Source organism: Catharus ustulatus, chromosome 4 (genome assembly GCF_009819885.2).
Source record: "Catharus ustulatus isolate bCatUst1 chromosome 4, bCatUst1.pri.v2, whole genome shotgun sequence".
NCBI classification, from domain to species: domain Eukaryota; kingdom Metazoa; phylum Chordata; class Aves; order Passeriformes; family Turdidae; genus Catharus; species Catharus ustulatus.
Genome location: NC_046224.1, coordinates 42741242 through 42812969, shown reverse-complemented (window position 1 = coordinate 42812969; position 71728 = coordinate 42741242). Strand labels below are relative to the sequence as shown.

General features: G+C 43.0%; 2 protein-coding genes and 1 long non-coding RNA gene across 8 annotated transcripts; 1 reads left to right on the top strand and 2 right to left on the bottom strand.

Moving 5' to 3' along the window:
• Positions 1–27278: 27278 nt before the first annotated feature.
• Positions 27279–42521, bottom strand: C4H12orf50 (chromosome 4 C12orf50 homolog). Of its 5 annotated transcripts, none has more exons than XR_004417856.2 (13): positions 42442–42521; positions 40965–41088; positions 38820–38996; positions 37531–37608; positions 37317–37430; positions 35878–35997; positions 35164–35316; positions 33785–33892; positions 33361–33558; positions 32556–32668; positions 31846–31935; positions 31206–31297; positions 27279–30610 (listed from the first exon to the last, which is right to left on the bottom strand). XR_004417856.2 is itself a non-coding variant. In XM_033059190.1 (10 exons), exons 1-10 carry the CDS (start codon positions 42448–42450, stop codon positions 32661–32663), a joined length of 1089 nt encoding a protein of 362 aa, XP_032915081.1. In that variant the 5' UTR covers positions 42451–42521; the 3' UTR covers positions 32464–32660. The 5 variants fall into 5 exon arrangements, 1 of the variants encoding a protein (XP_032915081.1); XR_006162981.1 differs by having other exon boundaries at positions 27279–30607; XR_004417857.2 differs by having other exon boundaries at positions 31846–31932.
• A 782-nt stretch (positions 42522–43303) lies between these two features.
• On the top strand, positions 43304–49908 carry C4H12orf29 (chromosome 4 C12orf29 homolog). Of its 2 annotated transcripts, none has more exons than XM_033057668.1 (7): positions 43304–43429; positions 45252–45369; positions 45981–46076; positions 46459–46575; positions 46941–47135; positions 48250–48419; positions 48960–49908. In XM_033057668.1, exons 1-7 carry the CDS (start codon positions 43340–43342, stop codon positions 49146–49148), a joined length of 975 nt encoding a protein of 324 aa, XP_032913559.1. In that variant the 5' UTR covers positions 43304–43339; the 3' UTR covers positions 49149–49908. The 2 variants fall into 2 exon arrangements, with proteins under 2 accessions (XP_032913559.1, XP_032913560.1); XM_033057669.2 differs by having other exon boundaries at positions 43309–43393.
• Positions 49767–56405, bottom strand: LOC116995216. The gene is made up of 2 exons (XR_004417685.1): positions 56033–56405; positions 49767–51064 (listed from the first exon to the last, which is right to left on the bottom strand). It is a non-coding gene; the product is annotated as an uncharacterized LOC116995216 (long non-coding RNA).
• Between the last annotated feature and the right edge of the window lie 15323 nt (positions 56406–71728).

Genomic DNA, 71728 nt, shown 5'->3' with positions numbered 1-71728 from the left:
CATTGCAACTCCACAGTAACCATAGCTGTTGGTTTATCTTCACTTAATGCATGATCCATAAAATAGCCTGCACATGCAATTCAAATCAAGCTGGCAGGAACACCGAGAAATCAGACAAAGGTAGAAAAAGACACTAACAGAGCAAACTCAAAATTGAAATACGAATGTAAATAATAAAAAACTTAAATAAAAATAATTATTTCCTCTCTCCCCCTCACAGGGCAAAAAAACAGGGAAGTAAATGCTTATTTCACCACTGATTTGGCACTGCTTATGACTTTGTTCTGCAGTTTTCCATGTTGGATGAATAGTCTCAGGGCAGCCACTCAGGTCTGCAGGTGCTCTTTTTAAGGAGGACTATGAGTCAGCCAGCTACAAGGCAGAGCCAGGAGACGTGTTAGTTTGTAAAATCCTGGAAGGGCTGGCACTGCTCCTCTGGGCTCCTCTTGGTTACAGGTTCTGAGTCAGCTGAAAGAACGACAAAAATGTCACCTGCTTCTCTACCCCTCCTTTTCTAATCTCAAACATGCAAGATCCTGCAGTACCACAGTCTAATGAGCGCAGAGAAAATTCACTTCATACTGATGTTGTTGTTTCGTGCAATCAGCAGACCTTCTACAAGCAAAATTGGTTTAGCTCCTCAGGTCTAAATTACAGGACGTTGGGCAAAGAGGAACAGCTCACAGGAGACTGCAGCCAGGCTCCCAAAATATATTCCTTCTAGTGATATTTAGTACAACACAATCTGATGGACTCTGACTCCATTTTAGTCCATTTATTTTCTCTGCTGGTTAAGGGTATTGGTCAGACCCATTACAAAAGAAATTGTATTCGTGACTTTTCCGTGATGTTTCAAGGAAATCAAAATGAGAAATACTTAGTAAAAGGTAATTTATTTCACTGTAGCATTAGATGGAAAATTTAACTCACTTGTGTTCCCAAGGTAAGATGCAGCTTTCTTCAGAAGTCCTAACATGCAAGTCAGCAGTGACTCAAAGAACAAAGCCTAAAAAACTGAAGTGAAGAAAGCAAAGGGAATAAGGAAAAGGCTTTCAGTGCTAAAATATTCAGCATTTTAGTTGCATTCAGGGAGATGAGGAATTGAACTAAGGACTGAAATACAATAGAAACTCTTCAGGGACAGACAATTTTGTCCAGAAAGCTCTTGAAGGAGGAGGACTTGAAATTTTTCTCTTTTGCCGTTATGTAAATAATTTAGGGAAATTAAATGAATTTTACATAAATAAATATTGTTACAACTAATAAAACAATGATTTTATTCTGGTTAATATATACTGACTTTTCCACAGTGCAAAACATCACAACATATCATATCCACTTATACTGATATTGTTAGATGGCAGGTCCATACACATCGAGACATTCTTGTTTAATTCTACTACCAGGGAAAGCGGCCAATAAACCTTTTAGGGAAAATACAGAATGCTTTACTAGAAAAGCAACATTAAGTTACAGAGCAGATCACCTGTTCTTCATTTTTGGGTTTATCCCATGTTTATTTCCCATTCTACTGGGCACAGACATATCCTATTTATCTGAAATCTGAAAATTATCATTGCAATACAGCCTTCAAGATAAGATTCCTCTATTAAATTTCCAGTGAAAACATTTTAAAAACTATGTTTCATGCTTTTAGTGCTTCCCAATGCAAACAATTCACTGTAGGAATGAGTGACAAATACAGACGCAGGATCACTGCTTTTCTTCATACTGGGCTCGATGTGGGAGATGTGAGAAATAAGAAACAAGGAATAGCTGCATTTTCAAAGAGGTTAGGAATTCTTGCCCTACAACGCCTTTCACTCATCAGTCTAAAGGGGGCAACTTCAGACATTGCATCAAATGAGCAAGCCATCTCCAGCCTTGAGGCATAAACAGATTTCTTTATGTTTGACTATAGCTGGATGAAATATTTCAAGCCATTTCTGAATACACTCAGTCCGTTTCTAAGCAGCATGATAAATTGAACTGGTAACACTTAGTTCATTAATTCTTTATAAATACATAACAGATGTAATTTTAGGATATGAATGAAAAATTTCATAGAGGCATCCCATCCTTTCAATCTTCTCATCACAGAAGCTTCCATAACCCTCACAGCAAGAAAATAAGTCACAAAAGAAAACCACAACTAGAGTTGCATTAGAAGAAATATTCCACATAAAATTCAAACTGTAACGATGATCTGTCTCAATCAGCTATCCAACTGTTGCTTTTTGCTCTCTGATCTGCTAATATCAGTTAATTTACATACATTTTTGAAACATAGATAATTATTTGTGGTGCTCATGTTGTGAACTAACTACCCAGATGTTAAAAATTTCACTTGTGGAATTTCCATGTCATTAGAATGGAAATACAAAGGCAACAGTACCTACCTTCTACCTTTTTACACCACTAATATGAAGGTTAAATATAGACAGGACAAGGCATTCTTTGCCTTTTCCCTGGTATTTTCATTTCTTTTTTTCATTACAACTTAAAAGACAGGATTAATGAAATATATGCAATGAAATAATCTGTATTGCTGAAACACATGGAAGAGGAAGAACTTTTTGTATGGTAATCTCTAATTTTACTGACTGCCACAATACTAACACAAAAGAAGTTGCTTTCCACACCCCACCCATGAAATGAATATAACATCTCTAAAGAGTGCACAAACAGATTTGGGAAAATTATTAGTTTTAACATTTATGAACTTTAAATTCATATTCTGGACAATGAATTTTCAATCAAATAACTATTATTTCAAATCTTATTTTTCAAAAGTTCCTTCCAATTTTCCAGAGCTTACAAAAGGAGAAGCAATATTGGACAGTCAGGAGAAAATCTACAGAAATGTTTCTTGAAGGAGGAAAAGAGCACCCAATATCACAGAATTACAGACTGGACTGAGCTGGAAGAAACCTAAAAGATCATCTAGTTCCAAACCCCCTGCCATGAGCAGAGACACTTTCATTAGACCTTGCTGTTTGTAGCTCCATCTACCCAGTCTTAAACACTTCCAGTGGTAGGGCATTCACAATTTCTGTCCTTGGAACTAGGTTAATAATTTTAACTTTCTACTTAAAAAAAAAAGAAAAATAATTCAAAGCAGAAGTAATAAATGAGTTGAATAGCAAACTGAACTGAGAGGTTTCAACACAATTGTATTGCCTGATACAAGTGCCCCACCTCAGAGGGGCCAAACAGACATGGCTACAGTGGGATCCCAAGACGATGGAAGGAGGGAGCTGCTCAGTGGGATTGCAGACAAGGAGAATGAAAGATCAAAGTACAATTTTGAGAGTGTCAAGAACCATGTCATTCTGGAAAGAAATGAGCTAGTATCACAAGAAAGTATTACAGATGTATTATTCCAGGTGTCCTGTTGCCAAATTAACTCCCTAGCTGACATACAATGCTTGTATAGAGCACCAAGTGGGAGCCCTTTTTTTTTTAATTACTATGAAGTGAAAATCTAAGGTATACAAGCGCAGTAACTATCTTAACCATTCACATTTTCAAAAAAAAAGAATAGTTAAGTAGTTGGTTTTTTAAGCAGTTCTCTTGATTGATGGGTTACATGGAATAACAGTCTCTTTTCTGTCTCTGGAAATAGAAATGTTTATTTTGCAGTTACTATGATTTCTAGCCTTCACAGCTGAACTCTACAAGTGATGCTTGCCCAAAATCAAATGTTTCTATCCTTTTCCTGAAACCTCTCATCTCATGGCCTTGTGAAATTACATTATTCCCTTCTGTATTAAGAAAATACAATGGCAAAATATTGATTTTTATGTATGTGTATATATATACATCCAGCTAATAAGAGGCATGACAAAGTGTAAACACAGAGACAAATCCAAATTATTTTTCCTCATCTAAATCCCTTTTCTGCTACACTATAACATAGTCCACCACTCAGCAAAATATAAAATGCAGTGAGCATTTCTACTGAGTCAACATGACATTTTATTTAGAGATCTAAACACCCAGTCAGCAGTGACTTGAACCCTTCTAAGCTGACACAAATACAGCTGGCTGCTTAGAAGCCAAAACTTTTATAGTCCTGGTCTTCAGCTATCCTGTCCCAGCCAAAAAATTACACATATGACCTTGAATGAATATTCAGATAGAAATTCCCATTTTAGAAGAATTTTTGGTAATTGATCCCATGCAGATCTATGGCTAACGTACAAAATTAATTGCAAACAATTTATACACACTACTCCATTTTCATTTGGGGAAAAAAAAATAGAAATATGGTGATAATGGACTATTTCAACATGCAGAATAGGGGGTAGGGAAGGAACACTTAGATTAACTGCATTTAAAAGCACTCTATAAAACTATATGACATGTAAAACCCAACACTTTTATAATATTATTGGATCTTTGATATAGGGCATAGCATAAATAATACTTGTCAGAGACTTCTAACTGCCTGCGCTTTCTTCAAAACATTTCATTGAATCAGTTTTTTACAATTAACATTCCTATGGTTGTGGGGGCACCTAGTGGCAAACTAAACATATTTTTATATAAGTAGCTGATTGTCAATTACCAGAAACTTGTTTTATTTTCAGGGAACTATTCTCTTGATTAAATAAATTACACTTTTTGTGTAAGGTTAACTTCAACACAAAGTAACATTAAGAAATAACAGCTGGACTTAACACGATTTCACTGACTCCTCCTCCCTTCCCTCCTCCAGTCTGATGTGTGTCTATAGGAGCTGAAAAATAGACTGAAAATAAAATCCCTTTTTATCCTCTATGCCTTGTCAGAATTAATTACTCTCTGAGCAGCTTCTCTTAGACATTTCACATGAGAAGGGTTTAAATTTTAATGCTAAACTTACTTATTTGAAGATATTTCATGCTACACTGGATTTGATTTAGCAGAGGGCCATGACAGAGCAGTGAAATCACAATACAAGCAGAATACAGTGATTCAACATACAGTAGGATCACAGTACAGTATGATTTCTATTACTGGTCCTTGTATGCTTGTTATGATGGCACTGGGTATCCTCAGTCACCAGGAGGGAATATTGACATTGAATCCAGCTGTTTCTATCTAAGTTCGCTTTGTTGCCTGTCTGTTCCTATACTCTGTTGAGCAACTTACACCCTTCTTCCATGCTAATCAAGCTAGCTTGGGAAAAAACTCACATTCTTCATTAACTTATGAAGTAAATAAAATAAAATAATCAGTTACACAACCAGTTGATCCTCTTAACAGATACAGCCCGTTGGTCTAAATGAAAGCCTAGCTTCATGCTGAGGGTCTTCCTCATGCTGAGCCTCATGCTTCCTCAAAGTCCTCCTCATGTTGACCTAAAATCAGCTTTCTTTGAAATAGCTGTTGTCAGTCCCTGCTTTCTTCCCTGAGCTACATGAGCCAATTGCCTGCACCCACCTCGTCTGAGCAGTCTTCCACAGCAGCATGATTGTTGTTCAGTCACAACCACCACTTCTTTTTCCTTGCCTCCATCAGGAGGGGACCATGCAGAGGTAGATTTCCAATTCTGTCAAAGATGTGCTCAGATGCCATGAGGAGATCAGATCACCTGAAAAAACAGTTTTCTCTCATCCTAAGATATGCAACATAACATATGCAATAAACAAAAAAAATATTTAAAAATATTTCCTCATTTCAAAAATCAAAATTTTTATACGAACAGTTAATGCCTCTCTGCAGGTTTTATGGTTTGTTTCATCTATTCAAACTCCCCATGCAGCTTTCCAATAAGCTTCCTCAGTAGTCTTCCTTAAGGCTTTCTCCCTGACCAGTTGAGCAGAATAATATGTCTTATTAATTTTCTTTTCCTCGTTTCTGTCCAAGTCCTATATGAAGATAAACAGGCAAGCAGTCTGGCTAAGCCTTCATTCTACAGAGCAAAGTCCCAGTGTTCCCAGAGATGCACCACACAAGGATGTTTTACTTGCTCCTCACAGAATTCTTGGCATTTGTCCTACACTTTATTTGATGGCACATTCTGTATGCCAAAGATGCTGACATTCTGATTATTAATATTTTACTACTCAGAAGCCTCATGCTCTATCCTTGTAATTACAGCACTAATTCACAAATGCCAGCTTTAATTTGGGTTTTGGGGTTGGGTTGGGCTTTTTTTGCGTGTATGTTTGTTGCTTTTTTGTTCGTTTGTTTTTACCTAGATATATCCAGCAGCAAGCAATATCTCCGCACCATCTCCACTGGGCTGTGCAGATCCTGAGCAGAGTCCTCAAGACTGGTAGTAGGCAGTGCACCTCCTCTCTAGAGAATTGGAGAAACAAACAAAGCAAGCAGGTTTTTCCATGGGACTACAACACAGTCTTATCACTCTTAGGAACAGAAAAGACAAGGTAAATTTACAGCCGAAATCCAAATACATATCTATCTTTTGATCCTGTACTGCTGCCTCATAGGGTCCACCTCCAGAAGTCAGATCCTTCCCCAGGACTCAGTAACCACCTCCCAGCAGCCATGGAATTCTGACTGTTCCACCTGCTCCTCGAAAGAAAGAAAGAAACAAAGAAAGAGCACTGATCCTACTATCCTCAATGACCTCACGTTGCTCAGTCACCAACATCATTTTGACTAACAGCTCCTACCATCTGGATCTCATAATCAGCTACAGAGAAAAGTTCACTGAACTCACTACAGATAGCAGATAGAAATCACTTGTTCATCTTTTTGTCAGGATACAGAAATGCTGTGCAACTCTATTGCTGTATTCTGTTTCTCTCGCCATAAAACTGCACCCTTTGACATGTCTCGCTTAAACTAGCAAATTTTTTTTATGTACAAAAATGGATTATTTTGTTCAAATTATTCCATCAAAAATATCTCTTACTGTTACACTGAAGTATTATAAAGTAGGAATAAAATAGCACAGAGTGAAATACGCTCTGAATCTCTGGCACATGGTCTTGCAACTTTATGTAGGACTAGAAAAACTAACTGCATTAAGACTGTTTAAAATCACAAAATCAGTCTTTTCCAGCCCACATTACTTGAGTTAATGTGAGCAAACATAAGTTAACATAAACAAACACAGGAAGAGGTTAGTCAATTAGTCAACCTGATTTTCAGTGTTTATACATCTGTAAGACAGTAATTTCTGTGTATGGATGAAATAACTAAGATATGCCCAGCCAGAGAGGGATGACCATAAATGGACAAAAATACAAATATTTGTGTGAAGATTTTGCTATAATTTATATACGTAAAGGCGCTGTGTTGCCTCATCTGTGACAATCAAACTGTTTTTATTTTATCACTATTATAGTGCTGAAAAGGTAGCACTGCTCTCAAAGTGACCTGAAAAATACTTGTTGTACAGTTAAAGTATTAGAATTAACTCTTTCCCAGATTATTTGAATCAGTATTATTTTTACCTTTTATGATGCACAAGTGTGAAAAATCACAGGAAATGAAAACTATAAAACAGATGAACAAATTTAGAAACATACCTGACATATCTGACAAACCACAGAAATTTCAAATGTAGCTACAGGCTCTCCATCCAGTAAAAAATGTTTTGTCATTGTCATCTTTTTGTATTTATTTGTTCATATCTAGACATATTTTCTCTGTTTAAGTGATGTATCTCCTATATATCCTCTGTATTGTCCTCATGCTACAGTCTTATCATTTCAATAGAGAAAGTATACAAAATAAAGTTGACTTTCACCACCAAAATCTAGGATATCATGATTTTTGAAGACCACAGATAAAGAAGGCATTCTGGTAAGACTTATTTTCAGCACTGAGGAGTTATTCTGGAGCATTCGTTGACACATGGACCAGGTCATGTCCTAAAATGCCTTCAAACAGGTAATAGAGCTTCACTTTTCTCTCATGAATAGTCATCTGTATTTAATGTTATTCCAAAAAGTCCAGCTAATCAGAACTTAACAAGCACTACCCAGGTTAAGGAACTGGTCCACCTAGCCCAGTATTCTAGCTCACACAATGCAAACAGGTTTCAGGGAAGGAGACAAGCCTGGAAACTCTTTTATGTCTGCTTCCCCTCTACTTTCCCAGAACCTGTAGCTTCTGTATTTATGATACTAGAGGGTGCACCCTTACCTAATCTCTGATTTTTCCATTAGAATAACTCCTTTCTATAAATCTGCTTCTTTTGGTTTTGTTTTTTTTAACTGATGATACCATCTGCTTCTACAGCCTTCTGTAGTAGTAACATTCAGAAGATCACTGCCTCATGTATAAAGAATTGCTTTCTTCTACCTATTGAAATTAATCTCTTCTATTTTAAACGTTCTCTAATTCTTTTATTGTGAGTCTTAGAAAATAACATCTCCAAATTCAACTTTTTTCTCAGCCTTCTCTGAACTTTTTCTCTAAAGTGAGGTCCCTGTCTTTCCTCATTGTCTTTTTCTAACTGTTTTTGTCCCCTTATAGAACTTCAATTTTGTCTTGGTCTTCATGTATTCCTTGATGATACTTGCTTATATAAATTGCTGACCATTTTGATTGCTGCTGCATTTTAAGGCAATGATTTCAGATAACTGTCCAAAATGACCCTAAGATATTTTTCCTTAATTGTAATCAATTCAAAATTTGATACTGTATCAGCCTGGATATGTCCTTATATTACTTTCCTTAAAACAGTTCCAAGTGGACCTCACTTGCCACATTTTGTCACATCTTACTTGAAGCCCTTGCCAGTGACATGGCATTTGGCTGTCCAGCAAAGTATCTACTGCACTCTGTACAATAAATCTAGCAGCCTTCATTCTGCTGGGGTGACTTATGAGCTAAAAATGTATTAGGTTTTGAAATTTCGTAATAATTTAATTTCTCTTTTGAAGTTATGCTTAGGATTACTCTGCTCTTACCCAGCTCTACTCTGATTAGGTTAGCTACTAATACATGGGACATACATGATCACATCAAGACAACAGGAATAGGCTAATCTGAGTCATTCTGGACTGTCACCAATATATGTTTGCAGTGCAAACTGCCCATTTTGTGGATCTTGGTTCTCACCTGGGCATAGGAAGGCTTTATCCCTTTACAAAGGTCTTTCTAAACTTGTTCACACGTTTTTTGCTTAACCTTGAGAGGCAGGCACACAGCAAGCCCTCAGATATTTGCCTATAGCAAATTTGCCAACTGCTTTTCCAAAGTGTAGGACTGCTACCAAAGAATCATCCTGTGTTCCTAGGAGGTATATACTCCCTGAGTTTTCCTGTATTTCATGGAGTTCTTCCTTCTGTCCCTGCTGAGCAAAGCTGCTGTGCAGACTGCCTGGCTAGCTATGGTTTCATCATCACTCAGCTACTGCTTTTTATCATTGTCTGAACAACCTTAATATTTCCCCTTAGAGGGTTCATTAATTCAGAGACAGGGGAGCCTAGCTCCAGCTATCACTCCCTACCTAAACATCTAACAAAAATTGATCACAGCTTTGCCATTTAAACTAATTACCTTAAACAGTTAACATAATTAACAGAGATATAAGCAATCCACAGCCTGAAGATGAGGTGACATTTCAGTTTCTATATCTTCCTTTCTGGGCTGAGTTAAGCAGTACCCGCAATCAGCCTGTCTCCCTTTGAAATGTCTTTCAGACTAACATGATCCTCTCAGCAAGGTTGTCTGTGATCTTGAAATAAGTGTTGAAAGTTTCCTCAGGATTTATGTCAACCAGGAGCCAGCCATCAGTTTCTGCCTTCCCTTCTCCCACCAACACAGACCTTTTTTTCATCAGTAAATACCTGAAATCCATCAGCCTACAAGTCAGTATGCATGTCTTACACATTGTCTTCTTACAGCACCTTTTCCTTCTGGCACTGCATGTATGGAACTGGCCAGGGCTTAAGATGCAGAAAGTGAATTTGAAAAGACAAAGGAGTGTTATTTCAGGGAAGAAGTAGTGAATGTGCACTAAGATTCCTTTGATTTAAGCACGTTGAGGGAGAATAGTTAGGGTCACAGAAAACTGCTCTCAACAGTGCAGCCTGGGAACAGAAAATGAAAACTCCTAACAAAAGATGCTATCTCAAAGAAAGTTTTGTATGTGCAGACCAACAGAAGATTACAAAACTGACACAGACATGTTTTACTAGAAGAGGATTAGAAATATCAGGTTGGCCAATGCACATGTTCACACCCAGAGAAATTCTGCAGTCAGCCATTAAACAGGTATGCATGTGTTATACAGAGGAAGAAAATGCTTCCTATTTCTTGCTTACAATCTGTTTTTGTCAAAAACTTAAGCACTCAGAGGGATAGTTACTGGGTTGCAAATGAAGACAAAGGGACAATAGTTGCTATATTTGAAATCACCTGACATGTTCCCAGGTCACATTTTATAAAATTATAGTGACTTTTTCTGTTGACTAAATCCTCCATTGAATTTTCTTGTTGGACTGAAAGGAAATCTGCTACAAGAAGGTAAAGGCAAAATACTAATCCCTAGGTTCTTAATCTGCTGACATTTAACTCCATCTCTACATGCTTTCCTAACTGTAGTACTGAGAACCGTACTGATGCAGTCAAACTTGCATATGTGCATGTAGTATTAGATTTATGCCATTGTTTGAAACATTTAAAGTGTAATTGAAATTATATTATTCATCAATGTTAAATGAGAAACACATAACCTTAATTTAAAAGTGCTTTAGGGAAAAAACCCCTGCCATCTTCAGAATATATTTTTCACTAATTTAGGTAAAGAGAGAAGCAGGAAGTGAGAAAAAAGAAGTGCTTATTTTTTCCAGTAAACATTACATTTTTGAGGAGAAGTAAACCAACCAGATTTAAGTTGGGTTTTTAAAAGAAAAAAGTAAAGAAGATGACTTCATTTTTTTTAAACTGATTTTTAAATTGATTGATTATCAAAGTCTTATGCTTTATCTTGTTCATACATATAATTTCATCATGAAACAAAACTTATTAACAAAGCCCTGGATCCTGCAAAGATTTATGTACATGCTTACAGTTACAATATTTGGGTATTCTCATTGACTTTGAAAAACCTTTTCAATATCCAGGATTTTCTGTGTCTACACACAATTTATATTTTGGTGTGTGAATGTAAACTTCCTCTTCCTACATTTTTAAACTTTCTGCCTGTCTCCAATGTTAATCTTTCCAATTCTGAAGCTGGGTAAGTCTGTGCATCACTTTTTTTCCTGTCCCCTAAAACACCTCCACAAGAACTAATGTAAATCAGACAAGTAGCAGACAAACAAAAGATAATTTCTCTAACACTGACAATGATCCAAGAATACTGCTAGCAATACCTGTAGGATTAAACAATGCCTTTGTGAGTAAATTCAGCAGCATAATCATTCTGTCTCAGACCTAAAGCTGCAACCTCCTAAGTTATTTATAAGACAACTACAAAACTAAACACAAAGATTTTTGTCCTGACTTTTGCAATAAGATATGTATCTATGGAAATTAAATATATCTATTATATACAGCTTATAAAATCAGTATATTTTAGTTCAATTTGAATCAAATAAATTAAGACTGCATTACAACAAGACTGGATTTCAAGAAGTGTTTGAACAATGCTTTCAGGCACACAGTGTGATTCTTGGGGTGTCCTGTGAAGGACCAGGAGTTGGACTCAATGATCCTGGTGGATCCCTTCCAACTTAGTGCATTCTTTGGCTCTACATTTCGATCTAATTCTTCATCTGACATGCAAATTCCGTAATTTTCATGCACAGTACACAGACTTCTTCATACAGAATAGATAAGACGAAGAAAAGATTTTCTCTTTAAATGTACAAGACCAAAATTATAAAGGTTTAACAGCAAGAACATGAATTATTTTCAAAGTTTTCCTTAATGAAGTTCCATTTAAAGAATTTGTATCATTTCTGTGTTGAGAAGCCTGTTTTTGTCTAGTTTTTAAATGGTCAAAAATACAAGCAGTTGAAAATAAACCCAGATTTTATATTACAATACCTCTTTTATTCTTTGCTATTCAGGGTATTATTCTGTATCTTACCTTTTCATCATTCAAACATCTTCTACATAACAACAATAACACCACCCCAAAGATGCACACAAAGACTTGGATTTATCTTCTACTTAGATAAAGGAATTTTCCTCTTTTTTTTCACTTTCATACTGTGTTTTATTTCATTCACAATGAGCCATTTCTGGCGCACATTATCTTCTCCGAGGAAGAAGGGAGGCTATAACTGAGTCATTTCTGCCAGTGAAAACTTTCTAAGAGACGGTCTGTTCACAAGTCATTCGTCTTATTAACATTCTTTGTGGGTTACTTATAGAAGAGAGAAGTCAGGCAGCACCATGGATGTTACTGTAACTACCCCCAGCCACTGCAATGGATCTCATGACAGTATCAGTTGAATTAATTTTTAAGAATTTTCACAGTTGCAGTGAGTTTTTGTTGAGTTCAGGCTACAATATAATGATAACTAGATGTTTATTTCATCACTAACCCCATATACACACTGTGGGATCTGAGCATAAACTACAGCTGAGTAATAACAGGTAAAATTCACTCCAACAAGATGAGAAGAGTCAGGGCAGCAGTATTCACAGTCCTATCAGTAGTTGTCCAGAGCATTGATTTATATATGTCTACAGTAATTTCACGATTATAAGCCGCACTGAGTATAAGCCGCATTTCCAGGTGCCAGCAACTTTTCCTTCTTTGTCCATACATAAGCCACACCTGATTATAAGCCGCACGTTACAATACAGAGTGTGATAAAAGGTATCTCTTCTATCACCATCTGTTGAGGGTGGGGGCAGTGATCCTTATCTCCATGGGAGATGTTTTGCTAATGGGCCATCCATTGAAACCAGGCGGGGCATTGTTCTTTATCTTTTCACAACCCATCCTTCCTCCAACAAGTCATTTTCTGCTAATGGCCCATTGAGTCCCACTGTGGGACTGATAAAATTACTTCATCCCACTGGAAGTTGCTCCAGCCAGGGGGAAGAGCCCAACATTTCTTACCAAGACAAAAACAGAGGTTTTGGGATACTAAGGGAGCCCCTTTCTCCACTGGACTCCAGAGGAAAACCGGATTTCTCCACATCACCGCTAGACCACCGGAAGGAAACTGCACCTTGTACAGGAGCACTGCTCCAACTGAATCACATCTGTCACTGCAGGAGGACTGCAACCATCATTTAATGGGACTGCTGCCAACACCCTGCCTGACAGGGTGTCAGGTTGTACTCTGACTTTGTCAGGGTTTGGAGTTTGTTTCTTTGTAGTACTGTATTTCTATTTAATTTCCCTAGAAAAGAACTGTCATTCCTAATTCCCATATCTTTGCCTGAGAGCCCCTTGATTTCAAAATTATAACAATTTGGAGGGAGGGGGTTTACATTCTCCATTTCAAAGAGAAGCTCCTGCCTTTCTCAGCAGACACCTGTCCTCCAAACTAAAACAGCAGCTTTTTGTTCTTTGTCCATATATAAGCCACACCTGATTATAAGCCGCACTTTGGGTTCGAACCAAAATTTTAGTAAAAAAAAATTCTGGTGTGGTTTATAATCGTGAAATTACTGTAATTATTTTCAGTATATATTCAGGCTGAAATATAGCAAATTGAAATGAACTAATAGTTGTCTTGTTCTGTAAGTTATCCTTTTTATGCTTTGAACATTGTGTCTGATGCCAGTTAGAAAGCACTACTAATGCCTAAACAGGAAGACATCCAAAACAGTCAGTGTTTTTTTCTCAGCTTCATAGTTTGGGCACCTTGGACATAATGAAGAGACTTACTGTCTAAGAAGTTATGTTTATTACTAGAATCTGCAAGGAAGAGACAGGAGTCATAGTTCTTCATTTGTGTATGAAAGTTGAAATGGTGTAAACACTTCTAAAATAGTAAATTATTACTTCTCTTTATTTTTATTTTTTTTTTCCCCCCAGAATGTATTGTAGTGAATTAGTGGTATAAGAAGTTATTCTGATAGTTATTCTGCTTCAATCCAGCGTGCTGGTTTATAACTGTCTATTTTGTCTGGAGTACTGTATCTGTGAAGTAATTGCAAGAGAACAAAGGAGGAATAAAGTGCCAGAAGAGGTTTCTTTTTATTTTCTTCAGTAGCATTTGACAATTCACTGGGCTGCTTTTTTTGTGTACTAGACTTTGTAGACCACGTCAAGGCAGCTTGCAAACATCCCATTTTTTATTTAGGCAATATATGCTTAATGACTTTAGTGTCTGAAGCTTCATCTGAATTAAATTTTGTGTAATGCCAGCCTTGGTTTCATTTCATTTGGAATCTGGCAGAAAAGAAGTCACAGAGGAGAAAATAACAAATCCCCACATTCTTTGTTTATGTCCTTACTCCCAGCCACATTAGAAGCAGACTATGAATTAATTATGAGTCCATATGAAGCCAATAACTAGGTGACAAGTTTTTTTACATGTTCTGATGTTTTATTACAGTATTATGCTCTCTGATTGTATTTCCCTTCTTTTTTGCTTACATTCAGAGTTGCAAAGATCTACGTGCATGTGTTTCTCAGGGTTTTTTTTAAACAGATGAGTTATCTGAATGTAGTTAATTTTAGTGCTAAATATGTTCATTTGGTGCACATTCAAGCAGTTGCTCTGAAAAAACAAAATTAATAATACCAAAGGGGAATGCTGAATAGCTTCTTTAGATCTAAAAATTGCTATTCCCCTGCAGGTCCAAATGAGTTATGGGAATTAATATTTTTTTTATCTCTGGAAATAAATAGAGACCTGTGACATTAATTATGGATATGTCTTTATGGAAAGTATCAAAGGAGAGCATATACAAATAATTATAAAGCAAATGTATTCAATACCATCCCAGAAACAAATGTTAATCATGCGGTAACTTCACAAGACAGCAGTAAATAGTTAGGGAGTTATTGTTAAAAAAGAACATGAATCATTGAATAAATTATCACAATGCTGCAATGTTTGTTACAATACCAAGGCATACTAGAGAGCTGTGTCCAAAACCTTAGATGCAGGTTACGTGCTTAGTATACAAATCTATTTATTCAGAAGAGTTTCAACAATCTTATAAGTAACTTTCTCATGACTCACCAAAACATCTTCTAAAAGAGGTAGAAACAACATTATAAAATCTAACAAAAAGGATATTGAGTCCCAGTGGGATATCATCGTGTCTCTCCAAAATCAGACACTACTCAGACTCAATGCCTTGTCTCACACAGTCAGTTCCTCCTGCGACTCTGCACAGAGCTTCAGCTGATAGAGCACAGCTACATGGCCAAGGCTTAGATTTGACAATACTGTTGTTAATGATGAAAGAAAGTTAGTGAGCTATAGTCACTTCCGATAATAAAATTAAAAAAGGAGTGTACTTACTGAGACAGTGAGTGGCTCAAGGATCCAGGAGGAAAAATACTCACATGAAAGGATATGAAGATCTTCAGCTGTGTTTCTCCTGTTTTTGTTGTGCATAGTAAAAGACTTCAAACAAAAGTGACCTAGTGAGTTGGATTACAGATAAGATCCTACCACGAGCCATGTAGGACTTCGAGGCTTAGAAGCATTTGGATTCGATGCAAGCTAAATGTAAAATTTGATATCCTGTCATACTGAGGAGGTAAGACTACATGATTTAGACATCCTTTTTGAGTTTAATTTCATTAATTTAAGTTCTCTCTCAAGAAAAGGATAGCTTTCATTTTTAAAGAGTAGCACTGATAACATTAAAATGCCACAATGCTAAAAGCAGCATCTTGCCAAGCAGCAAGGACCATGCAGCAGAGGACATGGAACAGCTTTGTGAATAAATGCCATGAAAACACAGGATTGTGCTTGATAGTGGTATGAAAGAAAATTACATTGAAAATACCTTAACTGTCTGAAATAAAGAGGATTTTTTTATCCAAGTTTGAAATAAGTCTGTATATTATTTTACAAAAGCCCAAACAACATGCCAGAAGATTCAGCTCACAATAACAGCCTAGATAACATTTAGGTGACCCCGTATGACAGGATAGAAGGGGGAAAAATATTTCATATTTTGGCAAAAAAACCTTCTTGATTGACATACATTATTTTGTCAAGAAGCTTTGAAAGTGCAAATGAGCAAAAATTCAAACTCTTAAACCTTTGAATTCAAAACGTGACTTAGAAGTGAGCTAGAAAGAACTTATGAAGGAATTTTCAAAAGTGTAGGGATCGGATAGCAAGGAACTCAGCAATTTATGACAAAAATACTAAGATAAAATGGTTAAATCTTCAAGGGGAGAAAAAAATAAAAGCAGAAAAAAAGACAGCAATTCAATGTGAAGAATTAGGCTATACAAAAGGGCCTATACCTCCCCCACTTGGGAGGCAAGTGCTGGATTAGCCGACTCTGTTCATTGGATATGGTGAGTACATTTATACTCAGCCTCCTAGACAATTAATCAGAACTATCTAGCTCTCTCTCTTATTGAAGCACCAATAAGCAATTGCTGCAGATCCTCTTTGTGACTGGTAAAAGATCCCAAATTGACTCAAAGTGAGTGGAAAGAGAACTCTCAGCAGTCACCTTCTATAATTTATTTTCTCACAAATATGGTTGGACACTGGAAGAGGCTCCCCAGGAACATTAGTCACGACACCAGCCCCAGAGAGTTCAAGGAGCATTCTGACAATATCCTTGGACACATGGTTGACTCTTGGGGATGGTCCTGTGCAGGGTCGGGAGTGGACTCAAGGGTCCTTGTGGGTCCCTTCCAAATTGGAATATTGTGCAATTCTGTGAATCTTTTTCACATAGAACAACTGATAGGTTTTGCTAATTTTAAGAACAAGCTATCAACACTAAGACAAATATATTCAGTACACATTAAAATACACATAGATAAATATGTCTTTAGTAGTATTAAAAGTCTTCTTATTTCAAAGTACAAATTCATGAAGGTAAAATTAACAAACAAGCAAACAAAAAAACCTGAAAAAAACCCAAACCAAAACAAAAACCAAGTCAACCTCTTTATTCCACAGAAATCTTAAATATTTATTACAAATTGGTAAGATTGAATCACTTGGGGAATCAATAATTAATTAGTAGAAATGTTTCAGATATCTTATAAATATCAAAGGCTTTTAATAATTAGTTTACAAATCCAGATCAGCAGAAATCATGGAGGCTTTAATCATTGTGGGAGGTGGAAACAAGCTAAGAAGTTGAGAACTATAAAAATTATCAAAAATTAATTGAATACTTTTTGATCTTATGCTGTAGCCTTGTTAGGGTGGAGATTAATACTAAAAGCATGATACAGCACGGATCTTTTGATGCTCACTGCAATTAACAACAAAGCTTTTCCAGCTTTAATTATCCGGAACTAGACCCATAGAAATGTCACAGTATTGATCATATAGAGTTCAAGTATCAGTGAAAGCATTTCAAAGCAAGAAAGCCAGTGGTTCCATAAGAAAGTAAACTCGCTTTTCAGTCTTACAAGAAAATGCATTAATGATTTCCAAAGTACCACTTTATGTGAGCAAATTAATAAAACTCTGGAGAGTTAAGTTCAACTGTAAAAACAAAATCCTTCCCACTCCATCCCAGGAGACTGAAAAAACCCACAATAAACCTCATCATGTATTCTTAAAAAATAGCACACTGTTTCAGCTTGAGTCAATGTTGGCCACTTCTAACTATGAAAAAAAAAGGCATTAAAAAGGCATTTAAATTAGAAAATATTACTGTTTCCCTAGTTGTGATAGCTGTCCTGCAAGCACAGTATATCCATGAATATTTATTTTTAAAGTCTATGTAAAAATAGGAATTTTCCTTTTAATTCAACTACCGTATAAATGTTGTGAAATTTTCTGTTGCAATTCTCGATACTGATGTTTACATAACAAAAAGCAAAAATCCCCAAATATTGGAGTAGAAAATCTTGTCCAAAATTTAACCCTTTTATTAAAAACTGAAATTAGACAATCTTTAAGGTCCCCAACCCAAACTCTTCCACGAAAAATAAGCATGTATAACCCCATTACTCTCTCATTGGCAGAAGACAGAGAATAAATTGCAAATAATCAGTTCATTGTCGAGTATATGATTTCATATACAATATAGATATGAAAAAAATCCTGTGAAGCTGTAATGGCAGGAATATATAACAGATTGATTTGCACCAGAACCAGATGACAAACAGATCCTGAAGAACCAAAGGCATTATCATCAACTATCCCTCAGAAGACATTAAAATCCTAAGCTCCATCTCAAGTAAAACAAAAACCAATGATATAACTTTCCTGGTGTTTTGTGATACTTGCATTTCTTTCAGACATCCAACAGCATAAGCTATGAGACTTCTGAAAAGACAGGTATTCCTCAGATAAATCATACATGGTAGTAAGTTCAGCGCTAAGTTCACCTTTGATCTGTGCACACTTAGCAAGCCTGACGCATCAGACATACTCAGCATGCAATAAAGAATCTTACAGAAACTGTGTAGTATATATATCCCAGCATATAAACACCTCCAGTCAGTAGTCAAAAGGATTAAAACAACTGGGGGAACTGAAAGGGACTAGCAACAAGTGCAATGAGGTGCAGAGATACAGAAGTCTAGGCATTTATTCTAACCTGGACAATTCAGTCTATTTGTCACTTTATTCAGTTGCAAAAAACCCTCATTTCTATCAAAACATATCTTGTTACAAAAGCATGAAATTATACATTACTTCTTTGCTTGCAAGAGGAGAAGGCAAAAGCATTTTTATCTACCACATACCATTCCACCTCAGTACTTTCAATTTACACCTAATATTTGGACTTTATATTTCTTCACGCAAAATTTATGAAATGTTAATAAATCGATATCAAATTTAGGCTGCATGCTGTAGTCTGCCATGTTTAGTTGAAAAGATAATTCAATTAACTATATTATCTGCCACAGATTCATCCTGTATATTTATTAGGAGAAAGAAGAGAAAATAGAGCTAAAGTGGTTGGATAGAAAGAAAAATCAATTCTGGTCATACAACAGGAGTAGTGCAGGAGGGCTCTAACTCTGATTATTTGGGAAAGTCACAGTCTGTGGCCTACCCTAATTCACCATCGATACTGATGGAGAAAAGAGCACACTAAGATGTTCACTGCATCAATGCATTTAAGAGTGCAGTTCCTGCTGGTGTCCCCCCCACAGCTATTTCTAGAAGAGAAAAGATCAGTCTGTTGTAGATCTACATCCTGGTTCACAGGAATATGTGGGTTGTCCCTGTCTGGTGTAGCATGAACTGAATCCTTTGCCTGAACTGTTTCTATTTCACCAGAGAATGCATTGTGTTGATCACCTATTCACTAGATGGTTTTGGTTTTCTTCACTTTGACAAATTAACACTTCTATTTCCTCTCCATCTGTATTTTGCAACAGATCAAACACAAGCATCCTCCTTTTTCACTTCTCCATAATTCATTTATGCTAACGCTTTTATTTCCAGTGCATTTGCTTGCCCATTGTGGATACCATGCAATGAAAACTAGAGTCTTAATCTTCTTAAACTCTCAAGCTGACATTATATAACAACATTCTACTCATGAGTGATTCATTCACAGAGCAAAATATGGCTGGATAGAAAGTAATATAATTGCAATGATTGCCTGTGAGACCTCAAGAGGCAGAACCTCACAAGACCTGAGATTTTAAACTCACAAAAGTTATAGCTGAGTCCCACAGGAGAAGATCAGGAAAGGCCAGAGAGGATTGGCCACAAAAAGAAATGCCCTGATTGTTGCTGAAAAGTTTTCTTTTGGCACAATGAAGATTATTTCTCATTTATTAAATTCTGAAGTGATGGTGACAGCAGAAATTTGCCAGAAGGTGGGTACAATAATGTTTTCTCTGCTTCAGTACAGAGTATCAAGGGCAGAGGATAATGAAAAAAAGTAAAACTTCGACCACTTAGCATCTCAAAGTAAGTGGTTAGGATTTGTTGGCATTCAATGACCACAAATTATAAATAAATAGTTGTATTCTGTTTATTCTGTTTCATTTTATAGTTATCCTCTATAATTTCTTCCAGTTTTTAATCTTCTTCCAGAAAGAAACCAGCTCCCAAAAGAAATGGACACATATATTTTTTGATTTTTGCTGTCATGTGTAAAATCCTCTTTTGAATGCCAAGAAACTTGTAGAACAAGGGAAGAACAAGAGTCTGAAAAAATATCAAAGTTCCTATAAATACTGAGAAAAAATAGGTAAGCAACTACAAGGGAAAAAAGACCCAAACACCTGTCTCTTGTACTTATTATTTTCAAAGAACTCACAGAGTTCTCAATCTCAAAATGCATTTCCAGGAAAAGCTCTTTAAAACCTCAAGTTGATCCAAGAGCTGAATACAAAAGGCAATCCACAGTACCAAGAAAGATACTTCCAGCTTCTGTAAGAGGTACATAAGTTCTGCTGCTTTCTGGACATTTCATGCCTACTCAGATTCCCACCCAGCTGTTGCTGAGGACTTTCCCCAATATATTTTCACTGGATCTACAGGACATCTCATATGCCTGCTCATGCTCGGGGTATGTATAAAGCAGATATTGCCAAAGGGTCAGGCAGTACTCAGCTCAATAGGATTTGAGTTATCCTGTGGATTTTCCCACCAAGGTAAATCTGCTTCAGCTATTTTGACTTCAGAATTTCCCAAATAACTTCTGTGCTTCATGCTCGGTCTCTACCTGGCCCACACCTGGCATTTCAGTTATCTTGGTTACACTTGGATTAACAGGACTACATTGTGTTTTTGTTTCAGGAATGAGGGTGAATTTTCATGACTTCTCACTCCTCATAGTTTGTGGGAGATTACACTGAGATATCACATCTTTCCCATCAGCCTGAGCAGCCCTGTAGGGCACCCCCACATCACCATCCTTGGATTGTCCCTTGGAGAGTGACTGTCAGCTGCTGAAGCCCTTTGCCCTACCTTGAGTTTTCTCCTTGTCTAATTTACAGCTCACACTGTAAAGAAAACTCTTAAGACCTGGACAAAAACACCTGTCCTCCCTGATGCCCTGAGAGTGGTATAGCTGTTCTACAGCTCTGAGGGAAATTCCTGTGGCCAGGTGAGACAGGAGAAACCAGAGAGTAAAGTGTCACCTTACAGGGAAGGTACCATTTACCCTATCAGCTTCATGTTTCTACAGTTAAATTCCATTAGAGAGAAAAAACCTTATGCAAAATAAGGAAACCTTGTGCATTTACCCCCAACACAGCAGAGAGGCTGAGCAGGATGCTGCCATTTCTCATGCTTCATTAACAAGCTTGTTTTTTAAACTCTACTAAGGTACACCTCAACAATCCTGACTGTATGCCCTGGATCAGACGTGGTGCTGTCAATAAATTAATCAGAAAAGTGGAGTTTGCACAGGAGTAATAGAGAAGTTTTTTCAATGATCATTCCTTGGGAAAGTAAAATAAAACAAAAAAAAAGTCATCTTTCTGGAGGCCTGGCTGACATTTTAGTACCAACATCCTGTAAGGTGGGGGTTGGGAAGGGAGAGGGGGTCTGAATTTGTCTTTTTAAATGAGTTGATCATTATTATCGGATTATTCAGTGGTAACAGTTATACTGATTTACATCCTTTTGCAAGAGTAACCAGCAGGATTTGTAATCAGGAGGAAGAGTATCTTGTGACACTTGCTTTTAATCCTCCTTATAGGGCATGACTGAGCAAGTTATGACAAGCAGGCTCTCTCCTGGACTGTACTCCTCCAGGAAGTAACTGAAAGTTAAATTGCAAATATAGCTTGTGTTACTACTGAGTTATAAATATATGCAAAGAATCATTTCTAATTCAATGCTTTAGTAGCTGACAAATTTCTTTTATGAGAAAGCACTGGCAAGAAGTATTGAGCAGGGAACCTGACAGAGAAAAGGTGCTTAATCTGCCAGAAAAAGAGTGAATCTACTTTAATCCTTGTTATTTGTTTTACAAGCAGCAAAATGTTACACTGCAAAAGCCCAGGAGAGTAAACTGATCTCTTAGCAGTTGCCTGCTAAAGGTAGAAAATCTTCATCCATTAAATCTAGATAATTTATTCATTTAAATATCTTTCCAAGCTGACTACTCTAATATTAAACTTTCTCTTCATTTGGTAGAAAAAAAAATTTTAAATCTCCATGCTACCATACATTTTGCATTTTTCCCCCCTGTGTGTTATTTGCTCTTTGTGTTTGCCTGTACCAGACAGCCTGTGCTGGTTGTTCAGTGTGCTCAGCTCCCCAGCACAGTGTTGTCACCTCACAGGATAGTTTGCAGAAAGGAACACCAATTAAAAGTACATTTTAAAGAATAAAAAATTCCCAAAACACCAAGCATTTTGGCAACAGCCATGAGGTTAGTTTTTCAGGAAGCCTTCAGTTCCCTTAAAAATAGAATATTTAAGCAAAGACCACATACAATTTTATAGGACTGAGATTAACAACTTAAATTAAGGCAGTTACCTTGCCAGTTCTCATCCTAAATCATAGTGCTCACCAGCTATGTATCTGATGATTTTTAGAGTAATACTAATACTTCATGTAATAATTTCTGCATACATCATAATCTGCAGTAAAAGCTAGGCTTCTGAGGCACAATTCTCTGAGAGAACTAAAGACATGTCACCTTCTCCTTAGTATTTTCTCTGATAACCTGCAGCTGGAATGAGTAATTGTGAGAGCAAGAAGGAAGGGTTCACACTGATGGTAAAGAGGACAGGTCTGTGGGGAAGACAGAGACATTCTTTCCATGCCTGTGCTGGACAGTGGTTGGTGCAGTGTGCTGACAGAGTCCCAGACCAAATTTCAAGCTGTGCACCATGGGGAGAAACCTGATTGCAACACTACTGCCTGCCTGCCTTGCAAGGCTCAGAAAGAAAAGCTAGTGATAGACAATGGGAAGAATAATCTGACCTACTAATGCACCTTACAAGACTCTAAATTATCTGCAATTGCAGAGGGGAATAAAGGACTTGGATACTCCTGTGAACAAATCAATAACAGTCTCTGCTCAATACATGGCATTGATCAAAAGAACGAATGTTAGGATGCAACCAGAGTGATGGTAGAAATGGTATTGAAAGTGAACACCACTGATAAAAATCAATGAGAGAGCTTCCTCTGTACCACTGTTCAGCGCTGACCACTTCATAAAAAAGGGATGTGGCGAACAGTTTACCAACAGACAACAAAAATGAAGAGATGCTTGGGGTAAACATTGATTATGTGGTGAATTAAATGATGGGAACAGTCCAGCTTTGAGAGGTACTATTTAGGGTGCCATGAATAATACATTCACTAAATTGAACTTACGGAGAGCTGAGAATTTTCTAACAACCTGGTTCCTGTAGAAAATATGAATTTGTGAAAACAGAAGTATGCTGTCACAATGTACAATTAAAAAACAAACAAACAAACAACAACAACAACAAAAAAACATTTCAAAGGAATTACAGCTAAGGCTACTCCTTGTCAAGGACTTTTTTCCCTTTAGAAAATGGATTTTTTTCCTCCAAATGGGCTATCTAGGATCCCAATTTTCTGTGGCAGATGTGTGTCACAGACCTCAGACACAGAGCAAGTGATAATTTAGCTTCAGGATTACAAAGCCACTTTGTAGGGAGAACCAAGAATTTAAAACTCAGCATTTCCAGTGCTCTGGAAGCTCTAGATGCCATAACACTGGGTTTGTAGGAAGGCAGAAAATCCTAAATCTCCCCAAGTTGAATTGCTCTGGATTTCACGAGTATGAGTTGACCTCACAATATCCTCCATTTTTAATTTAACATACTACTTTTCATGAAGGAAATCAAGAGGCACTCACAGACCATAATCCAAGGGGAACCAAATATACAGGAACTGGGCCACCAACCTGAACACTCGTTCCTGAAAAGCATTTCAGTAGATGTTGATAGATCCAAACACCTGAAAAAGCATTTTCCCAGGCGATGTCACTCATTAATTCTCTGAGCAGCCTGAAGTCAGTTCTCCTCATGTCCAAGTCCAGGGTGGAAGTTTTGCTGGCACTTTGCCTGCTGTCAACAGAGATTTTAATCTCGATCACTTTGTGGTCACTGTGGCCACGATAGCCTCCAATCTCCACTTCATTTACAAGATCCACTCTATTAACAAGCCGTAGATGAAGAAGGACATCTTTCTGAGTCAGCTCCCTTAGGACTTGCTCGATTAAGTTGTCATCCAGGTGTTTTAGGAACACCTTCTAGCGCAAAATGTGCTCCCAGCTCATTTCTGGCAAGTTGAAAGCCGCCATAAGGACAAGGCAGTTGCCCTGGAAGTGTTCCTTAGTTGCTCAAAGAATCATTATTGGTGTCGTTGTCCTGGCTGGGAGGTCTATAGCAGACTTCCACGGTGACGTCTGCATTATTTATTTTCTCCTTGATTCTTACCTAGAGGATCTCAACTGTGCCATTGCCAACTGTAAGCTCAATACATTCTGCCCTATCTGTTAATCTGCTCTCTCTAGAACATTTAACTATCCAACAGGGCACTTCAGTCACAGGACTCATCCCACCAGGTTTCAGTTATGCCAATATCAAATCTCTGGGACTGAGCCAAAGCATCCTGGTTTTTTTATTCATGTCATGTACATTATTGTAGAAATATATCATGTGTGGTACATTGTAGTCAACACGTCCTGAAGCAGATTGAGGGATACCATTAGAAGATGTTTCCTCAAGTTCCTCAAGTTTTGACACACCATCCCATTGCTCATCACTGGGAAGCCTGGTTTTCTCTCTCTCCCTCCCAAGATAGTTTAAAGTCTATCAAAAAACTCCAGTGGCTCCTGTGTACACTTAAAAAAATGTATCCATCCATCCATCCATCTACATATATACGTATATATACACATACATACATACATACACACACACACAATCAGGAAGCAGTCTTTTCAGTACATTAGCTCTTTGCTATCTCCTGGAGTTTACTTAGGAAAGAGGGGATTTTCTCAAGACCAGTTCTGTTGAGAAGTATGATATGATCTGGTAGGCAAAAATGCATTTCTATTATGTAATCTAAAAAATGGCTACTAGTCTATTAAAATAAATATTAGATGCTGCTTTTCCTTGGTTTTTAAATAAAGATACTATGTACCATCCTAGAGATTTTAAAATAATGGTTTTATGACAGCTTTTTTCAGCAAACCAAATGTTGGATCAGTCATGCAAGAATAAGGGGAGTAGAGTCTGCTGTGAAACCCTGAGGTGTGTGCCTCTTTAAAATAGTGCAGACACTCTAGGGCAAATAAAACAATAGTAAATCAAAAAAGCTCATCTACTGTGGCTACTTATTCTACAGCAACTTCAGTTCAAGCCATGCTGGTAGTTCTTCTAATGTGTTAAATCAAACAGCAGGTATCTGTGGCCTGAAGTTTAGAAATGCTAAACATCTGCCAGTTTCCAGACTTGAAACATTGCAGCTGCCTTACCAGAAGGATGTTTTACTGTTAGTGCACCAGGAATCTCAGTGCTACTGTCATGTGGCATTTTCACTACGAAATACATCATTATCATTTTACAAAATGCCAACAAGTTCCCTTCCAAAAGTTTTAAGTAATTTACGAAATATTTCAATTTTCATATTTTTCAATTCCGTATATTGGACAAAAAATACAGCAGCACACAATTCAGTTTCACTTTTTAACAGTCTCAAGGCTTCTCTTGACAGCAGGCAGTATGAGTGAGTAGTACAGCAGTCCATTCATCCAAACTTTACTGGCACTATTGTTGCTGATGTGTAATTTGGCCTATGAAAAACACCTACAGATGTAAACATAATGAAATATAACTAATAATCCCTCACAAAAAAATTCATTTCTGAATGTTAATGGTCTGGTATTTATGAGCACAAACTATTTAAGACTTCAGTCCTCCCTTCATCATCAGGTACTCCCAATGCCAAAAAGAACAAAGGTTTGATTGGCACTGGACACCTGAAAGAGCTGGTGCAAATCTCGTTTTACGTAACTTGCAACTGATCATTGAATTTCCATAATTTATTGTTCCTTCTACACTTCTTCACTATATTTGCCCAGTTTGCAAATTTTTCTTCTGAAGTCTTGCAGCATTTCACATCTTCATCTATCTCCAAGAGAAATATCAATTTGGCAGACTGCAATGCATATTGCAATGAAAAGCTTGAAAGCCACTCTGTTGTGATCAGTCAAGATTCACTTGATTGATTGATCTAAGAATATCAGTAATTGTGGGGAAGTCATAAGTATTACTGTGGGTTGTGTTAGAGTGTGTTGCACTTGGCGCATATTCAGTGAGGCACTATAATCTTTAAAAGGTGTGGGGGCAGAATGAGTTGTGAAGAAACACATTCTATCCTTAGATTGGAAATTCATTAATAAACCTTGGACTCTCTGATCTTAATGATCTTTTAGAACTATTATGATTCTAGGATTATGGATTAATAGCAACAACAAGGATACCAATCTCTTGAAGACATTACTTTTGCCCAGGGAAAGCAAAAAGTGCCGTAAGATCCTCAAAAGTGTCTTATGTGTATGTTCTCAAACAAACTAAGGAGTTTTGGATATCACTTTACCTTTGGAAATGGCCCTGTCAATTTAATATCTAATCTTACCTAACAGCCTTTTCCTTAGGAAGTAAAAAAAGGAAAGAGGGAGCAGGATTTTTAATAATTGTGCTTTCAGGTACCTCAAATCTTACATATCACAGGAGCATGTTTCAGTCATTATTTCAACTTGTAAAATACCCCAAATGTGAAAAGCAAATGCATTTTAAAATATCTAAAATGTTTCCAGACTGGAAAGACTGAAGGAAACTCTCTTTCTGGGAACATCTCTTTTCAAAGACTCCTCAGTTTCTCTGAGAAGAAGCTTGTGGTGAGAACAGTCCAGAACAGGAGATAACAGAAAATATCTTCTGGAAAATGTGTAGAGCGAGAGAGAAGTAGGGTTATATCACCACTCTGTTTTATGAGGGTAAAAAAAAGCTATTTAGCAATTTTCAATTTCGGTTGTTGTAGCTCTCCTGCTAGCTGGCCATAAGACTATTGTAGCCCTTCCTCTGAATGTAAAGCCTGTGCAGAACACCGTGGAGAGGCTTTACAAAGCCCTGGAGAGTGGGAACCAAGCGCACGCCGAGGAAGGGTCCGGCTGGGCGTCATTCAAACCCATTCCTGGGACTGCACTGCCCCCCGGTGGCCTCACACACAGTTAAATAATTGACAGACTCCGTTGCTTTTTAAAAATAAATTTATATATTTACATAATGTATTGCTATACAAGGGAGCTTTTATCAGAAAATATCTTTATTAGGGGAAAACTGTCAAAATAATTATTTTTAAACCATGTCTACAATTGCCAGGGACATTTTACTCCACTTTTATTTTACAAAAAACAATGTTTTCCTTGTTCAGGTGCTAACTTGAGATGGACTTTCCTACCTTAATTAATAAGCAGAATATTTAAAATATCAGTGCTGCTGAGATGAGTTAATGGCATTGATTTAGCCATACAGGTTTATTAAGGAAAGCAGTCTCAGACTAGAAGCTTTGCAAACTTTTGTCAAAATACAGGTGGCAATACTGTTATTCTACTTACTAAGGAATATGATTCACCTGGATTAGATTTCTGATGTGCTTTTAGAAGTACCACCTGGAAAAACATTAGCATATTTTAACATGTCTAGGGTGAAAGCAAATCACTTACTCCCCTGGGCCTTCCAATTCAGCAGCAGATTATGGACACACATACTTAATACCACAGCACGTTCAACTCTGCTTCAGTGGCTTTCTGCCTGTGATCTTTGGCTCATTATCTCAGAGTTTATTTTCAACTACTGTAAGTGTAAATCAATGGTGAGGTCTGTCATGCAATGATTATGTAAAAGTGCAGAAATGCAATCAATCTGCATGAAATGCTGAATATTCTCAGTTTCCTCTGACTCCTCTCTGAGGCTTTAATGACAGAGAAAAGACAAGATTAAAGAGTATAACAGGGACAGTGATCTGGAAAACAAACAGGTATTTTTATTATTTTAGAGCATCTTAGTGTCTTTGAAGCTGATAAAGGGAAATCTTAATTAAGGATTTGATCACATAAAGCACTTGATTCCTAAATGTTCCTCTGACTTCTGTCAAGAGCAGCTAACACCTCACAGGAACTGCAAATATCCTGTTGAGCCATATATTAAATGTGCAATGCTTAGGTATTTTTTGGTATCTGTGGATTTCTGGATTGAGCAAGTGATGACTAAAAGAATAGTATTTGTAATTTCTCTACAGGAAGCTCCAGTGAAAAGAGCACTGAAGGTATGATCCCACAAAAATTGAGGATCAGCCCAGTATTACCCTCATAGCCACATCATTTTCTTGTTGCATTTCCCTATCTTTCCCTTGAGAAAAGCCTGACAATAGTCCAACCATCTGCTGGGATATTCACATCTTAAGATGCTAGAAAATTATTTTCTTTTGGCTTTGTTTTGTTTGGTTGGTTTGTTGAGTTGGTTTTTCAGGGTGGAAAGTGGGTTAAATTGTATCAGGAGGGGCCTTCTTCTTTATGATCCCAGTCAGAAAGGTGCTCAGATTCTATAAAGGACCTCTTAAGATCCTGATTTTTTGAGACCACACTAAAAAGAAAAGGAAGATAGTAGCATTACCCATATGACCCTTCAGATGCTGTGAGTCCTAAGATAAATGGGCCTCTGACCACAGCCCTGCACACCCTACAGATTCCATCCATGTGAAATCACCCCATTTTGGTCACTGGAACTCCTACAAGATTTTCTCAAGGAAGCCAACTCTATTCCTCATTTCTACTGTCAAACAGAAAGGATGGCACCTGACAACTTGCTGCACTGCTAAATAAAGGTGAGGCCTGGCACGGAGTGTAATCACCTACACCAAGCAGGAGCTGCTGATTTTCTCCTATGGTAAGGGATCTGTGTGGCACAAGCCAGCAGGCAGCACATGCAGTACAGCACAACCTGCACTTATACATCCATATAGTAACAATATTAATCACTTGCACAAATTAAATATTGAAATACTTTTTAACGGAATGCTAAAATCAGACCTGCATATCAACATTTGCCCATGCCCATTTACAGTCTTATCAAATTTAATACTCTAAATTGTAGAGACATTGGACAAATAGCAAATGTAAAAAAAAAAAAAAAATTTCTTTTATGTGAAAAAACGGGAATTAAAAGCCTTTATCAAGATGTTAAAAAGTAACTTGATACAACCGCCCTTTGAATTGAGATTTTAAATTGCCTCAGATAGACCACATGTGAAATGTGGCTGCAAGGCACCATGTGCTACAATTTGAAACACTAATGTCTAATTAGAGGTGGAGGGAACATTTCCAACACACCTACTCTTTGATTTTAAAAGGATGCTTCTTCTTTTGTACATTTTTACTTAGCTAAACCAGATCCTCTAGATTTTTCTATTCTTCTCCCAGTTAAGAAAAGTGATGCATAGCTGCATACATGTCTATGATCAGCACAGCATGTTCTAACTTAAATGATTAAAAACTAATTTCAAAATAAAATAAAAATGACAACACTATTGAGATAATCAAGTAGGGCAGAGGAACATATGACCATATTTCTCATAGAACCATAGAACAATTTTAGCTAGAAGTACCTTGGAAGGTAACTGATCCAACCTCATGTTATAAGCAGTCACAGAAGAAAAGGCTCCAAGGTGGCAAAATGCTTTCATTCTCACAGTTACAGGTGCCACCAAGATTAGTACTGGATCCTAGTGTCACAGAAAGAAATTTGAAGGACTCTCTTAGAAAACTGATTATGTTCTAAGAATGACCAAAGGTTAGCTAAATGCAAAAAATTCAAAAAATGTCTGAGAAAAAGATATGAAGCCAAGTACAAGAAACGCTTCAGTATGAGGTTTGTTTCCCCAGAAAGCAACATAAAAGTATCCTTCTGATCAGTCTTCATCTCAGTGTTTATACAACTCTTCATATTCTAGTTTGAAACACATGTAAATACATATCTCACTTAATTCTGAGAGTTTTGTTGTGAATTTCATTTTGTTCATAACACAGTCCTGCTGCTCCACTAAAATTGCAACGATCAAATTCAGATTGAGTCCCCAAACACCTGGCAAAACAGCTAAACCATCCAGGAATATGGCTTTTGTACCAGCAAACCACATTCTAGAATACATTATTCTATTGCTGTTTACATTAAAAGTCCTCTGAAACTGCTAAGTATAACTAGTAGTATTTATTTGCATTAGATATTGTGCCTTAAAACGTCTATCAAATAAAAAAGGGGAAGACTCTGCTTAGGGATTTTTTTCTCTGCGAGCTATTACTATCCATCTATGGTGTAGAGCCGTAGTCTGCAAAAACAACTTCAACTGCCAAATGTTTATAGCAGATTAAACTTAGTGCATATAGATCTTTATATGTCACCATGCAGAGCATACTTTTAAGAATTTTTAACCAGTTTTGAAACACTGTAGTATGCTTCCTTCCTGAATCTTCTTTTTGGAATTTGCAGTTTCTTCATCTTTGGATATTCCAGTTGATAATTTCTTTATTTCCCTTTAGATGTTTCTTTATCTCCCTTTTTATTCCCTTCAACGTCTTCTTTACTCTGCTGTCAAAACAGATATACACAAAATTCTGTCCATAATTTCTTACAGTATAACTACATGCTCCTTCAGAAACATTTTAACATCTAAAACTTCAACATGAAAGACCAGATAAAGGTTCTAATCTCAGCTTTCAAGGCAGCTGTAAAATGTGTTAAGGGTCTTTAGGGTACCTTGCAAACATTTTATAGCCTGAGTCCTGTCATGGATTCAGACCTCAGCTGGTTATTGTTCAGCCATTGCTGAAGCTTCATGAACAACCCAGCAGAGAAACATAGATCAAACTCATATGATCTCTATTGTGTTTCTCGGGTGCTAGAATCCAAAACCTGCCTTCTGTAGCACTTTAGAGTACACATTTTGCTTTCGTATAAGTACCATTGTTAAACAAATTAGAAACCACAGGTTAGTTATTCAGGCAAATGTAGATGACTGAAAACAAATAAAACTATTAAACTGCTCTTTCAGCTACTCACTATTGATCAGAATCGTGCAGGTTTTAAATGAGGAAGCTTTACAAGCACTTTTACATTTTTTTGGTGGGCAGAGACATGCTAGTTCTCCTAAAAAGGCTGAATTGTAACCATTTCTATCAGTTACCTGAGTGGTTATTTTAAATTTAGAGAATGGTTTTGCTTGTGGATTTCTTTTCCTCCAAGCTGGTGAATTAGAAGATCCTGAAGTATATTTGCCTGTAAGAAAAACATACACAGTTTCCCAATTTCAGCCAAAATTTCAGGAAATACTCTCTTAGTCTGGTATGTAAATTAAATATTACATTGGCTGAAGTTTCAATAAATGCATCAGATGAGTCAGACATTGCCTCTGAAACACAAGCTAGAATTAAATGCACTCTCTAGAACTTTAAACATAATTTGCACTATCGTAGCATTTCTATGAGGCTCATGGGATCTTCCAAATGAGGAGATTCTGCTATGTACATCCTTGGTTTTAACAAAGTGAGTGTTCCTGGGCTGAAGACTTTCCCAAAGACATCAATAGCTTCTGTTTTATTCCTGCCTGTGAAAGCCCTATATACAAGGGTATATTACATTTTTGTGCTAGACAGTTGATTCTGTCTCAGAATATGCTGCCTAATCACAAACCATGTTCTAAAAAAAGTATTAAAAATTAATATTATTAAGTCTTCTTTTAATTCCATCTTAATGGGATTAATTAAAATTATTAATTTTGAAATAATCCTACATTTTTAAGTTTATACTCAATGTGTAAATATTACCATAGTTTTCTGTTTGTGTCCAAAATCTCCTATTAGGGTCAGGCTGATTCTTTTGTTTGGAGCCTTTCTGACCATAGGATTCAGGTACTGCTGGAAAGAAAGGCAGAAAAAAATGTTAATGGTTGTTCGTACGACAAAAATGCTGATTTTCATTTTTTCAAAGTTGTTCTATCCTTTTTTAGCCTCAAAATGTAATAAAATGCATTTGTCACATAAAGAATGTTCTCTCTGTAGTCCCTATATCACCTTGTTCACATTTAACAAAAGCAAACATTCAAAGAAAAAAGAAAAAAGACACAACTATTTGTCCTCAAGACAAAGCACCAATGTTGGAATTTGTTTCACTTTATTCACCTTAAAGAAGGCATTACCCTCTCTGAAGGAAGTACCTGTTATTAGAAATTAAGATAGGGAGGCACCTCAAAATGGAGAATGAACCTGGCTTAAGAGAGGTGACTGAAACTGGCACAATGAAATCACTTTTTTGATTTCTGATTATTTTAATTATTTACCACTAAATCTGTAGACAAAGTGACGAATGAAAAGACAAATTATTCAGAGAAACCATGAACACAGAAACTGAAAATTCAAATAAAGCCCAAATGATGTACTAGATTGTGTGATATTTTAGTAAGATAAAAATAAAGCAAAAGCTGTAATCAATCTAAAGACGTTTACCAGAAAAAAAGATGCAAGACTCAGAATCCCACCTGTAGGTTTCTTGTCAAATTAATGACATAGCATGTACCATCAAGAAGACAGCAGAGTAAGAGGAAGGAAAGTACCATCCATCATGAACAGCAGAAAGAATAGATTCAGTCCTCTGTCCAACACAATCAATGTGAAAAAAATAATACCAATGTTAAACACAAAGATTTACACTGCATTTAAATTGATAACAGAAGTGTGAATAACACCCAAACCCTTGTTTATTCACGACAAAAAAAATCCTAAATAATGAAAACAAATACAAATTTACAACAATGAAAACTCCAGTGAAATCCTAGTTATGGAAATGTATGCTGAAAAGCAAGGTCATTTTTTCATATTCTACTGGGAAAAATAAAGTTGAACAAGAAATATTTCTTGAGACACAACTGAAATTCTGCTGCAAAAAATACTTCTACTATAAGTCGTTAGAATAAAATAAGGTCTTAAAGGTGGAGTTTTCAAGGTTTATTAAATACTTGAATATGTCACATAAGATACGCTGTAAAAAGTGAGGATTGCTGTATTTGTGCACATCACCACTTCATTGCATCCATGAATTCCTGCTGTAATGATGGCTCAATTATTGCTCATGAATATTCTGTCTGTCAAATTGTAAAGCTTTATAAATCTTTACATTTCAGTCTACGGATATGGCTGAAAGCTACCTGTGAAAATTATGCTTGATCAAATTTACTCATGCCTGTAATTAGGCATAAATAACTTACTATTCACCTGCAGGGACCCAACTGAATGCAGCACAATACAGATAGGCATTTTAAGAAATCTATGTACACAAGAACCCACCTGTAGGTCCATTGAATTTTGGTTTTTGAGTGACAGTCCGGTAGACTACATAAGCTGATCGTCGAGGTTCTGGAGAATTTAAATGAGTGTATCTTCCAGTTTCTCTCCCATAGGGACTGGAAGAAGCAGTTTCATCATCCTTACTTTGACCCCTTTGGTGATAACTTGGTTTTACTTTGGGGTCTGGAGTGTGAATTCCTAAAAGTGAAAATACAACCAAAAAGGTTGTCCTATTACTCAAAATCTCCCATAGTGCAGGTAACTGCAGACTGAACAAGATTTTAAAAATTTTCTTTGTAGAGAGAGCAATCCAAGTATGGGCTGTCCATATTTGACACTAAGAACAGAAATTTACTTGATAGTGCTAAATCATCTCACAGTTTAGTAAACAGAAATTAATAAGATGATGATTTTTTCAAAATACCTTTGCCAGTTACTGCATTAGCTGAATTTCTTCGCTCCTCAGAAATCCTTTTATTTTCCTTTACTTCCTTGCAGTGGTGGTTCTTTATCACCTCAGTGTGGCTTGTTTCTGAGGGATTAAAATAACACATGCTCATTTTTTTAGAAAGCGCGAAAAATGTTCATAGCCGAAAACACTGTGGTGTTTTAAAAACATAATCTCCTACTTACATAAATATGTCCCTTTAGATGGAACACGGTTTCACATGAAATTATTCTAAAAGTGTCATTCCCCAGAAGGAAAGCAAAAGTGTCTGCATTTCCTCTAGCAGAAGAAATCTTGAAGGCCAACTCAAAAATTAACTCTAAATGCAAAAATCAGATAATCTTTTCTCTACACTGTATAGGTGGGGACATCTGGAACACCCATGGCTGAGCCCATGGAGACTAATGCAAGCACTTCAAAGGATGCCTGGCAGAACTGTGAATTACTTCTGCCTGTAGTATCTGGATATACCCTGGACATGTGCAGTGCATGAACACAACAAAATACTACAAAAGATGGAGATAAATTTGCATCAACACTGGCTGCATAAGTAAGCCCACTTCAAACTACAAGCAGAACTTCACAGGGAAAGCTGCATTGTAAAGTAAGCACAGAGGTCTCCTCCTGGCCCTCCTAACTCTTTGGGAAAATGGGGCTTCGTTCTCCTTTCTACTGCTAATGCAAATAAGCACTTTTGGTTCCTCTCAGGCCTTTCAGGCCAAAATGTGGCAGAAATGCTCTACTTCTGCTTCAGTATATGGGGTAGTTTAAAGACAAAAATCTGTCATTTTTTCCTCATCCATTCTAAAACTGCAAATAAATAACTGGATAACTATCTACTCACAATAACGTTTTCTACATTGACAAATATATTCTGGGACTCCCCTGTAAGAAGGATTAAACTTGTCATCAAGGTACTTTGGTGTAGGTATTTTAATATGCTGTATGTGACTACATTTTGATATACATACTTTTATCGCAAGTGTTATGCTCTTTCCTTAACTATATTTTTACTGGTTATATTAAGTCCTGTATTGTGTGAGATATTACCTACAATCAAATCTGTTTGTCCAAAGTGGAAAGTGCATAGCATTCCCCATGATCTAACATGAGCATCAAAGACTTCAACTCAGGGACTCATAATTGAATCTATCAGAGGATGGAAACTGGCAGAAAGAAGGAGAATTAAACCACAACATACAACAACTGCTGTCATCTTGCAATGAAAGAAATCACACTGCTAATGTAAATTTCACTTCAGATTGGTTTTACACAAAATATATAATGTTCACCACACCTGCAGAGGAAAAAAGTAATCTAATCTAAAAATCTGCAGCTATATAATAATGAAGTACCTTTCACACTGGAATATTTTGATGTAATTGGTCCTTTTTCCCGAGGTAGTGCCTCAAATCTGTTCCCATCAACAAATGTGCTCCTCTGCAGCACAGAACCACCACCTCCTGCAGGAAAGGAGTCTCTCAAAGTTATCTGTACTCGAGAGCACCCTGAGAAAGGTGAAAAATGCAAAGAGTCTGTTTTCTAAAGGGCATGTCTTCAGCTGCAGTGAGTAGAAACCAAATAGCTAGATAGTGTCACAAAAGAACATTTTTTGAAAGCATTTGGACTTCAGACAGTCACAGAATCACAGTCGCAGAATATTGTGAGCTGGAAGGGACTCACAAGGATCATCAAGTCCAGCTCTTGAATGAATGGCCCATACAGGGATCAAATCCATGTCCTTGGCGTTACTAGCACCAGGCTCTAACCAACTTGTCTGCATCTCTACACTTGATTTTCATAACTCCACAGAACCCTTTCTTTCCCAAAATCAACTGTAATCTGCATAAATGATTTTTTCCAGTGCAATCCTAAAATAAGCATAATATATAATCATAAACAATGAGTTTTATTGTTACAATTAATGGTTCAGCAGGAGAAAGAGTGTCTGGAACATAAAGAACATATAATAACTCAAATGCAGATTGGAAAGTTTAATGGATCATATTTAGTTATTTTATTTATCACAAGACGTTCAGCAATGAGGAGCTGATGCTACAGTAAATTACCTCCATTGTCAAAGGATTTATGATCTGTTCTGGGAATACTCTCTATTGATACCCTCCTTTCTGAACTCTCTTTTTCTTTTCTTGTATTATTAAATCTTGTAGGAATTGTGTTACCATCACCTGGAAAGGCAACAGAAAGAATGTTTAGTTGTGTGTAAGCACGGGTAATGGCACTGACATTCTCTTCCTCCCACCCCTATGAGCCATTGATTAGCTTAGTGCAATTTCACTTAACCTCTCATTTAATAACCGTTTTTCTCTTTTATTAATTATTTGAATCCTGTCTAGTGTAACTGATATCTATCTTTCATGCATTGTAAGAAAATACCATAATTCGTAGACTAAAGACTGCGGCTCCAAAGCAAAGACCCAGCTATAAATTACCTGCTTATTCACAAGCTTCTCACTACCCATGAATTATATTAAATAATCCTATCTAATTGAATTTATGGCATTTTCAGGATGCATGTCATCATAGTACATGACGCCTCAGAGAACTCAATTGAAAAACTGTTTTGGAGAAATATATCCATCTTTTTCTCTTAACGTATCTAATGATAAATAAAGACACTTTTTAAAAGGTGTGTTCACACATTTATCACTGACTCTCTGATCTATAGACTAAATATATCTATGTACTTGTTAGAAATAAATTATCAAAACTATTTTAATAACAAACATTTCAAATTTAGAAATTAGAAGAGAATAAATGAAAAACCAAAGAACTGGGGTAAATGTTTATAAATTTACATTCCTTTGACCTTAATCATGTTGGATAGATGAGAATTCCAAACAAAATCAAACTCTTTTGTTCTTCTCTTTTAGAAGACAATTGAATTAGATATTTAATCTAAATTTAATTATGGAAAAGTTTGATTTAACTCTACATTTTGACATCAAGACACCCAAGATAGCCAGCAGAGATCATGGATCACCTCTGGAAAACTGGCTCATTTCACCCTTTGGCACTACCTGGTGATTCAATTAAAAGGAGATTATTGGAGTTCCTGTGTCTCTCCATTTTCATCAGGGAGCCTAGATGAGAAACTTAAACTACATTCCTAATGTTAAAATGGTTAAAATTAGACTACATAAAAGACTAAGAACTAAGATTTATAAGACTATAAATCTTTATAATGAAATTATATGAAATATATATGTTGTGTATGTCAGGAAGTACAGATTGGGTTAATAGCCCATGTCTACCTTTTCCATCCACAACTGATGCAGGTGATCAGCACAAGTGTGACTATATATATGTGGCAGGAAAAAATGAAGTATTTTTGTAATTTGCTGACAAATACAAATATGTTTTTTGTAAAATTTTATTTTCACTAAATTTAGAAAGTGGTGAGGAAGTGCAAACTGTGCAATAATTTCTGCCAGTTACAGCAATTTTAGAAGTGGTAAATACAGTCCAAAGAAATCAAAATACTTGCCTTTCTGCAAGTTTTGTTCAGTAGTTTCCAAGGGTAATAACTCATCTTGCCATGGTGAAGTCACAGGTTTTGTTGATTGGTATTTGTAAGGGTTCTGAATCCCATAATACTCTCCTACACATGACCCAAGAGGGGGGAAAAAAAAACAACAACCCAAAGTTTACTCCATTGGAAGCATTGCTTTTAAGGAAAGAATGATTAATTTCATATTTACCAGATTTATAGCATATATCCCTTATTGCTCTTTCCTCTTCAATATCTATAACAGTCTTAGGCATCCAGTTCGAAACATCTGCAGGAAATATTTGTAAAGATTACAAGATAACTATACAAAGATCTTCAACAATTCTTAATAATAAAATATGATAATGACTTTCATTTTAGTCATTGGTTATTTTTGGTCTTGACTGCAACCTGTGCTTCTGGACTGAAAAATGCTTACTTAATATTAGGTATTTTCAACTGCAATGGGATTGCAGTTAAAACATATTTTAATAAGCAAATGTTTGTTAATTCAAAAGTATTCAAAAATACCTGCAACATTCATTTTCAAAATAATCTTTCATTTATACCCACAAGGAAATCAGATTCAACATGTCACCAGAGAGTGCTTGTCATAAAACCTCTGCCCTGTACTATTGTGTTCTGACTGTTTGCAGAGCTGGTGAAGTGAGTCCTCCAGACCTCTCTCACTTAAGGCTATGAAGATTAGCAAAGCCCTACTTTCTATATTGTTTAAGTGCCACAATCAGGCTGAAACCAAGCTAGGAAATGCTAACAGGCTGATCTACCAGCCAACCTGATGGGCAGTGGGAAAGTGAAAAGTGGTTTGGGGTAGCACAATAACTTGCTGAATGCATGCATGAAAGGAGGTAATTTTCTCAAGTTTTACTCTCCAGGAATGTTTCATTTGTTCCATCCTTTTGAATCTCTTATCTCTAAATGAGATCCAGTCAATGGTTTAACTGTACAAAGATATATTATATATATGTGTAAATATATCTGTAAAAAACATTCATTTCAACTAGTGCAGAATTCTGCACCAATTCTCTTTGCTAGATTTTAGAATAATTTTCTCTAAAAATAAGACTGCCTACAGAGTTTGGTAAACCAGCTGAAAAAATTACTTAAGATAAAATCACACAGCTATCTTTTTTAAAAACCTTGTTACTTCACCTTCACTGAAAAGTGCATACAGCCCTTGTTCAAAAATTTGTTTCCCTGAAATTAAGTACTCCTAAACTTGTAATTTCATCCTAGAATTTTGAAGAGTTTTTGATGGTCATTTGAATTGGATCACAGGAATTAGAAAATACTGCCTTGCTCACATCTGGTGACTGTCAGTTCCAACAATTTGAAGATTAGCTGAAAACTATTTCAAAAAATGTTTCAATAGCTCTTTCCTAAAAATGTAATGGTCATTGTAACAAATCAGTTGTGAAGTACATTGCAAGAGCTGACAAAACCCATTCAACTTGCTTATAAAACAAAAAAACTGGTTACAGCTGTCTTCCTCATCATCATCCTCTTGATCATCTTCTTCATCATCCTCTTCATCACTGAGGTTTATAATCAGTGGAGGGTGAATTGGTACTAAAACATTCTCTTGATTTCTGAGTGAGTCCTGCCGATGGGCTGGATGCAGAATGCCTCCCTGGACATCCTGTTTCAATGGGGCATCTGCAGACAGGAACATCAGATTTACTTTGTTAGAAGGACACTAAAGTACCAAATCCAGGCTGACAGCAGCAGGCATACTACTGAAAACATTATCAGGATTAGGCATTATCTTGTGCAGAGGCTGGCGAGAGAGCGTCTCCAACTCCAGAAAGAATGAAAAAGACAAATGCCAGCTCCTCTGAACAGACACAGGCACTGCTGAATACAGAGTTTTGAAAATAGGAACATTTTCACCTCTGCACTATTTTAAAAAAGTCGCAAACATACAGTATCATGCTGTACCTTTTGATTGAAACCATTTTGAAGAATTTAGCAATGCTAAGCACAGGTTTGCTCATTTTAAATGTGAAGACTTTTTTTTATATCAAACCAAATCTCAAAGCTCATTACTACATACAAAATGTAGATTTTGTGAGGGAATGTGAAGTTCACGAAAATAATTTACTCTTAATCAGAAAAAAATTCAGAAAATATATTATTTTCCTAAGGATTTTATCCCTACAGATTATATTTTCAGCAAAATGGTTGTAGAACTGGGATAACACATTCCAAGAGCCAGAAAAGACAATGGATTAAAAAGAAAAATTATGAAAAATTGAGTCTATGAGTATTTTTCAAGCTGACTGATTTGCAACCATAGTATTCTGTGCATTATATTAAAAATATTGAAGTTTGATATATTTTCCAGTCTAAAAGTGTGGGCATTTTTCAATTATTCCAGTTGTTTTTATTCTTGTGCACCTCTTGCTTTCCTATGAGTAACACGTATATCATGTAAAACCTTTTCTTATGATTGCAATTCAGATTTTTGTATCTCATGTAAGAGATGTGTAAGGTACAACACTAACTTGATGGAGCCTTTTTCACTGTTCAGAAAAGGCTATTTTTAGCTTCAGGTAGAATAAGCCAAAACAAACTTAAATTAGTTTAACACGATTTTTAAGTATAAGAACAAACAAACAAAAAAGCAAGTTTAATATTTGCAACAGTATTGTGGCGCACACAGGCTTTGAACTTGTACATATTTCTGTAAAAAGTAAAAGGGTTTGGACTGTTTTCCAGCTTGATTGTTGGACATGATTCTTACACAGGATACCCTTGCCCACACAGTCTTTTGGATACAGTCTCTGGTTTGCACCACAGCCAAAAACCTGCCTGTGCTGTGTAAATGCTCCACATGCCCAGATATGGCAGGCTACATTTTCCTGGGACAATTTCAGGAACACCAGGTTTCATGGTGATTTGCTCTCCTCACTTCTAACATCTGTCTGTTCTTTGCCCTGGATCTTGTTCTGGCTCCAGCTGTCTACCAGGATTTCTGGTAGTCAAGAGCTCCTCTTAGAAATGGACGAGGGAAAAAGCCCAACTTGTAATGCTGGAGTTTTCCACAAGTAAGAGTGCTGCCTTACACACAATTACTCTACTTCAGTAACACGTAACCAATGCTCAAGCCTGAAATTTTTACTCAAAACAGCCAGCTGGAAATATATCTACACAAGCAGCTCCATAATCTGAAGTTATCTCTACAAGGGGCATCTCATCCATACATGTTGGGCTCTATCAACAGGTATTGATGTCCCTACCAAACTCCTCCTTCCACCACACAAACTACTTTTGATTTCTCATAAATTATTACCTGCATACTAACCATTTGAACTACTAGACAGACTTAATCTATCAGAAATTCAAGTTAAGCAACATTTTTATTCCATGGATCTCCTCAACCTGTGACTTCATCTTTTATATCACTAATAGCTATGAAGATTCATAATACAACAGCTAAAATGATTTATGGGGCAATCTTACTCCTTTCTCTCCCTTAAACTTCCTGGGATACCAGATCATATCTAATTGAGTCACCATGGTGCATTTTGTGACCTTAATATATATCACATAATCACTGGAAGGACATTTTTGTCTATTTCATTACTCTAATGAACAAATTGTTGAGAAAATATTTTTACTCACTGTTACTAGGTGGCAAATAAAGTCCATTTATATTACGGGGTTTTCTGTGAAAGAAGTCACAACTTATCCTCCTACAGCCTACGGGCTCTGTCTCCCAGAAACAGGAGAACTTGCTGTAGTTTTGCTGCAGGAGAAAACAGTTTTCAGGTGTTGTAAGCAAAACAATCAAAATGGAATAAATGGATTAGTACATGCTGTGCAAACAAAGGATTGAATATATGACACTGCTATAAACGTACATCCAAGATTTCAAATTATCTTTTATTACTTTTATCATAAGCTCTAGAAAGTTCTAAAGTAATTGAATTAGGTCAATGGTGTTTGGTGATGTAAAATTAATTTAGAATGGAATAGGGGTAAGACAGTCTACTTAGTCTACTGCAGACTTTTCATGAGCTGCTGGGAAGGAAAAAAAAAATCTCTTTAAGTAATTTTACTGACATTTGGATGAGTTTACTTTTCTATACAATGTAGATTAATCTCCAATGAAATGTGCTGTATAAGTGCAAACCTTGCACTAGTACTGCCTTACTACTAAAGGACATAAATCTAGGGAAAAGATGGGGCAAGAAACAAAATCCAGAAAGATTCCCAACAAAACCTGAAAAAAATTGGGACTTTATGTTGGCACTGCTGCTATTACACTGCTCACACCATCTTTCAGCTTCAGCTGTTTTTAAAGATGGCAAACAAAAACCTATTGGGAATAACAAACTGTGTACATGGATTTGTTTAATTATTGTTTTCTCACTCATACATATACTGCTGCTGTCCCTCTATTGATCAATGCGGCACCAGCTAAAAAGTCTGCACAACATTGCAGAGATAGTATTTTCACGAGTCACTTCTGTTAGCCATACATAAAATTATTGTTCTGCATCTCTGTCTTATCAGATTTCACAGTTTTTAGCATCATCTCTGATGATGCAATTCACTTATCCTTTTAACCTGAGGTATCTTTCTCAATCATATGATAATCTTGCAATCCCAAAGAGGCAAGTGCTCACAAGCTTTACACTGAATACATAAACTCAGGTTTATATCTCTGATGTGGATGGCATCCCACCTGAGAACTGTAAAATGTCAGGTTGGGGGTTATTTCTGAATTAATTTCTGAGTAATTTTTAAAATGAAAACAAGGCCATACTTGAAAATATTGTAATATTTGGAAATAGGTTTCTCCCAGTCTAAAAGCAGCATCTCCAAAAACTTTTGGATTGCAGTCAGTACAACTGGGCCACCCTCTGAGACACAAAGCCCATCTCCCAGACATTAGCACCTAACTCCCTGCCCCTTACCATCCCTGGATATCTACCAGGCGGAATGCAAGTACTTCTTTGAATTAAAGGTATCAGCAGTCAGGCAAATCATCTTATCCTGAAAGCAGTTTTCTTCCAAATACCACACCTTCAGATGAAATAAAACTCAGTGGATAGAGTAGCTAAAACAAGAAATAGTTGAATGAAGCATGTGGTACCTTCTCCATGTGGTTGAACTGTTGAACTGAACTGAGAGCAGTTGTTAGCCAGGATGGAATGTTGCATTTTAACAGTTGCCAACTGCTCCTCCAGCTTGGGACATCAGCATGATGCTGCTACATGACCTCTCCAGTCTGAACATCTTCCTTTCTCTCTAGTGCATCCAAGTAAAATATAGAGTATCAGATTGTTTCAAAGAATCGTCCATTCTGGTGCTTTTTTTAATGTGAAATGGAACAAACCGATTTAGTAAGGCTTAAATAATACCCAACTTCTTTCTGATGCAACTGTGATCTTAAATAAAAAATAAAAAAAATCTTTGATACCACAGCCTGCTGGGCAACAACAGTCAGAGAGGGAGGAGTGAGAACACGCGTTGGAGAAAGAAACCTCGGACACCAAGGTCAGGGAAGAAGAAGGTGGAGAAGGTGCTCCAGACGCCGGGGCAGAGATTGCCCTGCAGCCCGTGGTGAAGGCCATGGTGAGGCAGCTGTGCCCCTGCAGCCCATGGAGACCCACGGCGCAGCAGAGATGGCGCAGCAGAGATGGCCCTGCAGCCAGCAGGGGGCCCCACGCCAGGGCAGCGGGGCACCCAAAGGAGGTTGTGACCCCATGAGAAGGCCGCGCTGGAGCGGGTTTCCGGAGGAGCTATAGACCCAGGAGTCTATAGGAGTCTGCTCTCTCAGGAGCCGGTGCCGCGAAAAGCACAACTACACCCGGGCCGGGCAGGGCAAGCGGAGCCGCCACGCCGCTGGGCCTGACGCTGGGAGGCAGCCCCGCCCCGCCCCGCACAGCAGCAGCGCAGCAGAGGCCGGTGGACTCCATTTCCCGTGGTGCAGCGCGGGCGGGCCGGCGCAGACGCGGTAGTGGCGGCGGCGGGCGCGGGTGGCCGGGGCCATGAGGCGGCGAGGCGCGGTGCAGCGCAAGGTGCCGTGTCTGTTCGTCACCGAGGTGAAGGACGAGCCCTCGGCCAAGCGGGAGCGACAGGTGGCTGGGGCGGCACCGGGAGGGGAGGACGGGGGGCAGGCAGGTGGGCTAGGCCTGTACCGAGCCCAGAAGAAATCACTGGGCCGCGGCTTGCAACAGCGCGGATCGTGTGAAGAGCCCCCGGCCACAGCCGAGTGGCGAAAAGGTCGGCTGTAGATTTAAGGAAACCTCACGGGAGAGGTTTGCATAGGGTTTTCCCGCTGAAGTGCAGGGAGAAAGGATTGTCTGAATGTCGCAGCTCAGCCTCACGCTTTTCTAGGCAAGTGCATACAGATGTTCGCCCTGGTGCTGTGTTTGCTTTTTCTAAGTGAAGGCCACTCCAGCATGACAGCACGGTGAGCCTGTGTGACACCATCCTGCCATTCCCACCTGTGAGTCTCGTAGGAAGAAAAATGAGCTTGTATCCCTCTTGTGGTTTTTTTTTGGGGGGGGGGGGAGTTTGTTTGTTTGTTTGTTTTTTAGTTTGGTTTGGGTTTTTTTTGGTTGGTTTTTTTTCCCCTTTGTTGTTGTTTTCTTTTTGGAATATCAGGCTTATGACAGAAGAAAAATGAGGCTGTGAGATGCGGACAGATTGGGGCAGCACTCACCTGTCTAGCTGCAGACGTCCAGCTTGTGTTCCCTGATTTCAGTAAGAGCTGTGTAGTGAGCTTGAATACAGCTCTGGGTGACCTTCTCCCATTTGTGATTGGCTTCTGGATGAAAGAGCTGAAATGGTTGCCAAAACGACAGTAACATATTTTTCAACTAAGAGATAAACCATCTCAATAATGGTAATGTCGGGGTACCTCTCTACACTGGTGATCCTTCACACAGAAAAACCTACCAGGGTATTAGATCTGGAACTGGCATATGTTTTGGGTTTTTGGGGTTTTTTTTTGGTTTTTTGGTTTTTTGTTGTTGTTGCTTTGATTTGGTTTTTTGTTTGGGCTTTTTTAAAGTTCAGGTAGGGATAAAACATGGTCATGACTGGTAGGGAACAAAGGGTGTAGTAGTGGTGGTAAAACCAATGGGAATGTTTCCTCACTACCCTGAAATTTTTAATGTCATCTTCATATATGCTGTTTGTTACACATTACTATAATATGAAACAGTCATGTCATGTAACACAGGTTCTCATTTTATGAATTCCACATTCTGCTTCAAGACTTCTGGGACAAGGACTTGCTTTGTGTTTTGCTAGCAGAAAGAGTCCAGATTAAAAGGCAAAGTTGAGAAAGGGGAGAGAAGAGGGATATATGATGATTATAGAGAAAAAAATTTAATACAAACGCAACTGATTGCATGTTTGCAGTGAAACTGTTCAGTTGTACAGAAGTCCTAGAAATTGTACTAGTTGGCTGTTTAAGATCCACAGATCGTGTAAGTATTTCTCTTTTGATGCACAGAAGAGTTTATACATCACTGATACTGAGTGTTTAATGCCAGGATGCTTTTGCCACTTTTCAAAAGAACACCTGCTCTGTGTTGCACTAACACTGTGATGTTGACTTTCATCTCCAAACTGAGGAAAGCTAGTCATGAGGAATTTCTGTTGCCACCCTAATGTAGGAAGGCGGACATCAAAACGCTGCAGTGTTGGACTGGAACCCTTCTAGTTTATATGTCTTGTTTAAAGTGGAAAGCAAAGTCATCTCTAAATAATAATCAAGAATGGGAAAGAGGGAGAGGCTTTACAGACAGGTTGCCCTGGTTCTGTCTTACAGTACTTTGCAAACTATCAAGTTTTGAAGAAACTATTAGAAATCAGCTCTATAATGTGTAATACTTAAAGAGCTGGATTTATAGAGGCCAACAGTAACACAGCCACTTGTCTTCTTTTCAGCCATTTAAAGTTTTGGCAACTGACACTATAACTGGAAAGGCATTAGAGGCAGATGTACACAATGCAGTTCCTACTGAAAAGGTGGATGGAACCTGCTGTTATGTAACATCATATAAAGGTAATAAGGACAATGCATTTGCAGATTTCTCATGATGACTAGAACTCGTTTTACTTAGTTTCCACTTTTTTTGTATGATTTATTTACAGCTGTTGTGAATTCAAGTGTCATTAGGTATCTTCACCACAGTGTAATAGTTATCATAGACTTAGAAAGTGTTTCTAAATTTTTTCTTGTATTTACTCTTTAAAATACATGAAGTATTATTTAAGTGCATATGAACATCCAGGAACTATTCATTTTTAAACATGCTATTAGTAAGTCTTTCTTGCAAACTGAGTCATGTATAATTGAGTGTCTAATTTCTTTGGGGAGATTTATAGAAGTACAGAGGTTGGGAGGAAATGAGAAGACTGTGGTTCATTGACTTACTGGGGCCCATACCTTCACCTGCAGTTTTAAGGACACTGTAATTATGCTAGGCAAGACTATACACAGATTTGGAAATTCGCATAGTGTACTTTAAATTTAAATAGTGGGTGGCTTTGCTTATAAAATTTCTCTAGTGGCAAATGGGAGTTCCTATCTTGCCTGTTATGTAGTTGATTTCAGTACTCTGCAGGGTATGGTCACCTCAGTAAAGTGCTGGTTTTGTCTCTGGAAACTCCTAGGACAACCCTATCTATGGGCCAGATTGGATCGAAAACCCACCAAACAAGGTGAAAAAAGGTTTAAACGATTCTTGTATTCATTGGAAGATTGCAAAGGTTAGTGAAGATTTCTTTCCTTATTTTTGACAATGGAAGTTATCCAGTTAGAAAAACAGCTAGGAAATAATCAGTCGTCCTGCTCCAGTTTGTTTTAACATCACTCTTTACATTGAAGAGCTTTAAACTGGAATAGATAGCTAATTTTTTAATCTTAATTTTTGAACCTTTAAACTTCTTAAAGGCCAATTGCATCTTTAAACTGTCCTAATTGTAGACCACTTAAGTGTGACAGATGTTGATGTTTATACAAAGTAACTGGGACTACTGTCTGTAAAACAAGGTTTAGATCAATGTTTTTTTCATAATTGCATTGAAAGACAACTGAAGCAAAGTTGGTTAACAGTTTGCCAAAAACAAGGTGTTGCATTTATATGTCTAGAATTTGTTTGGAACGTTGAAGAGGATTTCAAGCCTGTTCCAGATACCTGGATTCCAGCAAAGGATATAGAGTTCTCTAATGGCAATCCTTTGCCTGATGAAAATGGACATATGCCAGGTACCTATGATGCAGCACAGGTAAAACTGGGGAATGGTGTATGTGAATTTCTGAAGTGAATTAGAATTAGCTCCAAAGTTAAAAACACAAGTTAACATATTCAGAAAAAATAAGCTTGAAATGTCATTCATTCACTATCCGGAATGGATTTGTTCTTCTGACGCATGGAAATAATTGCAGTTTGCTGTACAAACCTTCAGCTGAAGGCATAATTCACATTTGCATTTTCTGAGATACAACAGTTTTTCTTTTTACACTTTCTGTTTGTAGTTAACTGTAGGGTTTTTAAGTGCAGGTAACAGGTTCTAGTATGCATTTAATAACTTCAGGTATTTACTTTGGTAAAATGTAGTGTTTTCTCATAGGTTGGGTGCCCGTGGAGAAGAATAGTAAGCAGTATTGCTGGCACTCATCTGTTGTAAATTATGAGGCTGGAATAGCACTGGTATTGAAACACCACGCTGACCCAGGGCTTCTGGAAATCAGTCCTGTGCCATTATCAGAAATTTTAGAACAAACATTGGAGCTTATTGGGACTAATATCAATGCAAATCCATATGGTAAGTTTGTATGGTCTGTTCTTAAATACTTTTTTCTTTAGTGGTATTTTTGACTGCAATCAGTGCATTTTCTTTGTGTGATTTTTAAAAGAGTTTTCCAGTAGCAACAACCTTCTTAGAAAGGAGAGAAAGGGCTGGCTGGAGGAACTCTCACCCAGAAATACTCACCTTAGAAAGCTGAGTTGTCATGGGACTAGTTATGACTAGTAAACCTCAATTACTATAAAAATGCATTGTCTTGGTCTCTCAAAAATATTTTGACTGAAACAACTCTTGTAAATTTTACTATTAAAATACTAGTAAAGATTTTTACTAGTATTTTCTTACTATTAAAATACTTGTAAAATTTTGAAAGTTTATTTCTTGGAGCCTTCACTTTTTTACATCCTGTTTTGATGAACTGAAGTAGGAAACTTTATTCAAATGTTTTTTGGAGCCCCTAAAGTTAGTCACAAGTTGCAATTTTTAAATTATGAAATAGGATTTTTTTTTAAGGAAATGTAATTTAGGCCACATTTTGGTTGTGTCTTCTTCCTTTAAAGGCCTTATAATGAGAAACCAATTACGTATTAGCATAAGTGAGTTCTGATTTCTGTGCTTTGCTCTTAGGATACCTTGCAAGGATGGATAGGAAAAATAGTCCTACCTAAGCATTTCCTCAGTATGTACAAGAATTGCAACAAAAAATTCTAACAGCTGTGTTTTTAAATGAAGATGTACGTTAACATGAAAAGGGAACGCAGTTGTTAACAGCCAAGTTTTAAGTATTCATGGGAAGACATGCCAGATTTTGTGAAACTAAGGTGTTTGTGAAGGATTTAGCTGGTAGCTTTATGGTGACTGAAGAGGTGACCACAAGGGGAAAAAAGACAACTGTATAAATCTGTGTCATGTTTATTTTATACAGAGGAGGTTTTTGTGATTATTAATTAAAATGTGAGGAAAGACAGCTGCATTTGATACTTAAAAATGTAATTAACGTTTCAGTTAAAGACAGGACAATGTTGTATCTGATAGAAATTTACCTTTACAGAGTGCTTTTAAGATAACAATCAATAACAAAAGTGAGAAAACACAGTAACTAGGAGGAAGGTATTTGTTTCTTTAAACATAGGATTGGGAAGCAAGAAGCACCCTATACATCTTCTGGTCCCACATGGAGCATTTGAAATAAAGAATCCACCTGCTTTGAAGCAAAATGACATACTGTCATGGTTTGAAAGCTGCACAGAGGGTAAAGTTGAAGGAATTGTGTGGCACTGCCATGATGGGTGTTTAATCAAGGTAAGTATGTGGATGGACATGTGGAAAGCACTGTAATAATTCATTAAATGTGAAGTACTGTATTCAATTTTTGTCTTTTTTTTCCAAATGTTCTCCAACAAATAAGACGACAGTAGAATTAGTACAGCTACTGAATTACTGTAACGACAACATAACATAATAAAATTTTTCATTCCCGACATGCTAGGAAAGTAATTGAGAACATATTTTCTTGCCTCTCTGTATAGAAATCATTAGTTTTAAAGCTTAATTCTTGTATTTAAAAATTAAGTTCTCCTAATGTTGACTAATAGAACAAGTATTATATAAGAATGTGATTTTTGATTAATTACCAGGTTTGTATTAGTTCTGAATACACCTTGGTTTTGGTTTGCCTTTATCGCTTTGTTGTTCTTGTTACAGAGATAACTTATTAATGGTTTTAAGTGCCCTGATGCACAGGATCCTAGAATCCACAAAGACCCCCACACTTCCGAAGTTGGGAATTGTTACAATACTTTATCAAAATGGATGAACTGACCTTCTTTCCTTTTCTTTTAGCTCCATCGCCATCATCTTGGTTTACCTTGGCCACTTGCAGAGACGTACCTGAATTCTCAGCCTGTTGTAATTTCTTTTAATAGAACTGAATATGACTATGACTTTGAACCAAAGAGTTTGTTTCACCATTTTTCAATGTTGGATGGACAAAGATTTGACAGACTCAAAGATATCAAGTTTGATGCTTGAAATTAGTTTTTTATTTTAAGTTAATTGTTTTATGTCCTGCATTCCTCTTACTTGTGTCTACCACAGAATTCTTCATGAATACTTTTCTAGCTTAGGCACCAGCCCAGGTACTACTGTATCATTTTGACTAATTTTAAATAACAGAGATCTGACAGCCAGAGCAGAGATCTAGCTTCCAGCATGTTTTTTTTTATGAAACATCCTTAACTTTTGTACTCATTCCTAGAATGGGAAACTGTTAACATTAAGGGTAGGAAGTACGTTTTCTTCCACTGCCTGGTCCTAAAAGCTTAACTAAAGAATGCAATCAACTGGAAAAGTTAGATAGGTTGTGCTTCTACAGATGTAATTATTATGACACTATTGTATGTAGGTTTGAGACTTAGCATCAAGTTTCTTAATAGTAAAAGGACATACTTCAGGTGGGACCAGAATTAGTCCTAAAATTTGACAATATTTTATATAGTTGTAACAGTTTCTTACAGGGGGAAAACTTTAATAAACTGTACATCTGTAGCATTATGCTCTTATTTAAAAAAAACAATTAACCTATATCCTACAGGCACTTGCACTATTTTGGGACCAAAAGAGTAAATAATAGAAAATATGCTAGTTTTATTTTGGAGAACCTAGTAAATGGAGAGAGACATGGCTTGGCTTAGTAATTCCCATTTACAACTGTGTCTCAATTACAAAACTTCATCAAGGGCATATTAAGTAAGATAAGGTATATAAATAATAAAGGTGAGACCAAATGATATTTGAGTTGGCTTTATTTCATCTCTGCTATAAAAGTATACGTACAGCAATATAAAATAAACAAAATGAAAAATCAATTATGTACAATAATACCACTGGTTTGGGTGAAATACTTCATTTTCCAGTTCTTTGTTATTGGATTTTTCAACATTAAGGTAAAAATAACCAGGGATGTTAAGAACAGACATCCAGCACACTGACCACAAGTTCAGAGTTAAACATAATGGTTGCACGAGACAGCAAGAACAAACTACATATTCTTACTGATCTGGGACTTGGCATACTCAGTATGCTGACAGTTTAAAGGTTTATTAACTTTTAAGAGAAGCCCAAGCTTTCAATTTCACCTGACACATTATTATCCAAATTAACTGTTGTGAATTAAAATATATTACTGCACAGGAGCTGGGAGAGGTAAAACTTGCTTCTATTTTGCCTGTTGTATATAAATACTGACCATTAACTGTTGAATAATCCAATTCTGCACTCTTAGGTACGTGCAAACTAATATAACTAAGAGACTTGTATAATTCCCAGATAAACACAGACAATTTTATCTATTGCATCAATGACAAGGATACTGAACACTACACTAATCAACAGAAATGTAACCTGGACTATCCTGAATGCCAAGTTCTTCATAAAGCTCCTTCAATCTCTCATCTAAGCTAATTTTTTTTTTTACTCTTCCTTGTAGTTAGTTATATTTTAGATCCTCAAGTTCTTCAAAAAAAGGAAGGATGATAAGTTTGTAGTTCTCTTCCCAGCTTTTTTGTCTCTTCCTATTGAAAAGAATGAAGACGTATACCCCTGTTATCCAGAACTTTGTTAATACCCTTTTTGCCTTTTTTTTGAGAGATTATATGATAAGAGAATAAGGATTTTGTCTAGAAGCAAAAAACTCCAGCACCTTCACTAAAAACAAAACAGGCTTTGTAAACAATGTTTAGAAATTGACTCTGTCATTAAATATTCATTTAGCTATTAAACAACTCTTTCTAGCTAACCATAATTTTGCTTATGATCTTACCAAGTATGATCCTTGCAGCTCACCTTTAATTTCTATTTTTCGAGCACTGAAACTTGCAGCTGTGACCGGAGGTCATCTATTTCTGTCATTTGTTTGTCAGCTATATCCCCTACAGTTTCATTATGTCCTGCAAAAATTTTTAAAATGAAATTTTTAGTGAAAACCCATGACACAATCTCGTTTCAATAATTCTAAATCTCCTGAAAGCTGAAACAGTTAAATAAAACCAATGGGGATCACCAAACATTGAAGTCACCTGGACTTTTCCTTAGTTCTGTTCTGTTCTGGCAAGGGATAGATGTTGGGAGCTTTTGGCAGCAATCACTTGCCTCTTTTCCTCTCCGGTACTGCGGCAGTAGGGAATGGGCAGGACAGAGGCGCAGGAGAAGGAGGCAAGTCCCCCTCAACCCCAAAAATGTGTTCAGCCAAGTCACAAAGCTTTTAGTCTTCATTACTTAACCACCACATCTTTCCTATGAATCCTCTTCCAGGGATAAGTGAAGATACCTTTCTTTCCAATGTTTACTCCACATGGGACACGAACATGGGAAAATGAGGAAAGAGGCAGGAATGGAATGCCCGTGAGGTCTGGGGTCCTCAGAGACAGGTATTTTAATCAGAGAGCAAGGAGAATGAATTTTTGGTAATGTCCTGTGCAGAGATAGGAATTGGACTCCTTGTGGATTCCTTCCATTTCTGCTGCTGTGCAGAGCACTTAGATAACAAAGCCACAGTGAGAGAACCAGCTAAGATACAAACTTGAATGCACCTTTTAAATGAACCTGGAAGAGAGCTGGGAAACATGAAAACCTAAGAGAACAAAAATCAGAAATAAGCTCAATGCTACACATGGGGAGTGTTTTTTTCTTAATTTTTAAATTAATTTTTCTTAATTAATTTTCTTAATATTTTTAAAAGCTGTGTTGCTCTCCAAAAAGGAAGAGGATTTACGTTACAGTTTCAGATTAGGTGTGCTGAAAGAGCAAGGGCTGATGCAGTTTGCAGCCTTGGAATTTGCCTTCCAATTTCAAAGCTCTGTGGCTGAGGGAAAAGCAGAAGTGCTCCCTGTGTACGTGACCCAGTTTACACGCAGCTCTCCAGGATCTGCAGCAGGCGCTGCAAATGTACTCAGTTTCCACCAAACCCAGGTAGAGATTCCAGCGGCCAGATAGCAGCTGTATTTATCAGCCTGTAAACAAAATTCACTGATAAAATTGGACTTTTTTTCCATAAATCTCTCCTTCAGATTTTTTTCTTTTGCCTAATAACTGCCACGATGCTGATGAAAAACAATCTCTTTGCCTTTTTGAACCTGATGCTTCTTATGACAGCAATCTTTTATAAAATCAAAGAAAGCGGGAGAGAAGTGCTTTACGAGAATGTCTTAGTGGATTTTTAGATTTTTTGTTTTAATAAAACCCAGTAATTCCAGATTAAATAAGCAATGAAAAACCTGTTGTGCTTAATAGCTGAAAGAGTTGCCTTATAAATAGGTTTGGAAGCAGCCTGAATTATTTCAGGGCAGTTCAGTGGACTGTACCCACCTGCAAGTTTAATATCCAAAATAATACTACTGATACTGGATTTTCAGATTCCCTTATTTGGTTTGTAAAAGGATGACATCCACTAAAGACTGACTATGATTCTAGGTGTTGAAGGGTACTTTATGTACATTTATCAAATAAACTGAAGTAGAGATTTTTTCAGTGGGTACAGCGTAAGCCATGACTAACCATGTCCTGCTTGCTAATGTTCGAAATGCGACTTTTTAATTCAAAATAATTGAAAAGTTGACTTCACCTTTCCAAGTTTCATTTTGTATAACGTCCACTTTTTAAAAAACAGATAAACAAGAAAAATCAAAGCAAATATGAAAATGTGTGAGCTGCTTGTCATATTAATAATAATTATTTTTTGTATTTTATTTCTCCGTTCTGTCACCCCCATTTCATAAGCAACCATCAAAAAACCTAAATTAATGCTACTTAAAAATAGTGAAACCCAGGGAAATGCAGATATCCCTAGAGAGCTAACCAATGACCATTGAGATGGACTGGGGGAGGGTGGAAATGATGATTATTCTTATTTTGATTTGAATTTAATTCCCAGACATCAGAGTATCTAATGACTTCACAGCAGGCACCTTCCCACTGCAGATTATCTTCAGAACACAGCCCATACTGGGGCATAATTGTGGCCCATCACATCCAAGTTATTTTTCCAATATCACAATGCTCAGGATGCTTCACAAAAAGAGAATAAAGTGACCAAACAGAAATGCCTCAGGACATTACCAAAAATAGTGCATGGTAGATAAATGTACATTATGGACATGCCCACTTTTTCGCAGCAAAACCCATTCTGTGTAGTATTTTATTACACTGGAAGATGGTTTCTTCAGAGCAATACTGAACAGGATAAAAAATAATGTTAAATATGTTTTATTTGCCCTTAATATAGCTGTAATACCTCTATATCTGCAGCATTCTTTCTCCATCTATGTGTATTCCATGCCCACAAATAGATTTTACTAAGAGTTTCTCAGCTCATTCTCCAAAAGAAAGGAGATAACAGTGGGACAGGCAGTGATAAGAGTGTGATCACATGTTAAATCAGAAGAAACTTCTTTTAAAATTCTAAAAAAACAGTAGCAAATACAGTGTTGTTGGACTCTTAAAACTTGAGTGATGATAAATGTGTAAATATTTTCCCATGAACACTGAATTCGGTGAATAACTGGTTGAAAAAAATACCTGTATGTATAACAAAAAATTCAGAGGAATCTAGAGAGCCATATTTTCAATAAATTAGAGTGATTTCAGGAGAGTTGAAAATATGAGCCACAGCCAAAGACACCTTTTTCAAGCAAGAGGCTGGGTCTACTTAAGCACGTTGAGTCTTAAGAGAAAAAATGGTATCTTCTGATTGCAATAACCAGTAATATTTCAAAGGGGCATTAATAAACAGTAATTAACACTGAGAGTAGGAGAACCACCTATCAAAGAATCGTGAGGGTAGAAAAAGACCTCCATGATTGAGTCCAATCTTTGACCAGACACCACCACATCAACTAGAGCAGAGAACTCAGTGCCACATCCACTGGTCTCTCACACTCTTCCAGGGATGTGACTCCACCAATTCCCTGGGCAGACCCTTGCAATGCTTGACCACCCTTTCAGTGAAGAAAATCTTCCTCATATTCAGCCAGAACCTCCCCTGGTGCAGCTTCAGGGTATGTTTTAGTCAAAGATTGTACACACAGTTGTCAGTAGAGATTTAACAGAACACATGACAGAGGGAATTTATCAGGTAACTTATCTAGTACTTTACCGGTGAATTTGATTTGCTATAGTTTTTTTTTCCTATACAAAATTCTAAATTCTCATTGCCCAGTCTTGAGCAATCTTCTAATACTATTTTGCCATCATAATACCTAGAACAGGTACACACACAGTAGGACACAGAACAGAGAAACTTGGCTTGCCTATTGTTTCATTACCCTCGAACAATGAGGGGGGGAATTGCCCAGATATGTACATTTCATTAATACCTGTGGTAGTCACTGAGAGGAAAAAGGGAAGCACAGAAGCATTTCCAGTTATGTACACCAGCCTGAGAGAAACAGATGGAACCATGCCCTCCCTCTCATAAAAGTATTATCTCCTTCGTCAGGGCATTTCAGGACAGCTGCTGGAACATCTGACGAAGTGTTTACAAGGAAAATGAGAGGCACCTTGCATTGCTGTACTGGCCCTGAGCAGTTAACCAAATCTAGGAGCATTAATTTGGCAGGAATGTGTCTGGAAGTGATAAAAAGGGAAATTCTGATCTCATCCCATGGTGGGAGGCTAAGAAGATATCGAGGATAAAAGCTCAGATAATGATGGCAATTTTGTTCATGGAATTCTCTGTCAACCCCTCTGAAATACTGGAAAAGAGTGTTTACAGAGATCCTTGGAAAACATCAGTCTGAGAAATCAAATTTGTAACTCATGTTTCCAGCTAAGCAAGAGAACAAAACCCTTGTTTATAGAAGGGAAAGGGGAACAGAATAACTTGAAAAAATCTTGAAACAAATCAAAATTAAGATCCCATAGAAAGAGATAACTCTGTAACTATGTTTGGTCCAGAAGAAATAATTTTGAATAATTTTGAAAATTGTCCTGGAAAATTCAGCCACCAAAATATTTTCTCTTTTACTGCTAAAACCACAATTCTTTTGGTGCCACTGAAGTCAGACAGAAGAGGGCTGGGTAGACCCATTCACCTTTGTACCTTTGTACATCAGGCCAGGAAATGCAAGATAGTGAAGTGAAACTAATCCATTTTTCTCACTCTGCTTCCCTTTCCATTGTAAGACTAATATTTTTAGCAGGTGCCAACTGGACATAGACACATAGACATTCTGGCAAAAATTTGACCAAAAGGCAAAGGTTTGACCCAAATGCAAATTCATTTCCCAAAGAACATTAAAACTATCATAAACCAAAACAGAATACATTTTAAAAGGCTCGTGCAGTTCAGAATTATTTTCTTGTCTCTTCTGTCTGCTTTATAATTTAAATAAAGAAAGGAACAGAAGCCCAGAGCACTCAGATTTTCTAGATGCAAATCAGAACCTACTTAGATTTCTGTGCTGAAGTTCACACCCACAAAGTGCTCAAAAAAATTCATTAATTAATAAATTAAGATAACAAACTCTAAAAGAGTAGGAACCGTGTCATATAATTTAGAAGGCTTAAAAGTGAGAAAAATTACTAAGCCTGTAAGAGTTAATAGGATTTACCAGCCTATCAGTGCAAAAAACGTCTTCTTGTGGAGGAAATCAGACGTGGGGTGCTCCTGCCCTAGGGTATCACTGAGTGACTCCACCTCAGGAAGTGCTCACACAGTACTGTACCCATTGAAACAGCATTACCAAAATGAAATGAAATTCATCTGAAAAGGGACAGAAACAGCGAGGTGGAACACTTCTTTTGTTTGGAGCAGAGTTCATGTGTGCCTTCCTTTAAACAGACCTTTGACCCAGCCCGAAACCCCAGTGCCCCACTGAATATGAAACCCCATTTACTTTTCATGTATCTCTAGTCCTCACCGTCATTTTCTATTCAGCAGTGTAGGCACCATGACAGCAACACAGGAAGAGCTCAGGACAGTCTCAGAATCTGAAAGTGGTCACTCAAACCGCCACCTCTCAGACACTGACCTTCAGGAAAAATATGCAATTAAGTATTTTGAATATTTAAAACAGGACTGGAAAAGTACAAACAAAGGCAGGAGGAGGAGACTATCCTGCATACAGTAAATGCAGGAATTTCATGAAACAAGATGAAAGAAATTATAGACAGAGGAAAAGAGGCACACAGTGATAATATTCCAACATGCTCATGTGAAAGAAAAAGCCGATGTCTTGAGGCAGGATTGAAAAAAAAGAAAACACGAAAATTTCGCTGCTTCCAATAACTGCCCAAAACATCCATATGCCGTATTCAGAAACAGAATCATGGCCCTAAAAGTTTATATTTAGAAAAAGGAAAATCCTATACATATGCTTGCAGCAACGACACCTCATGCTTGCTCCTAAATGTATGCGCCCAAATCTAGACATGATGATTGCAAATCCCACTGTGATCCCTGAACACAAATGAAAACAAATAAATCATATCACACAAATTCATGGTTTGGTTCCACTACACTGCTGTATTCTCTGAATACCTCCAAAGCCACAAAAAAATGAACAAAAGTAAAACCACAGATCATGCCACTGTACATTCCTTCTCCGAAGTTATTCATACACATAAGAAATGCTCAACAAACAGGGCCTAACCTAAGACAAAAATTAAAAAAAAGTCAATATTGATCACTTACCTCAACATCCCACAACTTCAGCTAATGCACAACAACACACTCTGTCCTCAGAAGCTCCAGCTCCTCAAAGGAGCCGCCACCCAACAGCCCCACAGCGACATCCTCACGCCACCACCCTCAGAACCCCCCACAGCTGCCCAAAAGCCTCCAACTTCAGCTTCACTCACCACCTCGACGTCCGCCGAAGTCCCACGCCGTGCTGGGAGCTGGGCCCTCTGGGCAAAAGATGCTGCGCTTGCAAAGCAGCGGACAAGAGGCTGCAGCCCTGCTTACAGGGGGCCCAAGCCGCTGCCTAGACTGCAAAGTGCCCGGGGACTCCAGAGCACCGGCCCTGACTTACAGGGCGGCCCTGCTCCCCAAGGCCTACGGAGGCTCCTTCTCTCCAAATCCGGGCCACTCCCCACTAACGGGGAGGGCGCCCAACACAGGCTGCCAGCTGAAGGGAGCACAAAGGCTCCCAGACCCGCAGCCTGCTTACAGGCCGGTCCACACCCAGGGAGCCACGGAGCTCGGCCTTCCCCAAGGGTGACAGGAACCAGACTCCACACTCGGACAGTGGGGATCTCGGCCTAAAGCCGAAGCGCCCCGAGGGGCCGGGAGCCCAGCCCCGAGGACAGGGGGGGCACACGCCCGGCCCCACCACTCCTGGCCCCACGCCTCTGAAAGGCCGGGTCCAGGGATACCCGCCTGGTTGAGGGGGTCCCTCCAACCGCCCGCCGAGGCCAGGGGACGCACATAACCCCACTTACGGGGCCGTCCCCCGCAACCCGGCACCCCCCAACAAGCACCACGGAGCACAGGCTCCGGCCTGCGTCCCACTCAGGAACAGGCCGGAGCCCAGCCGCAGCGCAGCACGGCAACATGGCCGGCGGCAGGAGCCCGACGAGCCTCCTCTACGAGGCTGCCACAGGAGGTGGCAACAGCACTTCTTCAACCTGCTCCCGGGCAAGGGCCTGGGAGCAGTGGTTCCTGTCACCTGGCTAAAGCAGTCTTCCCAGCCCTGCTTACAGGCACCTGGGGCTGCTCCGTGGGACAAAGGGACAAGGGGCTCCTCCTGGGGCAACGTCCTGGCACGGGCCCTGACTACAGGGCCCGCACGCTGCTGCTTCACCAGCACAAAGGGCACCCTAGGCCCAGACCCAGGCCCTGGCTACAGGCGGGTCACGCTGCCGCTAAGCCGCTTTGTGCCGCCCTCAGCAAGCAGGGGCAAGGCCAGACGCTTTCTCCACCCGAGCATTTTGGGGACCTGCTTGTGGCGGCACAGAACTCCTCTTTCTCTCCTGGGAAGTCCAAGCTAACCTGCTCTGTATCTAAAGCGGGGGCTAAAGCACAATCACACTCGCTCACTCGCACCAAGCTAAGGGGAAGACAGGGGAGGGAGGGGGAGACAGTCCCAGAAGAGGGAGCGAGTTCCGTGCGGCCAACCTGCTCAAAGGGAGCCATCCCTACTGCTCAGTGGCAGATCAAAGCATCAGACCTGCACCGCACTGCACTGCGAGGAGGGCACAGGGGCCTCGACGTGCTGAGGCGCTTCAGGCCTGCAACAGGGACAAAGGCTGTGACACGCCCCGACTACAGGGGGTCACGCTGCCCAGGGGCCAGCAGCAGGCAGAAAGCTGCCAAGGGCTGGGGAAAGGGAAAAGCCCTGCCCTGTTTACAGGGCGGCCAGGCCGGGGGCTTGGGGAGCTCCGTTTCCCCCCTCAGGTGCGGAGACAGGGGCTCTCACCCTCCTTACAGGGTTGCCCCCGTCTCCGGGCAGCCAAAGGAGCACAACGGCAAAATGCCAACCACAGCAAACACCCAGCCCTGCACACAGGGAGGGGGCCAAGCGCAACGTCAGCCACGGCACCTTCAAGGTGCCCTGGCCATGCCATGAAGCCCTTTTACCCAGAGGGCCGCTCGTGCTCCTTCTTCACCTCCACGCTGGCTCTTGCCGCGCCGGTCCTCTCTTGGGCCTGAAGCCGCCGCTTCTCCTTCTCACTCTTGCCTCGCCGGTCCTCTCTTGAGCCCGAAGCCGCCGCCTCTGCAGCTCGCTCTTGCCTCGCCGGTCCTCTCTTGAGCCCGAAGCCGCCGCCTCTCCTTCTCGCTCTTGCCTCGCCGGTCCTCTCTTGAGCCCGACGCGTCAGCACTTGCCTCGTCGTCCCACGGTTTCTGCCAATGGACAACAACACACTCTGTCCTCAGAAGCTCCAGCTCCTCAAAGGAGCCGCCACCCAACAGCCCCACAGCGACATCCTCACGCCACCACCCTCAGAACCCCCCACAGCTGCCCAAAAGCCTCCAACTTCAGCTTCACTCACCACCTCGACGTCCGCCGAAGTCCCACGCCGTGCTGGGAGCTGGGCCCTCTGGGCAAAAGATGCTGCGCTTGCAAAGCAGCGGACAAGAGGCTGCAGCCCTGCTTACAGGGGGCCCAAGCCGCTGCCTAGACTGCAAAGTGCCCGGGGACTCCAGAGCACCGGCCCTGACTTACAGGGCGGCCCTGCTCCCCAAGGCCTACGGAGGCTCCTTCTCTCCAAATCCGGGCCACTCCCCACTAACGGGGAGGGCGCCCAACACAGGCTGCCAGCTGAAGGGAGCACAAAGGCTCCCAGACCCGCAGCCTGCTTACAGGCCGGTCCACACCCAGGGAGCCACGGAGCTCGGCCTTCCCCAAGGGTGACAGGAACCAGACTCCACACTCGGACAGTGGGGATCTCGGCCTAAAGCCGAAGCGCCCCGAGGGGCCGGGAGCCCAGCCCCGAGGACAGGGGGGGCACACGCCCGGCCCCACCACTCCTGGCCCCACGCCTCTGAAAGGCCGGGTCCAGGGATACCCGCCTGGTTGAGGGGGTCCCTCCAACCGCCCGCCGAGGCCAGGGGACGCACATAACCCCACTTACGGGGCCGTCCCCCGCAACCCGGCACCCCCCAACAAGCACCACGGAGCACAGGCTCCGGCCTGCGTCCCACTCAGGAACAGGCCGGAGCCCAGCCGCAGCGCAGCACGGCAACATGGCCGGCGGCAGGAGCCCGACGAGCCTCCTCTACGAGGCTGCCACAGGAGGTGGCAACAGCACTTCTTCAACCTGCTCCCGGGCAAGGGCCTGGGAGCAGTGGTTCCTGTCACCTGGCTAAAGCAGTCTTCCCAGCCCTGCTTACAGGCACCTGGGGCTGCTCCGTGGGACAAAGGGACAAGGGGCTCCTCCTGGGGCAACGTCCTGGCACGGGCCCTGACTACAGGGCCCGCACGCTGCTGCTTCACCAGCACAAAGGGCACCCTAGGCCCAGACCCAGGCCCTGGCTACAGGCGGGTCACGCTGCCGCTAAGCCGCTTTGTGCCGCCCTCAGCAAGCAGGGGCAAGGCCAGACGCTTTCTCCACCCGAGCATTTTGGGGACCTGCTTGTGGCGGCACAGAACTCCTCTTTCTCTCCTGGGAAGTCCAAGCTAACCTGCTCTGTATCTAAAGCGGGGGCTAAAGCACAATCACACTCGCTCACTCGCACCAAGCTAAGGGGAAGACAGGGGAGGGAGGGGGAGACAGTCCCAGAAGAGGGAGCGAGTTCCGTGCGGCCAACCTGCTCAAAGGGAGCCATCCCTACTGCTCAGTGGCAGATCAAAGCATCAGACCTGCACCGCACTGCACTGCGAGGAGGGCACAGGGGCCTCGACGTGCTGAGGCGCTTCAGGCCTGCAACAGGGACAAAGGCTGTGACACGCCCCGACTACAGGGGGTCACGCTGCCCAGGGGCCAGCAGCAGGCAGAAAGCTGCCAAGGGCTGGGGAAAGGGAAAAGCCCTGCCCTGTTTACAGGGCGGCCAGGCCGGGGGCTTGGGGAGCTCCGTTTCCCCCCTCAGGTGCGGAGACAGGGGCTCTCACCCTCCTTACAGGGTTGCCCCCGTCTCCGGGCAGCCAAAGGAGCACAACGGCAAAATGCCAACCACAGCAAACACCCAGCCCTGCACACAGGGAGGGGGCCAAGCGCAACGTCAGCCACGGCACCTTCAAGGTGCCCTGGCCATGCCATGAAGCCCTTTTACCCAGAGGGCCGCTCGTGCTCCTTCTTCACCTCCACGCTGGCTCTTGCCGCGCCGGTCCTCTCTTGGGCCTGAAGCCGCCGCTTCTCCTTCTCACTCTTGCCTCGCCGGTCCTCTCTTGAGCCCGAAGCCGCCGCCTCTGCAGCTCGCTCTTGCCTCGCCGGTCCTCTCTTGAGCCCGAAGCCGCCGCCTCTCCTTCTCGCTCTTGCCTCGCCGGTCCTCTCTTGAGCCCGACGCGTCAGCACTTGCCTCGTCGTCCCACGGTTTCTGCCAATGGACAACAACACACTCTGTCCTCAGAAGCTCCAGCTCCTCAAAGGAGCCGCCACCCAACAGCCCCACAGCGACATCCTCACGCCACCACCCTCAGAACCCCCCACAGCTGCCCAAAAGCCTCCAACTTCAGCTTCACTCACCACCTCGACGTCCGCCGAAGTCCCACGCCGTGCTGGGAGCTGGGCCCTCTGGGCAAAAGATGCTGCGCTTGCAAAGCAGCGGACAAGAGGCTGCAGCCCTGCTTACAGGGGGCCCAAGCCGCTGCCTAGACTGCAAAGTGCCCGGGGACTCCAGAGCACCGGCCCTGACTTACAGGGCGGCCCTGCTCCCCAAGGCCTACGGAGGCTCCTTCTCTCCAAATCCGGGCCACTCCCCACTAACGGGGAGGGCGCCCAACACAGGCTGCCAGCTGAAGGGAGCACAAAGGCTCCCAGACCCGCAGCCTGCTTACAGGCCGGTCCACACCCAGGGAGCCACGGAGCTCGGCCTTCCCCAAGGGTGACAGGAACCAGACTCCACACTCGGACAGTGGGGATCTCGGCCTAAAGCCGAAGCGCCCCGAGGGGCCGGGAGCCCAGCCCCGAGGACAGGGGGGGCACACGCCCGGCCCCACCACTCCTGGCCCCACGCCTCTGAAAGGCCGGGTCCAGGGATACCCGCCTGGTTGAGGGGGTCCCTCCAACCGCCCGCCGAGGCCAGGGGACGCACATAACCCCACTTACGGGGCCGTCCCCCGCAACCCGGCACCCCCCAACAAGCACCACGGAGCACAGGCTCCGGCCTGCGTCCCACTCAGGAACAGGCCGGAGCCCAGCCGCAGCGCAGCACGGCAACATGGCCGGCGGCAGGAGCCCGACGAGCCTCCTCTACGAGGCTGCCACAGGAGGTGGCAACAGCACTTCTTCAACCTGCTCCCGGGCAAGGGCCTGGGAGCAGTGGTTCCTGTCACCTGGCTAAAGCAGTCTTCCCAGCCCTGCTTACAGGCACCTGGGGCTGCTCCGTGGGACAAAGGGACAAGGGGCTCCTCCTGGGGCAACGTCCTGGCACGGGCCCTGACTACAGGGCCCGCACGCTGCTGCTTCACCAGCACAAAGGGCACCCTAGGCCCAGACCCAGGCCCTGGCTACAGGCGGGTCACGCTGCCGCTAAGCCGCTTTGTGCCGCCCTCAGCAAGCAGGGGCAAGGCCAGACGCTTTCTCCACCCGAGCATTTTGGGGACCTGCTTGTGGCGGCACAGAACTCCTCTTTCTCTCCTGGGAAGTCCAAGCTAACCTGCTCTGTATCTAAAGCGGGGGCTAAAGCACAATCACACTCGCTCACTCGCACCAAGCTAAGGGGAAGACAGGGGAGGGAGGGGGAGACAGTCCCAGAAGAGGGAGCGAGTTCCGTGCGGCCAACCTGCTCAAAGGGAGCCATCCCTACTGCTCAGTGGCAGATCAAAGCATCAGACCTGCACCGCACTGCACTGCGAGGAGGGCACAGGGGCCTCGACGTGCTGAGGCGCTTCAGGCCTGCAACAGGGACAAAGGCTGTGACACGCCCCGACTACAGGGGGTCACGCTGCCCAGGGGCCAGCAGCAGGCAGAAAGCTGCCAAGGGCTGGGGAAAGGGAAAAGCCCTGCCCTGTTTACAGGGCGGCCAGGCCGGGGGCTTGGGGAGCTCCGTTTCCCCCCTCAGGTGCGGAGACAGGGGCTCTCACCCTCCTTACAGGGTTGCCCCCGTCTCCGGGCAGCCAAAGGAGCACAACGGCAAAATGCCAACCACAGCAAACACCCAGCCCTGCACACAGGGAGGGGGCCAAGCGCAACGTCAGCCACGGCACCTTCAAGGTGCCCTGGCCATGCCATGAAGCCCTTTTACCCAGAGGGCCGCTCGTGCTCCTTCTTCACCTCCACGCTGGCTCTTGCCGCGCCGGTCCTCTCTTGGGCCTGAAGCCGCCGCTTCTCCTTCTCACTCTTGCCTCGCCGGTCCTCTCTTGAGCCCGAAGCCGCCGCCTCTCCTTCTCGCTCTTGCCTCGCCGGTCCTCTCTTGAGCCCGACGCGTCAGCACTTGCCTCGTCGTCCCACGGTTTCTGCCAATGGACAACAACACACTCTGTCCTCAGAAGCTCCAGCTCCTCAAAGGAGCCGCCACCCAACAGCCCCACAGCGACATCCTCACGCCACCACCCTCAGAACCCCCCACAGCTGCCCAAAAGCCTCCAACTTCAGCTTCACTCACCACCTCGACGTCCGCCGAAGTCCCACGCCGTGCTGGGAGCTGGGCCCTCTGGGCAAAAGATGCTGCGCTTGCAAAGCAGCGGACAAGAGGCTGCAGCCCTGCTTACAGGGGGCCCAAGCCGCTGCCTAGACTGCAAAGTGCCCGGGGACTCCAGAGCACCGGCCCTGACTTACAGGGCGGCCCTGCTCCCCAAGGCCTACGGAGGCTCCTTCTCTCCAAATCCGGGCCACTCCCCACTAACGGGGAGGGCGCCCAACACAGGCTGCCAGCTGAAGGGAGCACAAAGGCTCCCAGACCCGCAGCCTGCTTACAGGCCGGTCCACACCCAGGGAGCCACGGAGCTCGGCCTTCCCCAAGGGTGACAGGAACCAGACTCCACACTCGGACAGTGGGGATCTCGGCCTAAAGCCGAAGCGCCCCGAGGGGCCGGGAGCCCAGCCCCGAGGACAGGGGGGGCACACGCCCGGCCCCACCACTCCTGGCCCCACGCCTCTGAAAGGCCGGGTCCAGGGATACCCGCCTGGTTGAGGGGGTCCCTCCAACCGCCCGCCGAGGCCAGGGGACGCACATAACCCCACTTACGGGGCCGTCCCCCGCAACCCGGCACCCCCCAACAAGCACCACGGAGCACAGGCTCCGGCCTGCGTCCCACTCAGGAACAGGCCGGAGCCCAGCCGCAGCGCAGCACGGCAACATGGCCGGCGGCAGGAGCCCGACGAGCCTCCTCTACGAGGCTGCCACAGGAGGTGGCAACAGCACTTCTTCAACCTGCTCCCGGGCAAGGGCCTGGGAGCAGTGGTTCCTGTCACCTGGCTAAAGCAGTCTTCCCAGCCCTGCTTACAGGCACCTGGGGCTGCTCCGTGGGACAAAGGGACAAGGGGCTCCTCCTGGGGCAACGTCCTGGCACGGGCCCTGACTACAGGGCCCGCACGCTGCTGCTTCACCAGCACAAAGGGCACCCTAGGCCCAGACCCAGGCCCTGGCTACAGGCGGGTCACGCTGCCGCTAAGCCGCTTTGTGCCGCCCTCAGCAAGCAGGGGCAAGGCCAGACGCTTTCTCCACCCGAGCATTTTGGGGACCTGCTTGTGGCGGCACAGAACTCCTCTTTCTCTCCTGGGAAGTCCAAGCTAACCTGCTCTGTATCTAAAGCGGGGGCTAAAGCACAATCACACTCGCTCACTCGCACCAAGCTAAGGGGAAGACAGGGGAGGGAGGGGGAGACAGTCCCAGAAGAGGGAGCGAGTTCCGTGCGGCCAACCTGCTCAAAGGGAGCCATCCCTACTGCTCAGTGGCAGATCAAAGCATCAGACCTGCACCGCACTGCACTGCGAGGAGGGCACAGGGGCCTCGACGTGCTGAGGCGCTTCAGGCCTGCAACAGGGACAAAGGCTGTGACACGCCCCGACTACAGGGGGTCACGCTGCCCAGGGGCCAGCAGCAGGCAGAAAGCTGCCAAGGGCTGGGGAAAGGGAAAAGCCCTGCCCTGTTTACAGGGCGGCCAGGCCGGGGGCTTGGGGAGCTCCGTTTCCCCCCTCAGGTGCGGAGACAGGGGCTCTCACCCTCCTTACAGGGTTGCCCCCGTCTCCGGGCAGCCAAAGGAGCACAACGGCAAAATGCCAACCACAGCAAACACCCAGCCCTGCACACAGGGAGGGGGCCAAGCGCAACGTCAGCCACGGCACCTTCAAGGTGCCCTGGCCATGCCATGAAGCCCTTTTACCCAGAGGGCCGCTCGTGCTCCTTCTTCACCTCCACGCTGGCTCTTGCCGCGCCGGTCCTCTCTTGGGCCTGAAGCCGCCGCTTCTCCTTCTCACTCTTGCCTCGCCGGTCCTCTCTTGAGCCCGAAGCCGCCGCCTCTGCAGCTCGCTCTTGCCTCGCCGGTCCTCTCTTGAGCCCGAAGCCGCCGCCTCTCCTTCTCGCTCTTGCCTCGCCGGTCCTCTCTTGAGCCCGACGCGTCAGCACTTGCCTCGTCGTCCCACGGTTTCTGCCAATGGACAACAACACACTCTGTCCTCAGAAGCTCCAGCTCCTCAAAGGAGCCGCCACCCAACAGCCCCACAGCGACATCCTCACGCCACCACCCTCAGAACCCCCCACAGCTGCCCAAAAGCCTCCAACTTCAGCTTCACTCACCACCTCGACGTCCGCCGAAGTCCCACGCCGTGCTGGGAGCTGGGCCCTCTGGGCAAAAGATGCTGCGCTTGCAAAGCAGCGGACAAGAGGCTGCAGCCCTGCTTACAGGGGGCCCAAGCCGCTGCCTAGACTGCAAAGTGCCCGGGGACTCCAGAGCACCGGCCCTGACTTACAGGGCGGCCCTGCTCCCCAAGGCCTACGGAGGCTCCTTCTCTCCAAATCCGGGCCACTCCCCACTAACGGGGAGGGCGCCCAACACAGGCTGCCAGCTGAAGGGAGCACAAAGGCTCCCAGACCCGCAGCCTGCTTACAGGCCGGTCCACACCCAGGGAGCCACGGAGCTCGGCCTTCCCCAAGGGTGACAGGAACCAGACTCCACACTCGGACAGTGGGGATCTCGGCCTAAAGCCGAAGCGCCCCGAGGGGCCGGGAGCCCAGCCCCGAGGACAGGGGGGGCACACGCCCGGCCCCACCACTCCTGGCCCCACGCCTCTGAAAGGCCGGGTCCAGGGATACCCGCCTGGTTGAGGGGGTCCCTCCAACCGCCCGCCGAGGCCAGGGGACGCACATAACCCCACTTACGGGGCCGTCCCCCGCAACCCGGCACCCCCCAACAAGCACCACGGAGCACAGGCTCCGGCCTGCGTCCCACTCAGGAACAGGCCGGAGCCCAGCCGCAGCGCAGCACGGCAACATGGCCGGCGGCAGGAGCCCGACGAGCCTCCTCTACGAGGCTGCCACAGGAGGTGGCAACAGCACTTCTTCAACCTGCTCCCGGGCAAGGGCCTGGGAGCAGTGGTTCCTGTCACCTGGCTAAAGCAGTCTTCCCAGCCCTGCTTACAGGCACCTGGGGCTGCTCCGTGGGACAAAGGGACAAGGGGCTCCTCCTGGGGCAACGTCCTGGCACGGGCCCTGACTACAGGGCCCGCACGCTGCTGCTTCACCAGCACAAAGGGCACCCTAGGCCCAGACCCAGGCCCTGGCTACAGGCGGGTCACGCTGCCGCTAAGCCGCTTTGTGCCGCCCTCAGCAAGCAGGGGCAAGGCCAGACGCTTTCTCCACCCGAGCATTTTGGGGACCTGCTTGTGGCGGCACAGAACTCCTCTTTCTCTCCTGGGAAGTCCAAGCTAACCTGCTCTGTATCTAAAGCGGGGGCTAAAGCACAATCACACTCGCTCACTCGCACCAAGCTAAGGGGAAGACAGGGGAGGGAGGGGGAGACAGTCCCAGAAGAGGGAGCGAGTTCCGTGCGGCCAACCTGCTCAAAGGGAGCCATCCCTACTGCTCAGTGGCAGATCAAAGCATCAGACCTGCACCGCACTGCACTGCGAGGAGGGCACAGGGGCCTCGACGTGCTGAGGCGCTTCAGGCCTGCAACAGGGACAAAGGCTGTGACACGCCCCGACTACAGGGGGTCACGCTGCCCAGGGGCCAGCAGCAGGCAGAAAGCTGCCAAGGGCTGGGGAAAGGGAAAAGCCCTGCCCTGTTTACAGGGCGGCCAGGCCGGGGGCTTGGGGAGCTCCGTTTCCCCCCTCAGGTGCGGAGACAGGGGCTCTCACCCTCCTTACAGGGTTGCCCCCGTCTCCGGGCAGCCAAAGGAGCACAACGGCAAAATGCCAACCACAGCAAACACCCAGCCCTGCACACAGGGAGGGGGCCAAGCGCAACGTCAGCCACGGCACCTTCAAGGTGCCCTGGCCATGCCATGAAGCCCTTTTACCCAGAGGGCCGCTCGTGCTCCTTCTTCACCTCCACGCTGGCTCTTGCCGCGCCGGTCCTCTCTTGGGCCTGAAGCCGCCGCTTCTCCTTCTCACTCTTGCCTCGCCGGTCCTCTCTTGAGCCCGAAGCCGCCGCCTCTGCAGCTCGCTCTTGCCTCGCCGGTCCTCTCTTGAGCCCGAAGCCGCCGCCTCTCCTTCTCGCTCTTGCCTCGCCGGTCCTCTCTTGAGCCCGACGCGTCAGCACTTGCCTCGTCGTCCCACGGTTTCTGCCAATGGACAACAACACACTCTGTCCTCAGAAGCTCCAGCTCCTCAAAGGAGCCGCCACCCAACAGCCCCACAGCGACATCCTCACGCCACCACCCTCAGAACCCCCCACAGCTGCCCAAAAGCCTCCAACTTCAGCTTCACTCACCACCTCGACGTCCGCCGAAGTCCCACGCCGTGCTGGGAGCTGGGCCCTCTGGGCAAAAGATGCTGCGCTTGCAAAGCAGCGGACAAGAGGCTGCAGCCCTGCTTACAGGGGGCCCAAGCCGCTGCCTAGACTGCAAAGTGCCCGGGGACTCCAGAGCACCGGCCCTGACTTACAGGGCGGCCCTGCTCCCCAAGGCCTACGGAGGCTCCTTCTCTCCAAATCCGGGCCACTCCCCACTAACGGGGAGGGCGCCCAACACAGGCTGCCAGCTGAAGGGAGCACAAAGGCTCCCAGACCCGCAGCCTGCTTACAGGCCGGTCCACACCCAGGGAGCCACGGAGCTCGGCCTTCCCCAAGGGTGACAGGAACCAGACTCCACACTCGGACAGTGGGGATCTCGGCCTAAAGCCGAAGCGCCCCGAGGGGCCGGGAGCCCAGCCCCGAGGACAGGGGGGGCACACGCCCGGCCCCACCACTCCTGGCCCCACGCCTCTGAAAGGCCGGGTCCAGGGATACCCGCCTGGTTGAGGGGGTCCCTCCAACCGCCCGCCGAGGCCAGGGGACGCACATAACCCCACTTACGGGGCCGTCCCCCGCAACCCGGCACCCCCCAACAAGCACCACGGAGCACAGGCTCCGGCCTGCGTCCCACTCAGGAACAGGCCGGAGCCCAGCCGCAGCGCAGCACGGCAACATGGCCGGCGGCAGGAGCCCGACGAGCCTCCTCTACGAGGCTGCCACAGGAGGTGGCAACAGCACTTCTTCAACCTGCTCCCGGGCAAGGGCCTGGGAGCAGTGGTTCCTGTCACCTGGCTAAAGCAGTCTTCCCAGCCCTGCTTACAGGCACCTGGGGCTGCTCCGTGGGACAAAGGGACAAGGGGCTCCTCCTGGGGCAACGTCCTGGCACGGGCCCTGACTACAGGGCCCGCACGCTGCTGCTTCACCAGCACAAAGGGCACCCTAGGCCCAGACCCAGGCCCTGGCTACAGGCGGGTCACGCTGCCGCTAAGCCGCTTTGTGCCGCCCTCAGCAAGCAGGGGCAAGGCCAGACGCTTTCTCCACCCGAGCATTTTGGGGACCTGCTTGTGGCGGCACAGAACTCCTCTTTCTCTCCTGGGAAGTCCAAGCTAACCTGCTCTGTATCTAAAGCGGGGGCTAAAGCACAATCACACTCGCTCACTCGCACCAAGCTAAGGGGAAGACAGGGGAGGGAGGGGGAGACAGTCCCAGAAGAGGGAGCGAGTTCCGTGCGGCCAACCTGCTCAAAGGGAGCCATCCCTACTGCTCAGTGGCAGATCAAAGCATCAGACCTGCACCGCACTGCACTGCGAGGAGGGCACAGGGGCCTCGACGTGCTGAGGCGCTTCAGGCCTGCAACAGGGACAAAGGCTGTGACACGCCCCGACTACAGGGGGTCACGCTGCCCAGGGGCCAGCAGCAGGCAGAAAGCTGCCAAGGGCTGGGGAAAGGGAAAAGCCCTGCCCTGTTTACAGGGCGGCCAGGCCGGGGGCTTGGGGAGCTCCGTTTCCCCCCTCAGGTGCGGAGACAGGGGCTCTCACCCTCCTTACAGGGTTGCCCCCGTCTCCGGGCAGCCAAAGGAGCACAACGGCAAAATGCCAACCACAGCAAACACCCAGCCCTGCACACAGGGAGGGGGCCAAGCGCAACGTCAGCCACGGCACCTTCAAGGTGCCCTGGCCATGCCATGAAGCCCTTTTACCCAGAGGGCCGCTCGTGCTCCTTCTTCACCTCCACGCTGGCTCTTGCCGCGCCGGTCCTCTCTTGGGCCTGAAGCCGCCGCTTCTCCTTCTCACTCTTGCCTCGCCGGTCCTCTCTTGAGCCCGAAGCCGCCGCCTCTGCAGCTCGCTCTTGCCTCGCCGGTCCTCTCTTGAGCCCGACGCGTCAGCACTTGCCTCGTCGTCCCACGGTTTCTGCCAATGGACAACAACACACTCTGTCCTCAGAAGCTCCAGCTCCTCAAAGGAGCCGCCACCCAACAGCCCCACAGCGACATCCTCACGCCACCACCCTCAGAACCCCCCACAGCTGCCCAAAAGCCTCCAACTTCAGCTTCACTCACCACCTCGACGTCCGCCGAAGTCCCACGCCGTGCTGGGAGCTGGGCCCTCTGGGCAAAAGATGCTGCGCTTGCAAAGCAGCGGACAAGAGGCTGCAGCCCTGCTTACAGGGGGCCCAAGCCGCTGCCTAGACTGCAAAGTGCCCGGGGACTCCAGAGCACCGGCCCTGACTTACAGGGCGGCCCTGCTCCCCAAGGCCTACGGAGGCTCCTTCTCTCCAAATCCGGGCCACTCCCCACTAACGGGGAGGGCGCCCAACACAGGCTGCCAGCTGAAGGGAGCACAAAGGCTCCCAGACCCGCAGCCTGCTTACAGGCCGGTCCACACCCAGGGAGCCACGGAGCTCGGCCTTCCCCAAGGGTGACAGGAACCAGACTCCACACTCGGACAGTGGGGATCTCGGCCTAAAGCCGAAGCGCCCCGAGGGGCCGGGAGCCCAGCCCCGAGGACAGGGGGGGCACACGCCCGGCCCCACCACTCCTGGCCCCACGCCTCTGAAAGGCCGGGTCCAGGGATACCCGCCTGGTTGAGGGGGTCCCTCCAACCGCCCGCCGAGGCCAGGGGACGCACATAACCCCACTTACGGGGCCGTCCCCCGCAACCCGGCACCCCCCAACAAGCACCACGGAGCACAGGCTCCGGCCTGCGTCCCACTCAGGAACAGGCCGGAGCCCAGCCGCAGCGCAGCACGGCAACATGGCCGGCGGCAGGAGCCCGACGAGCCTCCTCTACGAGGCTGCCACAGGAGGTGGCAACAGCACTTCTTCAACCTGCTCCCGGGCAAGGGCCTGGGAGCAGTGGTTCCTGTCACCTGGCTAAAGCAGTCTTCCCAGCCCTGCTTACAGGCACCTGGGGCTGCTCCGTGGGACAAAGGGACAAGGGGCTCCTCCTGGGGCAACGTCCTGGCACGGGCCCTGACTACAGGGCCCGCACGCTGCTGCTTCACCAGCACAAAGGGCACCCTAGGCCCAGACCCAGGCCCTGGCTACAGGCGGGTCACGCTGCCGCTAAGCCGCTTTGTGCCGCCCTCAGCAAGCAGGGGCAAGGCCAGACGCTTTCTCCACCCGAGCATTTTGGGGACCTGCTTGTGGCGGCACAGAACTCCTCTTTCTCTCCTGGGAAGTCCAAGCTAACCTGCTCTGTATCTAAAGCGGGGGCTAAAGCACAATCACACTCGCTCACTCGCACCAAGCTAAGGGGAAGACAGGGGAGGGAGGGGGAGACAGTCCCAGAAGAGGGAGCGAGTTCCGTGCGGCCAACCTGCTCAAAGGGAGCCATCCCTACTGCTCAGTGGCAGATCAAAGCATCAGACCTGCACCGCACTGCACTGCGAGGAGGGCACAGGGGCCTCGACGTGCTGAGGCGCTTCAGGCCTGCAACAGGGACAAAGGCTGTGACACGCCCCGACTACAGGGGGTCACGCTGCCCAGGGGCCAGCAGCAGGCAGAAAGCTGCCAAGGGCTGGGGAAAGGGAAAAGCCCTGCCCTGTTTACAGGGCGGCCAGGCCGGGGGCTTGGGGAGCTCCGTTTCCCCCCTCAGGTGCGGAGACAGGGGCTCTCACCCTCCTTACAGGGTTGCCCCCGTCTCCGGGCAGCCAAAGGAGCACAACGGCAAAATGCCAACCACAGCAAACACCCAGCCCTGCACACAGGGAGGGGGCCAAGCGCAACGTCAGCCACGGCACCTTCAAGGTGCCCTGGCCATGCCATGAAGCCCTTTTACCCAGAGGGCCGCTCGTGCTCCTTCTTCACCTCCACGCTGGCTCTTGCCGCGCCGGTCCTCTCTTGGGCCTGAAGCCGCCGCTTCTCCTTCTCACTCTTGCCTCGCCGGTCCTCTCTTGAGCCCGAAGCCGCCGCCTCTGCAGCTCGCTCTTGCCTCGCCGGTCCTCTCTTGAGCCCGAAGCCGCCGCCTCTCCTTCTCGCTCTTGCCTCGCCGGTCCTCTCTTGAGCCCGACGCGTCAGCACTTGCCTCGTCGTCCCACGGTTTCTGCCAATGGACAACAACACACTCTGTCCTCAGAAGCTCCAGCTCCTCAAAGGAGCCGCCACCCAACAGCCCCACAGCGA

Coding starts and splice junctions, on each gene's coding strand:
- C4H12orf29 (XM_033057668.1), top strand. CDS start 43,340: ATGAGGCGGCGAGGCGCGGTGCAGCGCAAGGTGCCGTGTCTGTTCGTC. Junction 45,370..45,980: donor TTATGTAACATCATATAAAG/GTAATAAGGACA, acceptor GGAAACTCCTAG/GACAACCCTATCTATGGGCC. Junction 47,136..48,249: donor TATCAATGCAAATCCATATG/GTAAGTTTGTAT, acceptor CTTTAAACATAG/GATTGGGAAGCAAGAAGCAC.
- C4H12orf50 (XM_033059190.1), bottom strand. Junction 38,997..40,964: donor TTATTTGCCACCTAGTAACA/GTGAGTAAAAAT, acceptor TCCTGTCTGCAG/ATGCCCCATTGAAACAGGAT. Junction 33,559..33,784: donor TAATGCAGTAACTGGCAAAG/GTATTTTGAAAA, acceptor TTTCACTTTTAG/GAATTCACACTCCAGACCCC.